General features: G+C 50.0%; 2 protein-coding genes, 2 long non-coding RNA genes, 1 other non-coding gene and 1 pseudogene across 7 annotated transcripts; 3 read left to right on the forward strand and 3 right to left on the reverse strand.

The window, feature by feature from the left end:
• Nucleotides 1-11,582: 11,582 nt before the first annotated feature.
• Nucleotides 11,583-14,533, reverse strand: LOC109556615 (uncharacterized). Its single transcript, XR_011565998.1, has 4 exons — nt 14,392-14,533; nt 13,513-14,241; nt 13,214-13,321; nt 11,583-11,801 (listed from the first exon to the last, which is right to left on the reverse strand). It is a non-coding gene; the product is annotated as an uncharacterized lncRNA (long non-coding RNA).
• On the forward strand, nt 12,625-17,043 carry LOC139182324 (uncharacterized). 3 transcript variants are annotated; one of them, XR_011565997.1, is made up of 3 exons: nt 12,625-13,041; nt 13,185-14,898; nt 16,544-17,043. It is a non-coding gene; the product is annotated as an uncharacterized lncRNA (long non-coding RNA). The 3 variants fall into 3 exon arrangements; XR_011565995.1 differs by having other exon boundaries at nt 12,629-13,041; nt 13,185-15,122; XR_011565996.1 differs by lacking the exon at nt 12,625-13,041 and having other exon boundaries at nt 13,487-13,550; nt 13,840-15,122.
• A 6,508-nt stretch (nt 17,044-23,551) lies between these two features.
• LOC109556947 (WW domain-binding protein 11 pseudogene) lies at nt 23,552-26,903 on the reverse strand (annotated as a pseudogene).
• Nucleotides 26,904-29,539: 2,636 nt separating this feature from the next.
• On the forward strand, nt 29,540-38,597 carry LOC139180387 (ubiquitin carboxyl-terminal hydrolase 17-like protein 13). The gene is made up of 5 exons (XM_070782063.1): nt 29,540-29,543; nt 30,108-30,269; nt 30,486-30,589; nt 36,846-38,248; nt 38,327-38,597. The coding sequence occupies exons 1-5, from the start codon at nt 29,540-29,542 to the stop codon at nt 38,595-38,597; spliced, it is 1,944 nt and encodes a 647-aa protein (XP_070638164.1).
• Nucleotides 35,845-35,951, reverse strand: LOC139182333 (U6 spliceosomal RNA). The gene has a single exon (XR_011566004.1). It is a non-coding gene; the product is annotated as a U6 spliceosomal RNA (small nuclear RNA).
• A 458-nt stretch (nt 38,598-39,055) lies between the features above and the next one.
• Nucleotides 39,056-43,093, forward strand: LOC139180389 (ubiquitin carboxyl-terminal hydrolase 17-like protein 6). Its single transcript, XM_070782069.1, has 3 exons — nt 39,056-39,226; nt 39,964-40,064; nt 41,558-43,093. The coding sequence occupies exons 1-3, from the start codon at nt 39,056-39,058 to the stop codon at nt 43,041-43,043; spliced, it is 1,758 nt and encodes a 585-aa protein (XP_070638170.1). The 3' UTR covers nt 43,044-43,093.
• The last annotated feature ends 26,819 nt before the right edge of the window (nt 43,094-69,912 follow it).

Here is a 69,912-nt window from a genome sequence, read left to right on the forward strand (position 1 = left end):
TTGGGGAGACACAGAAGTTAATAGAAACGATAAAGCTGACCACTGCAGTCACAGGCAACAAGAAAAACAAGCCCTGGGATAAATAACAATAGTAACAGAAAAAGGAATCGAATTAGAGGAAACACTGACAGAGGAGATTAGCAATCTGTTATGAGCTCCAGGCTTAACCTTGTGGAACTGCATGTTGAATTCTGCGGATTGCAGTCCTGTGCACGTGCCTTGAAGAGCTGAGATTCAAACGTCGAACTGCAACACGCGAAAGCCGACTCTGCCTTTCAGACGCCCGTCTTCCTCTGCTCCTGCTCCCTTGCCGCAGGCAACTCCGGAATTCTCGATGGGCCGATGTGCTGGGGTGGCCGACCTGACCTTGAGCTGGTGTTTGGCAATCCTTGCTCCAGGGATGCTGGATCATTCCGGGAGTGGAGGGGCAGCGAGAGTCCCACGGGAGGAGGAGGCCCCTGTTTGTGGGTGGTGGTCCAGGGGCCCACCGCCCTGCGTCTGTGGGAAGGCCCCCTTATTCTGTTTTCTGTGCCTTATGCAGCCAGATCTCTGTCTGGGACCCTGTGCTCGTGTCCTGGGGATGGACGGTCTGCGGGAGCCATGTGCAGGGTCCCCGGAGCCCTGGGAGCATCACAGCGGCCGTCTGTGGATCTCCCCAGGACAACCTGCCCGGCCCAGACACTGTGCCCTCAGTCAGTCAGTTCAGTCGCTCAGTCGTGTCCCACTCTATGCGACCCCATGAATCGCAGCACGCCAGGCCTCCCTGTCCATCACCAACTCCCGGAGTTCACTCAGACTCACGTCCATCGAGTCAGTGATGCCATCCAGCCATCTCATCCTCTGTTGTCCCCTTCTCCTCCTGCCCCTAATCCCTCCCAGCATCAGAGTCTTTTCCAATGAGTCAACTCTTCACATGAGGTGGCCAAAGTACTGGAGTTTCAGCTTTAGCATCATTCCTTCCAAAGAACACCCAGGACTGATTTCCTTTAGAGTGGACTGGTTGGATCTCCTTGCAGTCCAAGGGACTCTCAAGAGTCTTCTCCAACACCACAGTTCAAAAACATCAATTCTTCGGCGCTTAGCTTTCTTCACAGTCCAACTCTCACATCCATACATGACTACTGGAAAAACCCTAGCCTTGACTAGATGGACCTTTGTTGGCAAAGCAATGTCTCTGCTTTTTAATATGCTATCGAGGTTGGTCATAACCCTCCTTCCAAGGAGTAAGCGTCTTTTAATTTCATGGCTGCAATCACCATCTGCAGTGATTTTGGAGCCCCCCAAAATAAAGTCTGACACTGTTTCCACTGTTTCCCCATCTATTTCCCATGAAGTGATGGGACCAGATGCCATGATCTTAGTTTTCTGAATGTTGAGCTTTAAGCTTTTTCACTCTCCTCTCTCACTTTCATCAAGAGGGTTTTTAGTTCCTCTTCACTTTCTGCCATAAGGGTGGTGTCATCTGCATATCTGAGGTTATTGATATTTCTCCCAGCAATCTTGATTCCAGCTTGTGCTTCTTCCAGCCCAGTGTTTCTCATGATGTACTCTGCATATAAGTTAAATAAGCAGGGTGACAATATACAGCCTTGACGTACTCCTTTTCCTATTTGGAACCAGTCTGTTGTTCCATGTCCAGTTCTAACTGTTGCTTCCTGACCTGCAAATAGGTTTCTCAAAAGGCTGGTCAGGTGGTCTGGTATTCACATCTCTTTCAGAATTTTCCACAGTTTATTGTGATCCACACAGTCAAAGGCTTTGGCATAGTCAATAAAGCAGAAATAGATGTTTTTCAGGAACTCTCTTGCTTTTTCCATGATCCAGCGGATGTTGGCAATTTGATCTCTGGTTCCCCTGCCTTTTCTAAAACCAGCTTGAACATCTGGAAGTTCACGGTTCACGTATTGCTGAAGCCTGGCTTGGAGCATTTTGAGCATTACTTTACTAGCATGTGAGATGAGTGCAATTGTGCGGTAGTTTGAGCATTCTTTGGCATTGCCTTTCTTTGGGGTTGGAATGAAAACTGACCTTTTCCAGTCCTGTGGCCACTGCTGAGTTTTCCAAATGTGCTGGCATATTGAATGCAGCACTTTCACAGCATCATCTTTCAGGATTTGGAATAGCTCAACTGGAATTCCATCACCTCCACTAGCTTTGTTCGTAGTGATGCTTTCTAAGGCCCACTTGACTTCACATTCCAGGATGTCTGGCTCTAGGTGAGTGATCACACCATCGTGATTATCTTGGTCGTGAAGATCTTTTTTGTACAGTTCTTCTGTGTATTCTTGCCACCTCTTCTTAATATCTTCTGCTTCTGTTAGGTCCATACCATTTCTGTCCTTTATTGAGCCCATCTTTGCATGAAATGTTCCCTTGGTATCTCTGATTTTCTTGAAGAGATCTCTAGTCTTTACCATTCTGTTGCTTTCCTCTATTTCTTTGCATTGATTGCTGAGGAAGGCTTTCTTATCTCTTCTTGCTATTCTTTGAAACTCTGCATTCAGATGTTTATATCTTTCCTTTTCTCCTTTGCTTTTCACTTCTCTTCTTTTCACAGCTATTTGTAAGGCCTCCCCAGACAGCCATTTTTGCTTTTTTGCATTTCTTTTCCATGGGGATGGTCTTGATCCCTGTCTCCTGTACAATGTCATGAACCTCATTCCATAGTTCATCAGGCACTCTATCTATCAGATCTAGGCCCTTAAATCTATTTCTCACTTCCACTGTATAATCATAAGGGATTTGATTTAGGTCATACCTGAATGGTCTAGTGGTTTTCCCTACTTTCTTCAATTTCAGTCTGAATTTGGCAATAAGGAGTTCATGATCTGAGCCACAGTCAGCTCCTGGTCTTGTTTTTGCTGACTGTATAGAGCTTCTCCATCTTTGGCTGCAACGAATATAATCAATCTGATTTTGGTGTTGACCATCTAGTGATGTCCACATGTAGAGTCTTCTCTTGTGTTGTTTGAAGAGGGTGTTTACTATGACCAGTGCATTCTCTTGGCAAAACTCTATTAGCCTTTGCCCTGCTTCATTCTGTATTCCAAGGCCAAATTTGCCTGTTACTCCAGGTGTTTCTTGACTTCCTACTTTTGCATTCCAGTCCCCTATAATGAAAGGACATCTTTTATGGGTGTTAGTTCTAAAAGGTCTTGTAGGTCTTCATAGAACTGTTCAACCTCAGCTTCTTCAGCATTACTGGTTGGGGCATAGACTTGGATTACTGTGATACTGAATGGTTTGCCTTGGAAACAAACAGAGATCATTCTGTCATTTTTGAGATTGCATCCAAGTACTGCATTTCAGACTCTTTTGTTGACCATCATGGCTATTCCATTTCTTCTAAGGGATTCCTGCCCGCAGTAGTAGATATAATGGTCATTTGAGGAGCAACCCCATGTCCAAGGAGTGGTGGCTGTGCAGGCGCAGGAGGGCCAAGAGGAGCTACTCCACGTTCAAGGTCAGGAGGGGCAGCAGTAAGGAGATACCCCTCATCCAAGGTAAGGAGCAGCAGCTGTGCTTTGCTGGAGCAGCTGTGAAAAGATACCCCAAGGTAAGAGAAACCCAAGTAAGATGGTAGGTGTTGTGAGAAGGCATCAGAGGGCAGACACACTGAAACCATAATCACAGAAAAGTAGTCAATCTAATCACACGGACCACAGCCTTGTGTAACTCAGTGAAACTAAGCCATGCCATGTGGGGCCACCCAAGATGGGCAGGTCATGGTGGAGAGGTCTGACAGGATGTGGTCCACTGGAGAAGGGAATGGCAAACCACTTCAGTATTCTTGCCTCGAAAACCCCATGAACAGTATGCAAAGGCAAAATGATAGGATACTGAAAGAGGAACTCCCCAGGTCAGTAGGTGCCCAACATGCTACTGGAGATCAGTGGAGAAATAACTCCAGAAAGAATGAAGGGATGGAGCCAAAGCAAAAGCAATACCCAGTTGTGGATGTGACTGGTGATAGAAGCAAGGTCCGATGCTGTAAAGAGCAATATTGCATAGGAACCTGAAATGTCAGGTCCATGAATCAAGGCAAATTGGAAGTGGTCGAACAGGAGATGGCAAGAGTGAAGAATCAGTGAACTAAAATGGACCGGAATGGGTGAATTTAACTCAGATGACCATTATATCTACTACAGTGCCCTCAGCTCAGGGTCTTTTCTGGGAGGATTGAAAGCCAACATGTTATTATTACTCCAGGAAAATGTTTTTTGCAGCAAATGTGTGCATGGTAGGGACAGCCATGTGAGGTGCCCAGGACCCACTGTGACACAGGCGGAGAAACACCAGGGGAGCAGAGAGGTCAAGGTCAAGGTCAAGGAGCAGGGAGCGGGTGGGGTCTGCCCAGGCCTGGCAGAGGTGGAGGGTGCAGCCGCCTGACCTCGGGGACTGGGGGCCAAGTGGGCACCTCCTCCTGGAAGGTGGGCCTCTGACAGCTGCTCTGAGAGGACAGGCCTCAGCACTTGGGGTCCACACAGCCCCTCACCGACCGTCACCTGCTGTCCTGGGTGCCAGGTGGTGGAGTAGCCGCAGGCTGCTCTCTGGGGTGGAAATTCTGGTGATGACTGGTGTGTTGACCGCGGTGGCCACACTGACTCTTCTGGTCCGGCCCCCCCACCACTGTTCAGACTGTGGCATCCAGACAGGGGCCAGGGACAGCATGGACCCTCCTGCTTGAGGCTGTGAGCTTCTAGGGCTTGCTAAAAATCGTTTGACTTTAAAATAATTAGAGTTACAGAAATTGTTTGCAAAATAGTACAAGTAATTCCAATAAACCCTTCACCCAGATTCCCCAAATATTATCATTTTATTGCATTTGAGTCATCATTCTTGTGCACCTGGCACTTTCAGGTGGGTAGGAATCCAGGTAAGGGGATGGGTAGGTGGGTGGGCAGAAGGGTGGCTGACTGGGTGGGTGGGTAGGTGGGCAGATGGGTGGGTGGCAGGTAGAGGGAAGAGGGTGGTTGGATGGGCAGAGGGTGTGCATGTCTAATTCTTTCTCGGAGACTTCTTGATGTGCTTATTGTATCCAACATGTCTAAATTACTAGAGCTACAACTTCTAGAGTCATATTAAAGCATCCAAATTATGAATATTTAATAATAATCACCGTTAATTGGTTTAGTTTATGATTGTTTGGCACTTAAAAGCATCAGTTCCTTTCCTTCCACATTTAAGGTCGGCATCTGCGTCTGGACCACAGAGCTGTTTGTCTCTGCTACTCGGAGTGCTGCGGGGTGGTCTGCAGTCACAGATGGGCTGTGCCTCAAGGGTTAGGGTTCCTGACAGCACCCTGATTCTGATGAGTAATGCTTTATAAGGATGAGGCCTAAATTCTAACAGCTGAGTAATCCCTGACTCGATAGAAGAGATACCACAAAGGACAACAGCAGCAGAGTCATTTGCTGTCACTTCAACCCCCAGACTCCCACCGGCTCAGCCTGTTTTGTTGGGGGTGGTGGGGAGGGAGGCAGACCGTAAGCCCACTCAGAGAAGGGTGGCCATGGTGAGGGGCTCCCCAGGGCACAGGGAGAAATGCCGAGGGAGGGGAGGAAATGTCCTCGTGTTTGGGGGCTGCAGAAGACACGAGAAAGGGTGGTCCGAGGTGATCAGAGGGCGGGGGGCCCAGCCTTGCAGGGGTAATTCCGAGACGCTCCCTGGGAGGGAAGGCTGGGCTGGGTGATGCTAGGTCTCGTCGCTCTGGTTTTGAACTTGGTGGCATGTTCTGTTTGGTCCAGTCAGGAGCCACCCAGTATCTCCAAAGGTGTCTGAGACGGTGGGGGGCTGATTGCCCACGACCAGGTGGTGCAGAGAGCTGGAGCGGCAGTGGCTCCATTGGTCACTCCTCACTGAGGAACAGGTTAGGAGTGGCCCTGAGCATCTGTGCAGTGGCCCTCCCAGCAGAGCCCATGGCGCTGGGCAGAGGAGGGGCATGACCCTGAGGTGGGGAAGCTTGGGCACCTGGGAAGGACGCGTGCAGGTGGGGTGTGGCTCTGGGGCCTGGGGCCGCCCACCCTAATAGCAAGGACCAGAATGCAGAGGGCGAGGGTTGGGCGCACTGGGGAGGCCCTCCTGGGGGGGTGGCCCATTGAGTGCCCAGGCCTCCAGCGCTGGGATGGACAGCACCTGCAGACCCCCTGAGCCTGGCAGAGCCCCCTCCCCAGGGCTCACCCTCCTGTTCCCAGGCTCCGCAGCCTGGCTCTGTGTTCTGGAGCAGACACCTTCTCTGTGATGAGTTCACCTTCGGGCACACTTCTTGGCAGCAAGGTCTTTCCAGCTTCAGGTCAGTGAGGAAGGGTTCCTTTTCCAGACAGGCCCCCCAGCCCCGACTTCTGGTCCTCCAGCCTCCACTTAGATTGGTCCAGCTAGAACATAGTCAGGATTTGGCAAAATCAGACACATACCAACAAAATAATTCTCTCTTGGGGCAAAACAGAAGGCACAGGACAACCTGGTGGAAAATGAGTCGTAAAACTTAAAAAACATTTAAAATGTGTCTCAGCCACAACGGAAGAGAACTGAAGCTCCACACAGATTCCAGGACACAGGAGGGGATGAGACACGACCCTCAGACTCATCGGGTCCGAGGCAGATCGGCTGTCAGAGCTCACTTCTCTGGGGTTTCGAGCCGACGGTGCAGCCGCCCACGTCAAACACAGACTCAGTCTGGAGACCATCCCCATTTCTGTGGCCAGCGGAGCCCCAGGCAAGTCAGATCTGTGCCACAGACGTGCAGACCAAACGATGTTTCTTTACAGGTTGACGTGTAGCCTTTTAAAAGTTTGAATGTTTACTTTTTCCAGTCCTGTTTCTGCTTCTCTATCTTAATTCTGAATATCCTTCCTTTCCCTTCCTCCTCCCCCACTCCCGCCTTAGGTCCATGGGGGTGTATCTCCTCTCCGACTGCACCACAGGAGCCGACCCCTGAGCTGGTCATGTGTTGGATGAAGTGCTGTGGCTTCATCACGCCCAACCTCGGCAGGCAGGGGACATCACTGGTGTTGACGATACAGCCGGGGACCTGGGTTGAGCTATGAGTCCACAGCCGGATGCCTCTGTTGACACAGGGCCCCTTAGAAACAACACCAGACGAATGCTGGGCCTTTCTCTTCATGCCTGTTTCAGCTCTCAGGTGACAAGGCGCATGCACTTTCCAGAGAAATGTTGGGAAGATGTGGGGAAGAATTAAAAGGGGAGAAAACACCAGATGTATTGCAAACAGAATGCATTTTTCAGCGAACACCTGTCCGACCCACTAAGAACTGCCAGTTAGATCTCTCTCACCAGACGCCTGTCTTCACTTCGCCACCCACTTCTCCAGCCTTTTATTCCCCGTTCATCCTAGGTCGATGCCTACTCACAGCGTTTCTCCTTCTGGAGCAGAGTTTACACACAGTGAATGTTGGAGCACTCATGGAGCTTTGACACGTGCTACTCCGAACAGTGTGGGACGGCCCCTGCAGAGACAAAGTTCCCGGGGTCTCTCCAGGTCCCCTGCCATTTCCCTGATGCAGTCGTGGGTCCTACATGTCTCCACCACGGGCTGGCCTGCCTGTAGCCTCACAGGACAGTACACGTGCCAGGCTCACCTGTCGAGACTCACCTGTGCGGTGGGGACAGGAGGGACCTCTGCGAACCCTCCCTGTTCTCCACCCCTCCTGCCTTCGGGCTCCTCTGCAGCGGGACGTCTGGCTGCTGAGCGTCTGCTTTGGCCCTTCTCTTCCTGAAAACGTCTGTTGCCATTGCCCTGGGGGTCCAGGCTGTAGGGGTGGCACCTGCTTAGTTTTATGGAGCTGCTGGGCACCCCCCCCCCAGCCTGTCTTCGCTGTTCGGAGTGCTCAGCACCCTCTCCCCACCGGCGCCGTCAGCTGTGTAAATTCTGCCATTCTTCCCGTTGTGTGGCATTTACACTCGACTCCCTGTGGCTGGTCTGCTGAGAGTTTTCTCATGGCTTATTTCCCAGCGCTTGGCTTGCTGTTTGTTCAGGTGTTTTCACCGTTGTTTTATTGAGTGGTTTGTACTGAAGTTTTGATGTTATTTATTCTAGGTGTCCGGAGAAGGCAATGGCACCCCACTCCAGTACTCTTGCCTGGAGAATCCCAGGGATGGGGGGGCCTGGTGGGCTGTGGTCTATGGGGTCGCACAGAGTCAGACACGACTGAAGTGACTTAGCAGCAGCAGCAGCAGCAGCATTCTAGGTGTCAGTCCTTTGCCAAATATGTTTTTGAGAATTATATACATCTGCAGTCAGAGCAGTGATTTGATGAGCAAAGATTTTAATTTTGATAAAGTCTAATCGTCAAAACTATGATTTTTCCAGTAGTCATGTATGGATGTGAGAGTTGGACCATAAAGAAAGCTGAGCGCCAAAGAATTGATGCTTTTGAACTGTGGTGTTGGAGAAGACTCTTGAGAGCCCCTTGAACAGCAAGGAGATCAAACCAGTCCATCCTAAAGAAAATCAGTCCTGAATATTCATTGGAAGGACTGATGCTGAAGCTGAAGCTGCAATACTTTGGCCACCTGATGCGAAGAACTGACTCATAGGAAAAGACCCTGATGCTGGGAAAAATTGAAGGCAGGAGGAGAAGGGGATGACAGAGGATGAGATGGCTGGATGGCATCACCAAATCAATGGATGTGAGTTTAACTAAGCTCTGGGAGTTGGCGATGGACAGGGAAGCCTGGCGTGCTGCAGTCCATGGGGTTGCAAAGAGTCAAACATGACTGACTGAACTGAACTGAATCAATAGAAGTAATATGAGTGTGTTCCTAATGCACACGTTTACATGGTTCACGTGTGCTTCCGTGATTACTGTATGTGTCACATGAAATGTGGTGACTGTGCCCCCCACTGTGTAAGCCCACCACACACTCTGCTCTTTCGGTACAGATGTTGCAGGCAGGACACTGACACGAACTCTAAGCTGCTGTAGCTTTTTCTCTGAGCATCACATGCAGTTGATACTTTTCTGCAAAACCAGGGGCTGCATCTCAATGTCCTGAACCCACACTGTGCAGCCTTTTGCTTTGTCACCACAACAAGGTTGGCCAGAGGGGAAGAATGCTGTGATGCAGAGTCTTCAGCAGCCTGGAAATTCCTAGAGGTGGTGCTGTCTGGGCACCAATTGTCTGGTGTGGCTCCTGGTCCCACCATGGGGGAATCAGTTAGACTGACAGGTCCCTGACCTCCAAACAGCCAAGTGTCTCTTCCAAGTGTTCTGGGCACCCCTGTAACAGCATCTGGGCTGCTCACAGTCCATAGAATGTGAGAGTGGTCGGCTATACCTGCCTGATTCCTGGTGGTAGGCAGTGTAATGATGACTGTTGAATGGTTTTCAGTTTATGTTGACGAACAGCCTCAGCCAACCCACTGAAAGAGTAGTGTTGTCTGCATTTGGGAGCCTTCACTTTAATGCAATCAGGTTTCCCTCCCCCTTTCAGCTTCCAAGCAAAGCAGTGGTCCAGCTGTTAAAAGTCTGACACTTTACTTGGAGTTTTGATTAGAAATTTCAGGGTATGGAATTGTTAAATGGCACCAGGTTTCTGTAGGAATGATGGCTTCACATATGAGTCATATAAAATCTTCATAGTTTTACTGGAGAGCTGTACTGAAGCCTAGTAAGGGGGTTTTGAGGGTTTGTCCAAGACTGAGGAACAAAGAATAATCTTCAGATCTCCGCCCACCCTGGTAAATAGGCGTGAAAGTCCCACAGTCGTGTCCAACTCTTTGTGTTTCCATGGACTGCAGCCTGTTCCACTCCATGGAATTCTCCAGGCAAGAGTACTGCGGTGGGTTGCTTTTGCTTCTCCAGGGGATCTTCCCAACCCAGGGATCGAACCCAGGTGTCCCACATTACAGGCGGATTCTTTACCAGCTGAGCCACCAGGGAAGCCCAAATAGGCATGAGAGTGACCAAAACCGAAAATATCATCTCCAGTGGTATTTCTCCTAAAAGCACTGAAGTGGACCAATCAGCATTGCTAGATGGGAAGACGGTAAGTGAAGGTCAAGGACACTGGCATCAAGAAGGACCTGGGAGAGGTGCGCGTGCAGGGCTGGTTCGTTACGGGGCTGCACGTGCGTCACACCCGGCGGTGCCAGCCAGGCAGATGTGTCCCGGCCTCTGCCTCTCGCGTCAGGACACTCCCTTCCTGACTGAGCCCGTGGGTGTTGGCGCTGCTGTGACCTATGTGAAATCGATGCTCCATTTCCAAGCGTGGGTTAAAAAGTGGTCACTGTGGGTTGGTGGTGTAGTTTTCCAAATTAAGCGGCTGACCGACTGGAGGGTCACAGAGGAGGTGTCCATCAGTGGAGAGAAGGCCCGCTTTGTCCGCGGTGAGATGAAAAGTGGCCTCGGAACAGTCTTCCCCACAGACTCTGCAGACGCCGGGCTTGGGGGCACCTGAGGGGCCTCCTCACCTCAACCCAGGGCCCCCGCCACCCTCCTTCCTGTGGCTGCCTCCCCGGACCCCCCTGCCCCGCGCCTGCCGGCCCCCACCCTGCCTTCCTCTAATCCAGCCGCCCTCGCCCGTCCTTCCCGGCTGGACCCTCCCACCTGCCGAGACCCCAGGGCCAGGCCTTCACCCTGCACAGCTCTGGGCCTGGGGATGTCATGGCTGCCTGGTCCCCCACCCGGGCGGCCCCCTCCCTCACCCGCATCCCCTGCGGGGCGCCAGATGGCCCTGACCCATCACTGTTCCGTCTCCCTCGGGGGCAGCTCATCCGCTCCTGTGTCTCCCACTGAGGACCCCACATTACCCCTAGGTGCCCAGCCCCTGCTCACACCCCTGCTGACTGTGACTCTGAAATTTGGGGACGGCTGCCCTATGACCCTGCCACCCCCAGCTCCTTGGTGTCACCAACCCTCATGCTGAAATGGATGAGCCAGTGGGAGGTGTTTCTCAATCACAGACACGCAGCCTGATGGTGTGTAACGAGACCCCACACAAGTTCTGATGATAGCTGAGGGTGAAATGTATGTTCCGGTGCCACTTTTTGGTATTTTAACCGTTTCTTCTCCCTTTCATGTGAGAGGTTTGCCTCTTCTGTTTCACTCACCTGCTGGTTGACTTTTTCTCAGGTTCTCTCCACATTCATCTCTGAGGGAGTGTGCTTTGCTTCCTGTCCTGAAAAGTCCCTCTGGCTTTATTCTTTACCTCACTGAAGGTCAGGGCTTGCTGTCCTGGTTGGAGCAAGCCTGTGGCCCTGTGGTCGCTCTGCCTGGGGTTTTCTGTCAATCAGGGCCTGTTTGGGCTGCTGAGACGATCCTGGCTTGTTTCCACTCATCTGTTAGGTGCTGCCGCCCATTGACTGGGGTTTAAGAGTGATGTCGCTCACACGTGGAGCTGCCCCATCATGGGGTGCAGCCCACTCTGTCCCTGGGGCCCCCTTCCCGTTAGAATGTGTGGAGTTGGTTCAACTGTCCTCGCAGAGAGTCCGACATGACTTAGCAACTGAACAAGAACAGCAGCAAGAGGAAAGGAGCCCAGCTTTCAGCTGGTGAGCTTCTAGCTCCACTTTGGAAAAAGAAAGACAAGATGGAGACAAGCATAGCCATCACCCTGAGGAGTATGAAGGCAGCAATGGAGATTTTTAATGACAGAGAAGTTGGTGTCCACACTGGAGGTACCACAAGGCTGGCATTCGGAGGGAAGCTGCTGGAGACCATCACCGTCTTTGCAATTCAGCGACCCCACAGGCAGGTCAGACGAGTGGCCTCTGCTTGCAGCTCACTCCTGATGTCCGGGGTTAAGTCTGGGGTTACAGTTGCATTTGCCCACTCAGGCGGCTGTAACAGAGTATTATGGATGTAGTGCGAACAACAGACATTTATTGTCTCCCGTCCTGGAGGCTGGAATCCAAGACCCAGGTGTGGGCAGGACTTGTCCCCCTGAGGCCTCTCCCCTTGGCCTGTGGATGGCCGTCTCCTGCCCGGGTCCTTGCTTGGCCACCCTGTGTGTGTGGGTCTCTATATCCTGATCCCCTCTTCCCACAAGGACACTGGGTCTATTGGATCAGGACCCACCCGAATGGCCTCATTTAACTCAATCACCTGTTCAAAGACCTTGCCTCCAAAGGCAGGCCTGCTCAGAGGTGCCGGGGGCAGGGCTTCCACACACGTGTCTGAGGGGCAGGCTCTGAGCATCACACCAGCCAGAGGCATGCGGCCCTTTGTGTGAAAGTGGTAGACCGGCACCCCCACGGTTCTGGGGCTGAGCTTCCCCCACGGTTCTGGGGCTGAGCTTCCCCCACGGTTCTGGGGCTGAGCTCCCCCCACGGTTCTGGGGCTGAGCTCCCCCCACGGTTCTGGGGCTGAGCTTCCCCCACGGTTCTGGGGCTGAGCTTCCCCCACGGTTCTGGGGCTGAGCTCCCTCCACGGTTCTGGGGCTGAGCTCCCTCCACGGTTCTGGGGCTGAGCTCCCTCCACGGTTCTGGGGCTGAGCTCCCTCCACGGTTCTGGGGCTGAGCTTCCCCCACGGTTCTGGGGCTGAGCTTCCCCCACGGTTCTGGGGCTGAGCTTCCCCCACGGTTCTGGGGCTGAGCTTCCTCCACGGTTCTGGGGCTGAGCTCCCGGGCAGAACATGACCTGTCTAAGGACTGGAACACTTGCACCTACAGCTCCTGGGAAAAGGACATGCATTTGGAACATGAGTTGGGACCTGGCTTAGTGTGTAGGTAGTGCCCACAGGCCGAGCAGACCCTCTCCTAACTGGCCGTGTCCTGGCGTCCTGTGCTAAGCCAGGGCTCCCAGAATGAAGCCTCTCCCAAGTTCCTGTTAGGGCATGTCTGTCAAGGGGAGGGTTTGTGATCCATATGGTGATGGCTGGAGCTGGAGTCATGGTGCAGACTTTCAGGGACTGAGCACAGACGTGGGCGGGATGAGATGACACGCTCAGACACGTCTGTGCACGGGTCAGTACACGAGTGTCCCTTCAGGCATCGATGCCTCGATCCGAGTATCTTGGAGGTCGTTGGTGTTTATTTACTGGACACGCTCCACCATTGCTTCGGACATGCCAGCCGCAGCTGTGAGTGTTTGGGATCACCTGAATTTCTCAAACAGCAAAGAACCTTTGCGGTTCACGCTACTTCTGTGTTATTCCCACGTCTGCCCCCTTTGCCCTGGGATCACTAGATCTTCCCTGTTTACACCTCGGCCTCCCTCGTCCAGGGGGTGCGTCTGCCCAGGTGAGCTGTTACCTCTGATCAGCCTGAGAGGCAGTGCGGTTCTGAGATTCCAGCCTGGACAAGAGCAGTGGCGGGGCGCGGATGTGGCCTTGGATCTGTCATCCCAGGGACAGACGTTGACTGCGGAACGGTGAAAGTGCCTGAGTTTGACCCCGACTCTGACCCTGACCCCAAGAATAACCCTTCCGATCTCATCTACCCCATAGACACACAGGCTCCTCTTTAGTGGGGAAGACTTTTACTTTGAAAAATACTCTGACAGTAGGTAAGGGTTACCTTCCGGAAGGTTCAGTTACTCAAGAAATACCTGCCTCCAGGCCGTGTGTGAAGCATGTCAGGGGCGCATCAGGTGAGCCGGTGAAGCAGGCTTGGGGATTGCCGGGCCTTGTAACGTTCCTTCACTGGTGCAGGTGCGCGCCCAGCATGGATGGGGACAGAGAGAACTTTCCTGTAGAGGATTCAGTTGGCGGGGGCAACTCACCGTGTTACGGGGCGGGTGGAGGGTGTTCAGGAGGGTGGGACGCGGCCGGGGAAGGGGTGCGAGCGGTCACAGGACCGTCGGTCGGGCGCCCTCTCCCCTGACCTCCGAGTCTCTGCAACAGATAGGGCTGAGCTCACCCGCCCCCTCCCGCCGGCAGGAGGAATGCGCCCACAAAACTTCCGCTTTGTGGAACTCTGTTTCTGGGGTCCGTCTGCCTCTGAGCGCAGCTTCAAGGTCTGTAAGGGCTCTGTGCCCGACTCCGCTTCCCTCCTACGAGCCCTTGGCCCTGTCTGCGGTAGCTGCCTCTCCTCGGGTCGCCGCGCTGGCCCCGCCTCTGCGCTGCCCCCGGCCCCGCCCGGCGTCTTCGGGGTGGGTAGGGAGACCAGGGGCGTTTCTCCCCCTCCCTCGGGGTCTCGGCTTGAGTCTGGGCTCTCTCGCCGGCTCTGCGCCTGGCCTCCCAGCGCAGGGGTGGGCCGGCTCCCCGCGCCGGTTCTGGGGGCCTCGCTGGCTGGTTCCCGCCCCTCAGGCCTCTCAGCTTCAGGGATGTGAAATGAACGCCCTTTGTGGTGAGAAAGGAAGCAGAGGAGAAGAGGAAAGGCTCACCCTGTGACCAGGAAAGCTGCAATCACAGGAGAGGGGCGGGACCTCCCGGGAGGGCGGTGGGCAGGGGCGGGGTGCGGCCAGGACCCCCTCCCCGCCACCCAAGCACCTGGCGTCTCAGGCCCCGTGACCCTGCTGTAATGTCTGCTGGTCCCACTGAGACCCCACAGGCTGCAGCCGTGGGCCCCGGGCTAGGCCGGGGGAGCACCGCGGTCAGGACCCTGCCTCTTGCTGATAAGGAGGCCGCTGGGTCCCTCGGAGGGGCAGGGTGGGCGCTGTCATTCTCCTAGGCTCGTGCTTCTCCTCTCGGCACTTCCCTCTGTTACCTGTTTATGAATCTTGTCTCCGCCCACCCCATCCCCCCCCACCCCCCCACCCCATCCCCCCCCACCCCTCACCCCCCGCGCGCGCCAAGCCAAGCCCAGGCAGCATCTCAGGGAGGGGGTGAGGCCACCGGTTACCACAGTCACAGTACCCGCATCTCAGCTCAGCGGCCATGGTGACTAGCAACAAGATGACGTCATGACCTCTGACCCCTCAGCAGGAGGCTCTGCGTTGGAGGGACTTGGAGAGTTGCTGACGTCAGTGCGCGGTGGTCAGGCTAACTGCCCTGGAAGTGAGCCTGGGGCCCTGAAGGAAGGGGGAGCGGGGATCCCTGGCAGCCCTGAGCTGTAGACCCTGTCCTTGCCCACTTCCCGGTCATGCCCCCACACCCCCCCAGATAAGGGGCTGGACCTGGGCCTGTTCTTACTTCCCCCGCTCATGAGGCTCATCAGGGGCTCATCTCAGCCCCCAAGAGCCAAGGTCAGCAGATGGGGGACACAGTGCTGCCTTTTACTGGTGAGTACATGTCAAATGATCGATGATGATTAAGTGCTTACAACAAATGCCCCGAGGATGGAGCGGCTGTCTGTGGGGCGTGTCCTCCGGCTTCAGGGGAGGAAGGCCCACCCCGGTCTCCCCTTCTTCTGGCCGGTCCGCGTCTGTTTATGAGCTTTGCACCTCCTCCAGGCGCTGGCGTTTGTCACCTCCATGCAACACGATACTGCACGCTAATCCGCACCTAGTGTGCTAATTTGTGCAGTTTTTAAAAAGAATTGTCTGCTCATGTCCTCTGCCCGTTTTCCACTGAGGATTTGTGTTTGCTTCACACTTGCGCACGGGATAATAAACACCTGCTTCAGGGCAGCCCACGACACTGCATTTGATGGTGAAACTCTTTAAACTTTAAATTTCAAGTTGATGGTGACAGGAGCACACGTGCTGCCCTGCTGATCTTGTCACTCAAGGAGAACAGGGTTTCTGGGGGCAATTGCCAAGTGAATACTGAGTGTCTTCGTGCATTTGAACTACCCCTGCATCCAAAAAGATTTGAGCCGGTTTTTGATAAAATGCTCCTATAAATAACTACACGAAAATAGAAATGCATACTGAAAATTACTAGAGAGGGTGAGAAGATGCTGACATCAGAACCATGCCAGAAGCAGGTTCCTGCAGCTGACGTTCAGTTTAGTTCTAAAGTTTTTATTTATCAAGGCAAAGACACATCATCTTCAAATGCAAGTGCATTCATTTCTAAATTTGTTGCACCAACTAAGCTTCAGCCTAATTCTCCTAAAGACTGGGAAAGTAATCTTAATCCTTCTAGAAAGTATCAGAACCACCATGCTCTCTGGTGTTTAACTTTTTCCAGGCAACACAGCTTGCTGTGCCCTCTGGCAGCTCTCTGGCTTCATCTGACCTGAGCAGGCACACTGGTTCTTCAAGGGTGATTTTGTTTCTATTTATTTGTGGTTATATTATGTTGGCTTGAAGCACTGAGCAGAACTCCTGGGACAATTAAGCCACATTCATTAAGAAAGATTTAGCTGAGTCAACAATATTCTTATTTGGGCTCCAAAAGAATGCAGACTACAGCACTATGTAGAAAAGGCTGAAATCAGGATCTTCTAACAGGAATACTTGCACAAATGGTTGGCAATTTTTTTTTTTTTACTAAGAATGAGAATGCGTGGCCTGTGTTGCTGCATATTGTATGTTAATTATCACCTTTTTTTTTTTTTAACTAAAAATGCCTGATTGTTAATGAAAGTAAAGAGACGAGACCCTTGGGTGTTATTAATGGCTCTGAAGAACCCATAATCTGTTGGTGTGCTTACATTTTAAAGATCAAATTTTATAATGAAAGCAGGTAAGAAAAGAGGAATATTCTTGTTTATCCAATTAAAGCAATTTCTCTTTTTTGTGTTTAACTATCACAGGGGTCAAACCCTATGGCTTTTCCCAGTAGTCATGTACAGATGTGAGACTTGGCCCCTAAAGAAGGTTGAACACTGAAAATTGATGCTTTTGAACTGTGGTGTTGGAGAAGACTCTTGTACAGCAAGGAGATCAAACCAGTCAATCCTAAAGGAAATCAATCCTGAATATACATTGGAAGGACTGATGCTAAAGCTCCAATACTTTGGCCACCTGATGGGAAGAGCTGACTCATTGGAAAAAACCCTGATGCTGTGAAAGACTGAAGGCAGGAGAAGGGGACCATAGAGGAGGAGATGGTTGGATGGCATCACTGACTTAATGGACATGAACTTGAGCAAACTCTGGAAGATGGTGAAGGACAGGGAAGCCTAACATGCTGCAGTTCATGGGGCTGCAGAGTCAGACATGACTCAGCAACTGAACAAGGGTCAGTAAACTATGAATCCTGGCCTGAATGAGTCCATCGGTGTTTGTGTAAATAAAGTTTTATTGGCACTCAGCCATGCTTGTTGGTCGTATCACCTGTGCTACTATGAGCTTGAAGGGAAGACCTAGGCTGCTGTGACCGAGACCAAATGGACCTGGAGTAGGAGTTTATGTCTGGCCCTTTGCAAGAAACCGCACTGCCACTGCTTCATCATGTACCTTTCATGGCTAATCTAGGATTTTCCAGCACTTACCCTGGTCTAGCGCTGGAAATACCAAGGTGAGGGAAAGCCCCTCACGGGCTCCCTCAGGCCCTGAGAGACACGGTCAGACCCCTCCTACATGAGGCTGAGCGCAGCGGTGGTGAGCATGAGGAGCCGAGGGGCCTGGATGGCACAGAGGGCTGGCGGGCTAGGGGGGGCTGGGGGCACCTCTGCTTAGTTGCAGGATGAGCAGGTGTTCTCCAGAAGACGATACTCGCTGGAGCAGGATGCCCTAGTGTCTACAGCTCTGGGGACAGGAGAGACCCTGGGGCACTCGAGGAGTGGAAGAGCGGAGCTGGAGCCTGGAGACAGCCGAACACAGGGCAGGACAGAGCTGGTAAAGGCTGGGGCTGAGTCCCACAGAGCCCGCTGATCATGGGGAAGACATTATTCAGACCAAAAGGAAGTCATGGAAGGTTTTTAGGTGCAGGCCTGATGTGATAAAGCATCACTTTGAAGCCTTACTCCTAGCTGCAGTGAGAAGAGTGAATGGCAGTTCATGAGAGCTGATGCGGGTGGGTCATTTTCTACTGCAGTAGTCCAGGCAGGAGGACATCATACCCTGGACTATCAGCAGGCATGGAGCTGCAGAGAGAGGCTGACTCTTTCTACTCACGCCTCCCTCCATCCTTTCATCATCCACATACCCATCTACGAATTCATGAACCCACCCACCAACCACCCTCTGTCTACCCATCCACCCATCCAGCTGTTCATACTTTCACCACCACCCACCCACCATACTTCCATCTACCCACCCACCATCCATCTACACTCATCCATCCATCCACCCTCCACCCACCCACCCATCTATCCCCTAGTGCCCACCAGGTCCTCCCACATGAGCTGTCCACATCCACCCCACATGGCCCTGGCACAGGGCCATGCACGTCGGTGGTGGGCGAAGGGGCTGAGGAGGTGGCAGAGACCCAGAGGCTGGTGCTGGCCCATCACGGCCTGGGTGGTGTCTGGGGTCAGACTGGAGTGGCCGGAGCCTACCCCTCTGAGGTCAGCCTCTGTGCAGTCCCTGTGGGCACGTGTACTGCAGAAATACAGACCCAGGGCTGACCCCGTTGTCAGAGGCAGCAGGAAATAGGGTGTATCAGAACCAATAGGCTCTACTGTCTATTATCTATCAATTATCTATTATCTGTCTAGAGACTGATTTATGTTAAGGAAATAGCCCACACAACTGTAGGGCTGGCAAGTAAGAAATCTGCAAGGAAGACCAGCAGCTGGAGACCGGGAACAAGCTGATGCTGTAGTTGGAGTCTGAGGCTGTGATTGGGCACAGACCCCTCTTCCTTGGGGAAGCTCAGTGTTTCCTCATAAGGCCTTCAGCTGACTCGAGGAGGCCACCACGTTATGGAGGATGACCTGCTCTACTCAAAGTCTGCAGACTTAATTTTCAATTCTATCTAAAAACATCTTCATGGTGACATCTAGGTGGTGTTTGATGCCAAATAGTACTGTGGAGCTATGGTCTGAATGTTCATGTCCACCCAAATTCATATGTTGGACTCCTAATCCCCAGAGTAATAGTGTCAGGAGGTGAGGACTTGGGGAGGTGATGGGTCATGAGGGTGGGGCCCAGTGAATGGGGTTAGTGCCCTTAGAAAAGAGACCCCAGGGAGGTTACTGGGAGAGGTCAGCATCTGCAACTGTGAGGCCAGCCTTCGCAGGAACCCAACCAGGTCAGCACTTTAATCTCAGACATCCAGCCTCCAGATTGTGAGAATTAACTGCTGTTTATAAATATCTAGCGTATATAACTTCCCATAGAAAGACACACAGCCTAGCCAAGGTGACATAAAATGAACCATCAGGTATGGGCTTAATTGCCACCTGATTTTTACATTTTCCCAACTGATCAAGAGTTTTCTTTGGGCTAGATTTGTTCTTCAGCCTGAGGTTGGTGCCTTGGCGGGGACACATCAGTGAAGTGTGAGTGTGAGTGACAGGCGGGGGTGGGCGGTCCAGCCCTGCAGCCACGGTTCTTCATGGTGATGCTCTCTTCCAGGGCTGACCTCTGAGCTCTCGGCCACCACCTATGGCCAGCACAGGGCGAGGGGAGGGGACAGCCCGAGCACAGGCCCACCTGCCTGCATGGGGTGGAAGGGGGCCTGGAGGTGTGTAGCTGGGCCACACTGTCCTGTTCAGAACATCTCACCCCAGTGGTGCCTCTGCAGCCCCTGTGGAACAGTGCAGATCCCAGAAGTTATAGACGTATTTTGTAGCAGTGACATTTAGAAAGTAGGAGGCATTTAGCTTGTGCTCACAAAGAGAAGATGCCTTATTGTTGATGATTATCTGTTCTCCTTTTTTTTTGCCAAGAAATAAAATAGGAAATTATTAAAACCTTTCCAGTTTTTTATTTTATCTGAGGATTCATCTGTGAAGAAATACTGAATAAATTGTCTTTGCAACCAAAGGAAAGACTTCTTATCTCCTTGCATTTGGAGTAATTACCCTGTGTCTTGCATTATGGTACTAGGAAATGGACCAGAAAGTATGCTGATTGAATATCATTTTAAAAACAAGCTCATAGGATGTGTTTGGCACCCAGCTCTGCTCACTGAAGCAGTTTGGCAGGAGGGACAGGACCTCCTGAAGGGTGGGGAGTCGTGGCTGGCGCCTGGGACGGCCACATGCAGACAGGGGTTCTGGTGGGAAGGTTTCCTGAGGCTCTGGTTCCACTGCCATGGACAAGGCTGGGAGCCTGGGAGCTCAGAGTAGATCCTCGTGGCCCTGGCTCTTAAGCCAAGAGGCACAGAAGCACAGAGACAGAGAGAATGAGACAGAGACAGGGAGAGGGACTCCTGGAGGCTCTGTAACCAGGAGAGTGATCCCATTTGTGGGGCTCCACCCACACGACCTCACCACCTCCCCAAGGCCCCACCTCCTGACAGCATGGCACTGGGGATTCCGGACAACCCTGTCCAGCACAGCACAGCTGCGTGTCCGGTGACTCCTGCTGCCCTTGCCCAAGGCATGGTTAGAGCCCAGGTGGAGAGGGAGCCAAGGCAGAGGAAGGCACAGCCCTGTCCCCAAGCTCACGCACGTCTGCCTGTGTCCCCAGGGAAGCGAGGACCATGTCTCATCTCAGTTTGCTCAGTTTGGAATCTGAGATCACGTAATTAAAAGCAGAAAAGCAGATGGTATACACGGAGATGTCAAGGGCTTCCCCCGCGGCTCAGATGGTAAAGAATCTGGCTGCAATGCAGGAGACCCAGGTTCAATCCCTGGGTCAGGAAGATCCCCTGGAGAAGGGAATGGCAACCCACTCCAGTATTCTTGCCTGAGTTCCATGGACAGAGGAATCCGTGAGGATACAGTCCGTGGGGCCGCAAGAGTCGAAGAAAACTGAACCACCACCCCACCACACCAAGATTTCACCTTTATTACACAGTTGAGGGTGAGGGTCTCTCAAAGGAAAAATATATGCAAAGATATATCTGACTTAAATGAAACTATCTTTTGTTTTCAGGGTAAAAAATGTGAGGTGTCAAAACATGCCTGAATTCACATCTGTAAGATCTCTTTTGAGACCTCAGTTTTTCTTGATTATTAAAGCTGTCACTTTAAACAAAGAACTGAACAAGAGATAAAAATTGAAATTTTGCCCACAGGGAAGTAAAAGTACTCTGAAAAGGATTAAGGGAATCTTCTCTTCACACTTTGCTCTATTAGGGGCCAGGCGCAGGCGTCTGCTTCTGTGTGCGGGGTGGCTCTGCCTGCGGTCCGGCTCTGCCTAGCGCAGCGGTGTGGCCCGGGCAGCCCAGGCTGGAGAACGGGGCTGCGGGGGCTGCAGGGGCTGTGGGGGCTGTGGGGGCAGGCCGGTAGGTCGGCCTCACCACTGGGACAGAGACCCTGACTCCCGGAGACAGGACAAGAATCGAGTCACTTGAGAGGCGACCAGCTTGGGAGTGGGGGCCCAGGACTCAAAGCAGGGGAGGCAGGCAGCTCCCCCTCATGAGGGGCTCCGGGCAGCGGCCCTGAGGTGGGTCACCGGGGCTCCTGCCTGGCCTCACACCCTGCGTTCAACCCCGAGGAAGCTGGGGGGCTGCCTTCCCTGCGTGTGCATGGCCGCCACCCTCTCCCGGCCCCGCCCCCACGGCCGGGCTGTCCCCCTGGGGACGAGGCGGGGGTCCACTGCGCATGGCCGCCTCCTCCCGGGACAGGCCTTCACCTGGTAGGGACCAGCCAGCTGGCTTCTCCAAAGCCCCCAGGTGGGCTGGGACTGCTCCCACCCGGGACAGGGGGGTGGGGAAGGGAGGACCCCGGCTGGACCATGCAGCCACCTTGTCACTTCAGTTCTGTCAAGACTCTCCCAGACTCGGAGGCTGTGGCCTGGCCTGGGATCTCCGTTGTGCTCCTGGACTCACCTGGAGCCTGACCACGGATGCTGGGTCCCCCCAGGCTGGGCCCACAGGTGGGCGCTCTGGGTGAGACCCGCTGGTGTGGAAGGGATGGGGAGGAGCAGAGTGCAGAGTGGCCTGGGTCCTTACTTGCTGGGGGCTCATGCTAGTGTGTAAAGGCACACTGGTCACTTCCTAGGCCTGTGGAGAATCGTAGGGAAAATCCCGCACCTTGGCAGCTGGTGCTTCTCTAACTGAGTCTGCAAAGGGACCTCACAAGGCCCATCGGGCGGAATTCCTTTCTGCTTCTCCAGCAACTACTCCACGTGGCCAGGCTGCCCCACTCCCAGGTCTACTCCTGACTCAGGCAGCGCAGAAGCCAGTCTCTCCTCTCACAAAGGCAACCGTCTGACCCACTGGCTCCATTCCTCAGCCTCCAAAAGCCTGCAAGCTTTTCGTCCCTGGCATGCGAGGGCGTTTCTGTCTCCTTCTCAAGGATACCTGTCCCACATCCTTGCCCACCTTCCCTCTATGCTTCTACCATGGCTGATTCACATTCTGTCTCTAATTGCACTTTCCAGTTGTTCGGTCTCTGAGTCGTGTTCAACTCTTTGCCACCCCGTGGACTGCAGCACACCAGACTTCCCTGTCCTTCACTGATCCTGGAGTTTGCTCAAACTCATGTTCACTGAGTGGGTGATGCCATCCAACCATCTCCTCCTCTGTCGTCCCCTTCTCCTCCTGCCCTCAATCTTTCCCAGCATCAGGGTCTTTCCCAATGAGTCAGCTCTTTGCATCAGGGGGCAAAAGTACTGAAGTTTCAGCTTCAACATCAGTCCTTCCAATGAATATTCAGGGTTGATTTCTTTAGAATTGACTGGTTGGATCTCCTTGCTGTCCAAGGGACTCTCAAGAGTCTTTTCCAGGACTAAAGAATCGAAAACATCGATTCTTCAGTGCTAAGCCTTATTTATGGTCTAGCTTTCACATCCATACATGACTACTGGAAAAACCATAGCTTTGACTATATGGACTTTAGTCAGCAAAGTGATGTCTCTGCTTTTTAATATGCTATCTAGGTTGGTCATAGCTTTTCTTCTAAGGAGCAAGGGTCTTTTAATTTCATGGCTGCAGTCACCATCTGCAGTGATTTTGGAGCCCAAGAAAATAAAGTCTGTCACTGTTTTCATCGTTTCCCCACCTATTTGCCATGAAGTGATGGGACCAGATGCCATGATCTTAGTTTTCTGAATGTTGAGTTTCAAGCAAACTTTTTCACTCTCCTCTTTCACTTTAATCAAGAGGCTCTTCAGCTCCTCTTCAATTTCTGCCATTATTGTGGTGGTCATCTGCATATCTAAGATTATTGATATTTCTACCAGAAATCTTGATTTCAGCTTGTGCTTCATCTAGTCCGGCATTTCGCATGATGCACTCTGCGTATAAGTTAAATAAACAAGGTGACAATATACAGCCTTGATGTACTCTTTTCCAATTTGGAACCAGTTTGATGTTCCATGTCTGGTTCTAACTGTTGCTTCTTTTTTTTTTTGGTGTAGAACATTTATTTATTTATTCCATGGAACACTCGAAGTTTAGATCAGTGGGAATTTTAATCAAAGAATTGTACATTTTCTTCCTAAATATATCGCTTTGTATTAGGAAATGACATTGTGATCCATTTCACTACAATATTACAAAATATTTACAAGAAAATATTAAAAATAACTCAAACATGAAAGGCAAGATGGGGGTGAAATAAACTGGCTTTTCCAGAAATCTCTACTCCAGTGCCCACAGCACACAATAAGAGAGCCAAAACAAATAACAAAGTTCCCCTTGATCACAAGTTTCCAAGGAACTAGAGTAGGGGAAGAAATCTCATGAAAACGGTGGTATGAAAGGGGATGGGTGTTATTAGCAGCGCTGCTTCAATAACCAATTTATTTTGCGTGAAATATCCTCTCCTTTATATGTAGTAAATTCTGAACAAGGCTAAACTTTAAGATATTCCTTGAAATAAAATTAAAAATGCCCTGACAGTGAAAGCAACTCTTCCACCTAAGCTGAGTAAGAGCCTCTTTCTCCATGAACCACTGATGTGAACAGAAGCCTGATCTAGCATTCAAAGCTGTCACAGCAGCCCTTCCGTCTCTTTCATGAAAGCCTCAAAGACGTCGTCCTTAGTCTGCACCGACACGGGAACAGATGGGCCAGATTTGGGTGCTGTTTTGGCAAGAGGCACAGCAGAATCATCCTCCGACTTTCTCTGAGGAGCAGCAGCAATCCCTTTATTCTCCTGACGCACCCGTAGTGCGGTTGGCATGAATCGTGTGATCTCTGCCTTGGGGTGAGTGATCTGTGGCTTGGCACTGATGGCTGCTGTGGCTTTCTTCTTGATGGTGGCTGCGCTTGTGTCATCTGCCTTGGGTAACTGGATCAAGTCGAGCGGAGCACTTAGAACCCCCGGGTTGGGTAAGGGAGCTGGTGGGAAGAGCTCTGGTGGGGCAAGTCCAAGAGGAGGCACCAGAGGTGGGCGCATCATGCCAGGACGGGGTGGAGGGATACCTGGAGGTGCAGTGGGAGGTAGCTGTTGTGGGGGTCCCCGAGGAGGAGGGCCAGGAGGCAGACCTGGGGGCGGACTTGCAGGTAAAAGGCGGGGCAGAGGCCCTCGGAGTCCTGGCATTCCAGGCGGTCTCAGGAACGGAGGAGCTCCTGGAGGTGGTCCAGGTGGCTGTAAAGGTGGAGCAGGTGGCAGTCCAAGCGGAGGTGGTCCTGGCATGGGGGGTGCTTGTATCTGAGATGGAGGAACAGACTATGGAGGGGCTTGCTGCTGGGAAGCTGCAGACGTGCCATGAGAGAGAGATTCCTCCTTATGCTGTTTCTGTGATTGCTTTTCTGCTTTGGAATCATCTGAATCTTCATCATCATCCTCTGAAAATTCCTCAACTTCTCGTCCCTCCTCAGGGATTTCCTGACCTGCCATTAGAAGCATCATGGCTTGGAGAGGAGTCAGCTCCTTCATGTTCTTCTTCTTCTTCCTAGATTTTCCAGGCATATCTGCAAATCGTACACTCAGACCTGATTTTTTCTTCATTGTTGTCTCTCTCAGTGTCATCACGGTGCACAAGTTCATCCCCTTCACTTTCTCCATCTGATGTGTCACTGTCGCTGTCATCAGTACTGTCGTCATGCTCATCCTGGCCCATGTCTTCAGGATAGCCACCATCTTCACTGGTGCAGGAAACATCATCGTCATGACCCCGCTGAGCACGTTCAGGACTATATAACCTGTCTTCATCTCGCCTACGAGTCGGAAGATCTAGGGCAAAGCCCACTTTGCGGCCATACATTTATAAGACTTGAGGAGGAGGTGGGCCTGGGGGAGGACCTGAAGGTTTCCTGCCAGGGGGCAAACGTGGAACACCATGTCCAAGAAGAGGAAGTATAGAAACTGCCTGAGTTGGAGGTCCATAGGTTGAGGTCTTCTTAAGGATGGAGGGTGGCTGGGCCCCAGGAAGTGGAATGTCCTGGATCAAGATGTTGGAAGGAGCATGCGGCATATCTGGCAGAGGAATACTCTCCACTTCCACATGCTGGGCATTCTTGACAGCATCAAAATATTGGCTAAGCTGAGCCCTCTTCTGTTCATATTCTACTTCTAGCTTTCTCAATTCTTTGTAAAAATCTGGATTCTCTTTCTGATAGAGTCATAGAATACATTCAAATGTTTCATGTAGCTTTTTACGCTTGTCTTTCAGCACTTTCTCATTTAACTGTGGCTGCTGCACTGGGTTAAACTCCATTTCATCCAATTTTTCCATGTCCTGGATGCCGAGGTCCAGCCCCGGCTGATCCAGGGTATTCGAAGGGGAGACGGCGTCGGTGACTATTTATTTATTTATTCATCAAAGATATAAAGAATTATAGAATGAGGATAGCTCAGTAGGAAAATTCAGTGGAGAAAAGAAGCTGAGTAGCTTGGTTTACACGGAAAATCAATATAACCCGTGACACCAGGTTAGCTCTGACCACGGAGGCTGCAGGTGCCCTCTCGAATAGCGGAAGGTGCCCCACCTTAGACACATTCTCGAGTGGGTCTTAGAAGCCCAGGCAAATAAATGGTCGCAGAGGATATCCGCGCTCCAGATGGAGACTCAGCTGGAAATTGAGGGGAAGAATGACATGGGGAGACCAAGCATTGGTGAGCAAGGCCCGTAGCTTTATTTTTAACAGGGGCTTTTATACCCTAAGTTACACATAGAGGATAATAGGGGATGCAAAGTCAGCAGTCTTTGATCCTTATCAAAAACCAGGGTTTCTTTCCTGCAAATTTATCGTATACAAATGGTTTAGGTGATTTACATCACCTTCTGGCCAGAAGACCTACTAACATTTTATGACTCTTGACAAGGACTTATCAACAAAGACTTATTTTCTCTAAGAGTAATTATTTTAAGGTTTGGCGCCATCTTCCGAAGATAAAATTGCATTCCTATAGGGCGGATGTGTAATGGGTTTACAACAAAGGAAAGAATTTATTACCTTAAGGGTCTAAAGTTACTAACACCAAGGCCACTACTTATTTTTTCTACATACCAACTATTAATTAATACATATTCAAGGATACAATTCAGGGGATGTGAAAACTTGGCAGCAAGCATTGGCTTATCAATGAAATCTTTTACTAGTTTTATTCTGACAGTTTCTAACTCTCTGAGAGGCTCTAAGCTATTTGAATATCTTAAGCTTCCCATGCCTCTAGAGGCTGGGAGACTATAAACAATCGTATGCATAGCTGTAGGAGTCCAGGTAAACTTGTCAGGCGAGTTAGAGAGCCATCTGAGGGGTTTGGATTTAAACACTCCTAATTGCCCAGGAACTTTATGAATTGGAGCTGTAAGTTAACTCTTTGACACAGAGAGCGAGATGGTGGTGGGGGACAGCCCCCAGTAAAGTCAGAGGTGAGAGCACAAAGCAATAAAGTAGGCAGACTCTGGTTTTTTGGGGGTAGATGCTCGAGAATATCCAGGGGGACTCCTGAGGCTCGATCCCGCCTTTACGTATGCCGAGCCTCCTTCCTCATGACCTTTGTCACGAGTGGAGTGTCTCTCGCCGGCTCCCGGCACCCGGATAATTGGTTTGGGATCCTTCATCTTTAAAACTGCAGCTCGTACCATCATGCGCTGTTTTTTGTTCTTCTTTAATTCTCTTTTCTGAGCTTCTTTTCTGGCTTGGTCTGTAGGGTTCATAAATTTTCCACTTTTGGTGGATGATGTGGATCTCCGCCCCAAGTTGACAAGTTGTTTGATTTACTTGCTTGTTTAAAAAATAAAGCCTAAAACACTCACGCTTCTGCTGGGCTCCTGCTGGGCTCCTGGGGCTGGGAGAAGTGGGGAGGGGATGATTCTCGGCCCGTTTGACTTCGTAGGGGCCTTCACCTCTGCTTTTCGGTCAACCACCCAACTACCTCCATCTTGAAAGCTCCTAACTGTTGCTTCTTGACCTGCATACAGGTTTCTCAGAAGGCAGGTAAGGTGGTCTGGTATTCCCATGTCTTTAAGAATTTTCCACAGTTTGTTATGATCCACACAGTCAAAGGCTTTAGTGTAGTCAATAAAGCAGATATTTTTCTGGAATTCCCTTGCTGGGAATGGTCCAACGGATGTTGGGAATTTGATCTCTGGTTCCTCTGCCTTTTCTAAATCCAGCTTGTACATCTGAAACCTTTTGGTTCACATACTGTTGAAGCCTAGCTTGGAGGATTTTGAGCATTACTTTGCTAGCATGTGAAATGAGTACAGTTGTGTGGTAGTTTGAACATTCTTTGGCATTGCCCTTCTTTGGGATTGGAATGAAAACTGACCTTTTCCAGTCCTGTGGCCACTGCTGAGTTTTCTAAATTTGTGGCATGTTGAGTGCAGCACTTTTGGGGCATCATCCTTTAGGATTTGAAGTAGCTCAGCTGGAATTCCATCACCTCCACTAGCTTTGTTTGTAGTGATGCTTCCTAAGGCCCACTTGACTTCACACTCCTAGACGTCTGGCTCTAGGTGAGGGACCACACCATCGTGTTTGTTTGGATCATTAAGACCTTTTTTGTATAGTTCATCTGTGTATTTTTGCCACCTTTTCTTAATAATTTCTGCTTCTGTTAGATTCATATCATTTCTGTCCTTTTTTGGGCCCATCTTTGCATGAAATGTTCCCTTGGTATCTCTAATTTTCTTGAAGAGATCTCTAGTCTTTCCCATTCGATTGTTTTCCTCTATTTCTTTGCATTGCTCACTTAAGAAGGCTTTCTCTCTCCTTGCTATTCTTTGAAACTCTGCATATAGATGGGTGTATCTTTCCTTTCCTCTTTGCCTTTCACTCCTCTATCTCAGCTATTACTCAGCACTTCTCAGTAAATGTGGGCCTTTGCACAGGACACTTCTTCCCACCCATGTCTCCAGCCACCGTCATGGCTGGCATTCTGGCTGACAGCCAGGCCAGGAGCACATCAGTCCATGCCCCTCAGCCCCTGGTTCCGGGTAGAACCTGAGCAGCTCTGGTCCCCAAGCCCCTGCCTCCGTGGGGGATAATGTTCTATATGATGGTCTACACTGCAGGTCCTTGCCTCACTGTGTAGGGCCGTGCCTAAGGTCCTGTCCATAGTCTGGCTCCATGGCCAGCCTGTGTCCACCTTCACAGCTTCATGGATGCTCTCTGGTGTACACACCCACTCACCCACCTGCCACCCACCTTGCTCCTAGCTAAACTCAGGAGGTTTGTGTTTTCTCTGACAATGTCCACTTGAAATATGTATTTGACTTTTAAGGCCTTCAAAGTGATCTTCAAAAGATCACAGACACACATGGGGGAAACACAATGATGACATTTAGCTACTAAATCAAAGTGCAAAGGGAAGGGGGTTTTAGGAAAATTGTCTATCATCCATCTCTCACTCATCATGCACCATCTGCCATCTAACAATCTATTCACCAACTCACCTGCCTACCCACCTCCGCTCCTGACCAGACACCTCTATACACCCACCGGCTCTAATAACTGTGCCAGAGGCTTCTGGATAATTCTGCTCTGATGCTTTCTGCAGCCGGTTATACCCCCACCCCACCCCTGCCCCAACCTCTCCTTGACTTGACATGCTTGAGGGTGTTGGTAGTCCAGGTGTCCAAAGTGCAGGGGAGATGGATGTTGTCCAGAGTCTCCCCTACCCTCTGGGATGGTGGTGCCACCCTAGCTGGAGGCCTTGAGGCACCTCAGGGAGCCTGGCCCCTCTGCAGACAAGCTTCTGTGATGCATCAGGTCCGCTTCCCTTGGGTCAGTCTCACATTCTTTCCTGGGTGTGCAGTTCCTATGGGAAACCGAGCTGAGGGTGAGAGCTCAGCCTCCTGGAAACCCTGGGACAGGAGGTCCAGGCTGAGGCCTGCGCTCAGACACCAGGGTCCCCCAACCATGGAGCCTGCCATGGACAGAGTCCACACCGGTCACCTGCCCTCACCCACAGCAGACTCAGTCAGGAGGCAGCGGCCGACGGTCCTGGCGAGGGAGGGCCGAGGCACAGCCAGACCTAGCCGGGTCTGTTCCTCACCTGCAGGAGAGGCCCATCTGCCTCCCAGGTGGCTCCTGGCATTGCCCAGTATGCTTAGACAGAGCCAGAAGATATGTTCTCAGTTGGAACAGGCTCTATTATTTATGAAGTTCTATTTTATATTTGAAAATCAAAACCTTGGAAAGAAAGCATCCAACAGGGTCTCAGGGTAAACAAGCAGGCCCTCTGATGCCACGCTGTGGGGCCTCAGCTGTGTGGCCAGGGTGAGGCCCCTGGGAGGCAGCAGAGGCCTCGGGAGGTCGGAGAGCCTGCGCTGACATCTGGGTGAGCCTCCCAGGGTCTGTGTTAAAACTAAACACTCCAAGTTAACTTTTGGAGCTCATAGCACCCCTCATGGGTAAGGACTTCTGCATTTAATTTAGAAAAATTTACTCCTAGTCCTAAATACTACATCAATTTTCTTTACAAAACGGAAGAAAGCACCTGTGGAGACTGGAGCCAAGTCTGCCGGCCTCCATGTGAGTGTAGCTCTGAGATAACCAACCAGTGTGTCTACAGTGGGGCAGGCTTATCTCCACGGGGGCAGGTGTGTCTACACTAGGTCAGACGCGACTATAGGAGGGCAGGCGTGTCTACATTGGGGCAAGCGCGTCTCCACGAGGGTAGGCAGGTCTCCACAGGGCCAGGTCCTTCCCTTATTTGCTATACATTTTTTCCCAGGAGTTCTGTGTTTGGGGAAAGTTTAAAGCTACATCTTCCAGACAAATGAGAGCCAGGCGAGGTTGGATGCAGCTCCCGGGATGTTGGAAAGCTCCCAGGCCCCGCAGGACCAGCTGAGCTGAGCCGCGCCACAGCGCTGATGGTGGTGCTGCGCTCAGGAGGGAGGTCGCAGTGTGTCCACTGCCAGAAAACCCAGGGCTCCAGGACCACTCTGGCCGCCGTGACCACCCTTGGCACCAAGGAGCCCTGAGCAGGCAGGCGGCAGACAGAGCCACCTGCGGGGGTGTGGCCTTTGGGAAGGAGGTCGACGTCCTCAGGGAGGGGGCTGGCCCTCCGCCGCAGGTCGCCCCGCAGACCCGCAGACTGAGGGTGGAGCGCGAGGAACCAAGGTTCCTGGGGCACCGTGAGCCCCTCCTGCCCTTGGCGCACCCGGTGAGGGGCGCGGAGTGGAGCTGGGGGCACACAAGGGGCCGCGGGGCCCCGCCCCAACCAGGGTCTAATCCCACCTCCACTCCCACCCCTACCCCACCCCCTCACCCACCGGCACAATTCAGATGCCCATTCTGTGTCTAAACTCTGAACCTGCTCCTTCTTCCATCCCTCCTCCCACCTCCCTCAGGCCACCTCCCAAAGACGCCGCGGTCCCTTGAGGGTGGGGTGAGTGGGCCCCCCACGGGCCGCAGCCACGAGGAGGCATTTGGCCTCAGCCGGGAGCCCCTCCAGGTCACACGGAGACCTTCGTGCTTCATCCAGCACGGCGTTTCTCCTGATGTACTCTGCATATAAGTTAAATAAGCAGGGTGACAATATACAGCCTTAACGTACTCTTTTTCCTATTTGGAACCAGTCTGTTGTTCCATGTCCACTTTTAACTGATGCTTCCTGACCTGCATACAGATTTCTCAAGAGGCAGGTCAGGTGGTCTGGTAGTTTCATCTCTTTCAGAATTTTCCACAGTTTATTGTGATCCACACAGTCAAAGGTGTTGACGTAGTCAATAAAGCAGAAATAGATGTTTTTTTTTGAACTCTCTTGCTTTTTCTATGATCCAGCGGATGTTGGCAATTTGATCTCTGGTTCCTCTGCCTTTTCTAAAACCAGCTTGAATATCTGGAAGTTCGTGGTTCACATATTGTTGAAGCCTGGCTTGGAGAATTTTGAGCATTACTTTACTAGCATGTGAGATGAGTGCAATTCTGTGGTAGTTTGAGCATTCTTTGGTATTGCCTTTCTTTGGGGTTGGAATGAAAACTGATCTTTTCCAGTCCTGTGGCCACTGCTGAGTTTTCCAAATTTGCTGACATATTGAGTGCTGGACTTTTACAGTATCATCTTTTAGGATTTGAAATAGCTTTGTAGGACTGGCTGAAGAAGCACAAGCCCTATTTGCTACATAAAAACCAGTATAGACCTAAACATATAAAGATTAAAAAGTGAGGAGGGAAAGATTTCCCCACACAATGAAAATCAAAAGAGGTGGAGTGGCAAATTGTTACATTAAATTTAAAATAACAAAAGATGCTGAAAGTTAAATGACATTTCAGTTGAAGAAGAAAATTCTTAACATATGCACTCAAAAGCATATACCTACAGAGACAGAAAGGAGAAACTGGAGTAACTCAAAAAGAAACACCTACACCAATAAAGATCAAAACAGAAAAACCCTTCACACAAACTGGGATGTAAATTGTGTCTTCAGTACATTGCATCCAAATGGGAATAATTATTAGGTGCATACTTTGCCAGAAGTCAATTTGGGGGTCACTTAGTAAATTTAATAAAATTGTGTATCAAGATCTTTTTGACCAACATGTGAGCAAAGGTATCAAGTATAGAAAAGAAGCACCAAAAACAATGATGAAGATTACTGGAAAAAAAAAGGGGAATAAAGAAATTCATACATGATAGACAGACTAAAGGAAAACTAAAAGCCCCTAACAACAGATAAAGCAATCTCAATAACCAGAAAAAAGCTCAGAGCAAAGAAAGAAATGAAAAGGATTTAAAGTTAAAGGTAATAAAAAATAAAGACAATAATGAAGAAAGTAAATAAACAAAACTATAGTTGAAGATTACAGAAACAGTAAGATCACAATGAATAAGGACTATTTTGACATAAATGACAACTTCAGGAGAAAAGGATATGAGTTTAATAAGTTCAACCTCAAAGAATGAAAGACATTCAGAAACTGTTAACAAAAATTACCAAGCTCTGAGACCCACAACTGTGGTGAAACTCTCCTGAAAGAAAAAGGGTGGTCTTCACAGGTGAATTCTTTAGGTCACTTTGAAAGCTTTTAGACTGCATGGGTAGAAACATCTCCTAAAACAAGGCACAATCTGTCCTGGCCAGTGGCCAAAAATTTAGAATATTACAGGCAACACACGGATGAAAATAGATCAAATTCAACAAGAATATAGAACAAAGCCACAAATACACATACTCATCAAGTCTTAAGAGAGGCCACAGATCCTTCAAACAATCTCAACACCCTTTCTGGAGTCAACTACAGCAAGAACCAGAAGAATGAATGCAGGTTGGAAAAGGAAACAGTGGGACAAGAAAGCCTTGAGATGACATCAGATTTATGTTTAAGTTAATGAAGCAAAATGTCCCGGGATAGAAATACAGCAGAAGTTTCTTTTCCAAATTTCCCTTAATGAAGAGAAACAATTAAGAATCAAATCACATTACCAATCATAACAAAATAATACAGCTAGGGACAAAGGAGCTGTGAGGGAGAGAGGAAAATTCCATGTTCCAGGGTGGGAGAATAAAATATTGTGGAAAAGATTATATGTAACCTCAAACAATTGTCATGGGCAATTTTTCACAAGATTTAATCTTCCCCAGTCAAAGAATATGAGTGCTCACTCAAAGACAGCTAAGCAGATTAAAGAATGGATGGAGGCCAGAGGATAGCAGTGGATATTAATGACCATCTTTTAAGTGGTGCTGGGAAAACTGGCCAGTATGTAAAAAAACTGAGCCACGTGCCTACACACAAAATAAAACACAAAATGATTACAAAGGTCCCTGTAAAGACCATAACGTAACTTTAAAAAACTTATTTATGAAACATAAATATAACAAGCAATCTTATTTAATTATTACAGCAAGAACCCTCTGTGATCCTACCTCACAAAATGAAAATAAAAACAAGACCTATAAATTAAAGTTAAAAACTTTGTAAAGATAAACCAGGTTGAAAAAAGACCTCAGAACAGGAGAAGAAGGAACAAAATGAAAACAACAACAACAGCAACTGACAAAGGAGATTACTTCCAAAACTATTTGGAGGCTAAATAACTCAGTAAGAACACACAGCCTAATAAAGATGGGCACAACCAAAACACTCTTCAAGTATATGGATGCTAATAAAATACGAAGAAGCTAAAATAAAGGTCTCCTTTTAGCAAAACTACATGAGACAACGGAAATCATCAGAAATTCACAATAATGTGTGGAGAGTGTGGGGAAAAGGGAGAGTGTTCACTGTGGTGGAATTAAAGAACACTAGAGAAAGGCCATGGATATTCCTCAAAAAACAAAACAAAACAAAAAAAAACTGGAAGTAAATGGCTAACCCACACTGGCATATCATAATGAAACCATAATTGAAACAGGCACGAATCCACAATATACTAGTAAATATACAGGAAGCACTGTTTATTAGCCAAGGAAATAGGAAGGAAAAAGACATTGATGATACTGTGGAACATACAAAAAGGATAAGCTATAAAAGAACTCATCTGGGTCACTTGCAGTGAATGTGGATGAACAATTATGTCACAGGAAGTAAATGAGGAAAGGAAAAGACAACGGGAATCTAGAACATGATAAAGAAACATTTACAGTTAGTACAAGGGAAAATAATAAAAAAAGGCTACATAGAATGGGGCGGAGGGAGACAGGAGGATGGGGAAGAGAAAAATAGCGGGAAAATAATGACTATGTATAAAGAAAAGCCTGGGATGTCTGTGGACTCAAAGTGGGGCCTGCTATAATTAACACCTGGATGGAGCAGGTGGTCGGGTAGAGAGGGACGTGGAGAAAGTATGGATATTTTCTTAGGGCAGAAATACATATCTTCATTAAAATTAAGTTAAACGTGGGACTTGGTGAAATGGAACATTCACAAAAGTCTAATGGGACTAGGAGAAAAGAACTAAACTAAAGTGATGAAGTGAAATGAAAGATACTAGTGCAATTTAAGAAGGCTGAACAAAATGGTAAAACAGAATGCTTGAAACATGGAGTGTGAAGTTGTACATAAACAAATGGTGAACTTAAAATGCAAAAACAAACATAACAACTAGAAAGAGACCCCACACAACAGGAAGAAGGCTGAACCAACAGGAAGGAAAATATTGTAACTTTTGGACTAGGTGATCTGTACGAGAATTTTGGAAGATGAATGTATAAGCCTACTTAAGTTATCTTAAAAAGACAAACAACAAAAACAAAAAAAGAAAATAATATATAAACATGATAAAAACAACAGAGTAAAAGGGAAAAAACAAAAAAAAAGTAAAAAAAAAAGGCGGGTTGGGGGTGGGGGCGAGGAAGACAGGGACAGAGAAAAAGAGCTGAAGAAATGAATCCAAAGTTGCAGGAAGCCTATGCCTTTCTATTTTTTTTTTTTTTTTGCCCATTTACACAGAAAGTTTTAATAAATATAATGAATTAAAACATTTGACAAGCTATCTTTAACAGGTTAGGATATGATATAAATTTTTCCTTTTATAAATTTGGTAGCTATTTTTCTTCTACTCACTAAGATCAGGAATTCACGTTAAGTAAAAATGCAGGTGAAAAGCACATTGCTATGACTGTATTTCAAGTCAAGATATTACAGTTGAATTTATACTATAAATCTATTCACTTCAGTCACTCAGTCGTGTCCAACTCTTTGCAACCCCATGGACTGCAGTACGTCAGGCTTCCCTGTCCATCACCAACTCCCAGAGCCTACTCAAACTCATGTCCATCGAGTCAGTGATGCCATCCAACTATCTCATCCTCTGTCGTCCCTTTCTCCTCCCACCTTCAATCTTTCCCAGCATCAAGGTTTTTCCAATGAGTTGATTCTTTGCATCAGGTGGCCAGAGTTGAGTTTCAGCTTCGGTATCAGTCCTTCCAATGAATATTCAGGACTGATTTCCTTTAGGATTGACTGGTTGGATCTCCTTGCAGTCCAACGGACTCTCAAGAATCTTCTCCAACACCACAGTTCTAAAGCATCCATTCTTCAGTGCTCAGCTTTCTTTATAGTCCAACTCTCACATCCATACATGACTAGTGGAAAAACCATAGCTTTGACTAGACGGACCTTTGTTGGCAGAGTGATGTCTCTGCTTTTTTTTTCTTATTCCAACCATTTTTTATTCATAACTAAGTTTGGAAAACAAAGCTATAGGATCTCTTGTATCTATTTGGATATATGTATATCTCAGTGTGTGTCTTTGTTTTTTTATTTTATTTTTAAACTTTACATAATTGTATTAGTTTTGCCAAATATCAAAATGAATCCGCCACAGGTATACATGTGTTCCCCATCCCGAACCCTCCTCCCTCCTCCCTCCCCATACCATCCCTCTGGGCCGTCCTAGTGCACCAGCCCCAAGCATCCAGCATCGTGCATCGAACCTGGACTGGCAACTCGTTTCCTACATGATATTTTACATGTTTCATTGCCATTCTCCCAAATCTTCCCACCCTCTCCCTCTCCCACAGAGTCCATAAGACTGTTCTATACATCAGTGTCTCTTTTGCTGTCTCGTACACCGGGTTATTGTTACCCTCTTTCTAAATTCCATATATATGCGTTAGTATACTGTATTTATGTTTTTCCTTCTGGCTTACTTCACTCTGTATAATAGGCTCCAGTTTCATCCACCTCATTAGAACTGATTCAAATGTATTCTTTTTAATGGCTGAGTAATACTCCATTGTGTATATGTACCACAGCTTTCTTAAAAATATGGAACGCTTCACGAATTTGCGTGTCCTCCTTGCGCAGGGGCCATGCTAATCTTCTCTGTATCGTTCCAATTTTAGTATATGTGCTGCTGAAGCGAGCACGCCTATGCCTTTCTAAATGAGCTTGTTTTGGGCCTTGATCAACGGCCCTGAAGGGAGAAAAGCATATGTGCCTCTCTGCCGGCATCATTCGGTGCTAGGACCCTGATCGCTAGAAGAGTGTCCAGTGAGAACGCATAGAAATTGGGGAGGACCTCACTGGAGAGCAATGTTGAGGCAAGGGTTTATTGTTGTCTGGGGAGGGGTTGTCCTCAGGCAGGGGTCTGGAGTGGGGAGACCCCTAAAGCGGAGCGGATAGGTGGGCAGACATATGTTTTCACAAGTGTGTTAAGATGTGAATGGTGAGCCCACGGAACTGCTCTCCAGCCCACATTTGTGTGCTAAACTTGGAAGCCCAGCAGTGAATCTCTAGCGTGCAAGGCTGGAAGGCCCAATGCCCCCAAATCATTTGCATCCTGAGCCCTTTGCTCCAGGGGGCCAGGTTGGAAGTGCGTGTGTGTGTGTGTGTGTGTGGGAGGGGGGCTCCTCAAGGGAAATTCCCCTAGCAAAGTGTGGGCTGTTGGATGGCGGGAGTGGGAGTGGGCAGGCCCTCAGCCGCCTCAGCCAATGAGGAGCTTGCACGTGCGGGGGCGGGGCTGTGGGAAAGCCCCCAGAGGCCCGAGGGGGCGGGGCCCAGGCCCATATTTTGGAGCCAGATGTCTGAGGGAAGGAAGTGTCCACGTGCAGCTGCAGGTAGGAGATGGAAAGCCTCGTGGGCCTTGTGTGCAGAGCCCCGGGGGTTACTTCTGAGCACGGGGGAGGTGTGTGTCCGTCTCCCTTTGACGTCTTCCCCGGAGGGCAAGGTTGTGGGCCCAGCGCCGCTGGTGCGGATGCCCTTCGGTGACCCTCTGTCACTGAGGGGCCGTCGCTGGCGCTTGGGCGACCCCAGCGCGGTGACTTGGCTCCTGGGTCAGCAGGGCTGGCGCCTGGCCAGAAAGTCGCCCTGAGTTGTTAGGGGCCGTTGGGGGGGTCGGGGCTGGGCTTCAGAATCTGGGGAATACCTGCTACGTGAATGCGGCGCTGCAGTGTCTGAGCCACACGCCGCCCCTGGCCAGCTGGATGGTGTCCCAGCAGCACGCCACCCTCTGTCCGGCCCGCAGCGCCTGCACGCTCTGTGCCATGCGAGCTCACGTGACCCGAGCCCTCCTTCACGCGGGAGAGGTGATCCGGCCCCGCAAGGACCTGCTGGCGGGCTTCCACAGACACCAGCAGGAAGATGCCCACGAGTTTCTGATGTTCACTCTGAATGCCATGCAGCAAGGGTGCTTGAGTGCATCCCAGCCGTCGGGCCATGCCTCCGAGGACACCACCGTCATCCGTCAGATCTTCGGCGGGACCTGGAGGTCTCAGATCCAGTGTCTCCGCTGCCTCGGTGTCTCGGACACGTTCGACCCTTATCTGGACATCAGCCTGGATATCACGGCGGCTCAGAGTGTGGAGCAAGCTCTGAGAGAGCTGGTGAAGCCCGAGAAGCTGGACGCGGACAATGCCTATGACTGTGGCGTCTGTCTCCGGAAGGTGCCTGCCACCAAGAGGTTGACTTTGCACAGCACCTCCCAGGTCCTGGTGCTGGTGCTGAAGCGGTTCACACCGGTGAGCGGGGCCAAAAGGGCTCAGGAGGTGCGCTATCCCCAGTGCTTGGACCTGCAGCCCTACACGTCTGAGCGGAAGGCAGGGCCACTGGGCTACGTGCTCTATGCCGTGCTGGTGCACTCCGGGTGGAGCTGCGAGCGAGGACACTACTTCTGTTACGTCCGAGCGGGCAACGGCCAATGGTATAAGATGGACGATGCCAAGGTGACCGCCTGTGACGAGACCGCTGCCCTGAGCCAGAGCGCCTACGTCCTGTTCTACGCCCGGGAGGGTGCGTGGGAAGGGGGCGCTGGGGGAGGGGCAGCGGCCCCCGTCGGGGCTGACCCCACAGACCCGGGGCAGCCTGCAGCAGACGCCAGCGGCAGAGCTCCTGGGTCGGAGGAGTCCCCGGGGGACACAGAGGTCGAAGGGATGAGCTTAGAGCAGTGGCGACGCCTGCAAGAACACAGCCGACCGAAGCCGGCCTTGGAGCTGCGGAAGGTCCAGTCTGCCCTGCCTGCCGGCGCAGTCGTGATTCACCAGTCCAAATACGGAGGAGGGAGAAACCGCACGCCGCCCCAACAGGAGCACGAGCGGCTCGACCGTCCCAGCACGGACACCCCGCCTCGGGGGCCGAAGAACGTCGGCAACGGCCCTTGTGCCAGCGGGAGGGCCAGAGCCACCAAGGGGAAGAACAAGAAGCCGCGGCCGTCTCTGGGGCTGTGGCGGTAGGTCGGCTCTGACGCACATGCGTGCAGACGCCCAGGCACACGCTGTGTGGGGCACGCCCTGTGTGACGCACCAAGAGTTCCGACGAGGAGCGAGTTCCGACGAGGAGCGAGTTCCGACGAGGAGCGAGTTCCGACGAGGAGCGAGTTCCGACGAGGAGCGAGTTCCGACGAGGAGCGAGTTCCGACGAGGAGCGAGTTCCGACGAGGAGCGAGTTCCGACGAGGAGCGAGTTCCGACGAGGAGCGAGTTCCTCTCGGCCGTGTGCGTGATGCAGCCTCCTGGGAAAAAGCGGGGCCTGGAGTGTGCCCGGGGTCTCGGCGTTCACTTGGGACGGGCTCGTGCCTGAGCGGCTGAGCTCTCGAGGGCTGGCTCTGCTGGGAAGTCGCTGGAGAGGATGGGGTGATGGGGTGCATGAGCGGGCCTGGGCACGGTCCGAGGGCCTCCCACTCCTGCGAGGGTGGGAGAGTCCTCTCGGGATGGGACTTTGGGTGTGGGTTTGCCTTTCGTTCCCCGTCTCCGTTCCCTGGCCGCACCGCTGGCCTCGGGTGAGTGACGCGGCCTGGAGACGCCTCACAGAGCGCTCACAGCCAGCCGAGCAAGGAGAAGATCTCGGGAGCCCTTTGGGGGGCAGGGAAGGGCGGGTGCAGGTCCATGAACCGTCTCCTTCCGGCCGGTCAGGCTCTCGAAAATGCCCCAGACGTCGAGAGGCGTCCGGGGAGAAGACGGGCAAGCAGCCTTTATGGGTGTCTGTCCTCGGGAGGCCTCGTGCTACTTGGCGGAGGGTCCGGCAGGAATGAGGCGGGGATGCGCGCGTCCCCGGCACGACGCTCGTCCGCAAAGATCCCTGGGGCTCCATGTCCGGTGCAAGGAGTACGCTGGAGAAGCTCCAAGTGCCAAACAGGAGAAGCGATCCACAAGGCCATGAGCACCGCCACCAGCAGCACCAGCACCCACACGAAGGCCAAGGGGAGAAAGGCAACCCAACCAGTCCCAAAGAAACTTCTCCACCAGCATCGCACCGGTGCCTGAGTGGAGATATGTCGCGCCACGTTCATTTCTGAAAGCAAAGGTCCTCCCCGCACTGAGGAAAGACCCGAGCCTACCCTAGATTGTGATAGCAAGACAACTGGACTTCCGACTCTGCCCGTCCTGTCTGGCAGTCTCATCCAGCTGGGCCCCGGGCAAACGCCTCTGGACGCGAGGAGATGCGGCCGGCCTCCAAAGTGCCTGGGGCGGTGGGGAAGCTGTCCTCCCCTAGCTGCTTTCTCGACTGCCTCATGGGCCCGCGACCCGCTGGAGGGGCACCTGAGGCCCCTTATCGACCACCTCTTGCGTTTTTCTTTCTTTGGCTTGGCTGATGGCTTCAAACCCCAAACCCTCCATCAAACTTTGGCAGACCGGGAATTTGCGATGTAACATGTCCGACCTCGAGGGCCAACTCTGGCTCCTGACTGCGCTAGTCGGCGTGGCAAGGAACAGAGAACGTTCCGATGGCTTGTTTCCCCCGCATGGCTGCCTACGCCGCACCATGCCCTCCGCACGTAGAGAGGACAAAGAATGATGAGCAGTATCTTCCCCCGAGAACACGAACAAGCGTGCCCTGCCGGGGGAAGCGGAGCCACCCACAGTCCGCCCTCATCATCACCACGCATCTTCCTCCGCCCCATCGTCTCAAATGGACTTACTGCTTGCCCCATCCACACCCTCTGAAGGAGGAGGAGGAGGAGGAGGAGGAGGAGGAGGAGGAGGAGGAGGAGGAGGAGGAGGAGGAGAAGAATGTCGATTGGGGTGGCGTGACAGAGGATATGGGAAGGTGGCCTTATGCTGGGCGAAATCCGTGCAAAAGAGAGAAAAATCCTGGCTGATCTCGCTTCTCTGTGCCATGGGAAGGAGGTAAGAGGACAGCAAGAGTGTGAGCACTTGGATCATAAAGCACAAAGCGGTAGGCTCCTAGCATGGGATGAGGGGAGCGGGAGGTGGGAGGGGTGCAATAGGCTAAGGAAGAAAACGGGGTCAGGGCCCTTCTTTCCTAGTAAGGACCAACGGAATCAACACTCCAGCTATGGTAAACCTGTGGACGGTCAAACCCCCATAGTCCTGGAGGGCAAGCATAATGTCCAGGACGGGAGAGCAAACAAACACACATGTCACACACCGAGAAGGACAGCAACAGTCATCCTCCTCCAGGAGGGAAACCTTTTTGATACCTTGAGTTATACCGCATTTTGAGCCCCGGAATTCGAAAGACGACTCTATGAGTCAACTAGTGTATATAAAAGAGAGAAAGAGAATAAAAGCAACAAAAAAATAACAAAATGAACACAAAATTTAAAAAAAAGTTTAAAAATAAATGCAAAAAAAAAAAAAAAAAACAACTCAAAAAACCCTAAAACACCAAGCAGGGGAAAAAAAAAAAAAAAAAAGAAGTAAATGATAAAGGAAGAAGGAAAAGGAAGCAAAAAGGGCAGCGGAGAGAGAAAAGGAGCTGCAGAAATGAATCCAAAGTTGCAGGAAGCCTATGCCTTTCTAAATGAGCTCGCTTTGGGTCTTGAGCAACGGCCCTGAAGGGAGAAAAGCATATGTGGCACTCTGCTGGCATCTTTTGGTGCTAGGACCCTGAACGCTAGAAGAGTGTCCAGTGAGAACGCATAGGAATTGGGGAGGACCTCGCTGGAGCGCAAAGTTGAGGCAAGGGTTTATTGTTGTCCGGGGAGGGGTTGTCCTCAGGCAGGGGTCTGGGGTCGGGAGACCCCTAAAGGGGAGAGGTTCGGTGGGCAGACATATGTTTCCACACGTGTGTTAGGATGTGAATGGTGAGCCCACGGAAGTCCTGTGCAGCCGGCATTTGTGTGCTGAACTTGGAAGCCCCGCAGTGAATCTCTAGCGGGCAAGGCTGGAAGGCCCAATGCCCCCGAATCATTTGCATCCTGAGCCCTTTGGTCCAGGGGGTCAGGTCGGAAGTGCGTGTGGGGCCTCGTCAAGGGGAATTCCCCGAGAAAAGTGCGGGTGGTTGGATGGCGGGAGTGGGAGTGGGCACGCCCTCGGCCGCCTCAGCCAATGAGGAGCCTGCACGTGCGGGGGTGGGGCTGTGGGGAAGCCCCCAGAGGCCCGAGGGGGCGGGGCCCAGGCCCTTTTCTGGAGCCGGACCGTCTGAGGGAAGGAGGCGTCGGCGTGCAGCTGCAGGTAGGAGATGGAAACCCTCGTGGGCCTTGTGTGCAGAGCCCCGGGGGCTGCTTCTGAGCACGGGGGAGGTGTGTGTCGGTCTCCCTTCGACGTCTTCCCCGGAGGGCAAGGTTGTGGGCCCAGCGCCGCTGGTGCGGGTGCCCTTCGGGGACCCTCTGTCCCTGAGGGGCCGTCGCCGGCGCTTGGGCGTCCCCAGCGGGGTGACTTGGCTCCTGGGTCAGCAGGGCTGACGCCTGGCCAGAAAGGCGCCCTGAGTTGGAAGGGGCCGTGGGGGGTGGGGGCTGGGCTTCAGAACCTGGGGAACACCTGCTACGTGAATGCGGCGCTGCAGTGTCTGAGCCACACGCCGCCCCTGGCCAGCTGGATGGTGTCCCAGCAGCACGCCACCCTCTGTCCGGCCCGCAGCGCCTGCACGCTCTGTGCCATGCGAGCTCACGTGACCCGAGCCCTCCTTCACGCGGGAGAGGTGATCCGGCCCCGCAAGGACCTGCTGGCGGGCTTCCACAGACACCAGCAGGAAGATGCCCACGAGTTTCTGATGTTCACTCTGAATGCCATGCAGCAAGGGTGCTTGAGTGCATCCCAGCCGTCGGGCCATGCCTCCGAGGACACCACCGTCATCCGTCAGATCTTCGGCGGGACCTGGAGGTCTCAGATCCAGTGTCTCCGCTGCCTCGGTGTCTCGGACACGTTCGACCCTTATCTGGACATCAGCCTGGATATCACGGCGGCTCAGAGTGTGGAGCAAGCTCTGAGAGAGCTGGTGAAGCCCGAGAAGCTGGACGCGGACAATGCCTATGACTGTGGCGTCTGTCTCCGGAAGGTGCCTGCCACCAAGAGGTTGACTTTGCACAGCACCTCCCAGGTCCTGGTGCTGGTGCTGAAGCGGTTCACACCGGTGAGCGGGGCCAAAAGGGCTCAGGAGGTGCGCTATCCCCAGTGCTTGGACCTGCAGCCCTACACGTCCGAGCGGAAGGCAGGGCCACTGGGCTACGTGCTCTATGCCGTGCTGGTGCACTCCGGGTGGAGCTGTGAGCGAGGACACTACTTCTGTTACGTCCGAGCGGGCAACGGCCAATGGTATAAGATGGACGATGCCAAGGTGACCGCCTGTGACGAGACCGCTGCCCTGAGCCAGAGCGCCTACGTCCTGTTCTACGCCCGGGAGGGTGCGTGGGAAGGGGGCGCTGGGGGAGGGGCAGCGGCCCCCGTCGGGGCTGACCCCACAGACCCGGGGCAGCCTGCAGCAGACGCCAGCGGCAGAGCTCCTGGGTCGGAGGAGTCCCCGGGGGACACAGAGGTCGAAGGGATGAGCTTAGAGCAGTGGCGACGCCTGCAAGAACACAGCCGACCGAAGCCGGCCTTGGAGCTGCGGAAGGTCCAGTCTGCCCTGCCTGCCGGCGCAGTCGTGATTCACCAGTCCAAACACGGAGGAGGGAGAAACCGCACGCCGCCCCAACAGGAGCACGAGCGGCTCGACCGTCCCAGCACGGACACCCCGCCTCCGGGGCCGAAGAACGTCGGCAACGGCCCTTGTGCCAGCGGGAGGGCCAGAGCCACCAAGGGGAAGAACAAGAAGCCGCGGCCGTCTCTGGGGCTGTGGCGGTAGGTCGGCTCTGACGCACATGCGTGCAGACGCCCAGGCACACGCTGTGTGCGGCACGCCCTGTGTGACGCACCGAGAGTTCCGACGAGGAGCGAGTTCCTCTCGGCCGTGGGCGTGATGCAGCCTCCTGGGAAAGAGCGGGGCACACTCCTGGGAGTGTGCCCGGGGTCTCGGTGTTCACTTGGGACGGGCTCGTGCCTGAGCGGCTGAGCTCTCGAGGGCTGGCTCTGCTGGGAAGTCGCTGGAGAGGATGGGGTGATGGGGTGCATGAGCGGGCCTGGGCACGGTCCGAGGGCCTCCCACTTCTGCGAGGGTGGGAGAGTCCTCTCGGGATGGGACTTTGGGTGTGGGTTTGCCTTTCGTTCCCCGTCTCCGTTCCCTGGCCGCACCGCTGGCCTCGGGTGAGTGACGCGGCCTGGAGACGCCTCACAGAGCGCTCACGGCCAGCCGAGCAAGGAGAAGATCTCGGGAGCCCTTCGGGGGGCAGGGAAGAGCGGGTGCAGGTCCATGAACCGTCTCCTTCCGGCCGGTCAGGCTCTCGAAAATGCCCCAGACGTCGAGAGGCGTCCGGGGAGAAGACGGGCAAGCAGCCTTTATGGGTGTCTGTCCTTGGGAGGCCTCGTGCTACTTGGCGGAGGGTCCGGCAGGAATGAGGCGGGGATGCGCGCGTCCCCGGCACGACGCTCGTCCGCAAAGATCCCTGGGGCTCCATGTCCGGTGCAAGGAGTACGCTGGAGAAGCTCCAAGTGCCAAACAGGAGAAGCGATCCACAAGGCCATGAGCACCACCAGCACCAACACGAAGGCCAAGGGGAGAAAGGCAACCCAACCAGTCCCAAAGAAACTTCTCCACCAGCATCGCACCGGTGCCTGAGTGGAGATATGTCGCGCCACGTTCATTTCTGAAAGCAAAGGTCCTCCCCGCACTGAGGAAAGACCCGAGCCTACCCTAGATTGTGATAGCAAGACAACTGGACTTCCGACCCTGCCCGTCCTGTCTGGCAGTCTCATCCAGCTGGGCCCCGGGCAAACGCCTCTGGACGCGAGGAGATGCGGCCGGCCTCCAAAGTGCCTGGGGCGGTGGGGAAGCTGTCCTCCCCTAGCTGCTTTCTCGACTGCCTCATGGGCCCGCGACCCGCTGGAGGGGCACCTGAGGCCCCTTATCGACCACCTCTTGCGTTTTTCTTTCTTTGGCTTGGCTGATGGCTTCAAACCCCAAACCCTCATCAAACTTTGGCAGACCGGGAATTTGCGATGTAACATGTCCGACCTCGAGGGCCAACTCTGGCTCCTGACTGCGCGAGTCGGCGTGGCAAGGAACAGAGAACGTTCCGATGGCTTGTTTCCCCCGCATGGCTACCTACGCCGCACCATGCCCTCCGCACGTAGAGAGGACAAAGAATGATGAGCAGTATCTTCCCCCGAGAACACGAACAAGCGTGCCCTGCACGAGGAAGCGGAGCCACCCACGGTCCGCCCTCATCATCACCACGCATCTTCCTCCGCCCCATCGTCTCAAATGGACTTACTGCTTGCCCCATCCACACCCTCTGAAGAAGGAGGAGGAGGAGGAGGAGGAGGAGGAGGGGGATGACGAGGAGGAGGAGGAGGAGAAAAAGGAGAAGAATGTCGACTGGGGCGGCGTGACAGAGGAAATGGGAATTTCGGCTTATGCTGGAGGAAGTCCGTGCAAAAGAGAGAAAAATCCTGGCTGATCTCGCTTCTCCGTGCCATGGGAAGGAGGCAAGAGGACAGCAAGTTTGTGAGCACTTGGATCATAAAGCACAAAGCGGTAGGGTTCTGGAATGGGGTGGGTGACTCGAGTTTGAGGGGTGAAATAGCCTAAGGAAGAGAGCGGCGTCAGGGCCGTTTTTTCCTAGTAAAGATCAACGGAATCAACCCATCAACTATGATAAACCCGTGGACGGTCAAAGCCCCTTAGTCCTGGAAGGCAAGCATAATGTCCAGGACAGGAGAGCAAACAAACACACATGTTACACACCGAGAAGGAAAGCAACAGTCACCCTCCTCCAGGAGGGAAAATCGTTCATTTGAGTTCAGTAGGTAACTCGTATTGCTCTCTTTGCAACCCCATGTACTGAACTTGCCAGGCTTCCATATCCAATACGTAGTCTCAGAATTTAGTGTGTCTAATATCCTTTGTGTTGGTGGTACCATCCTGCCATCTCATCCTGTGTTGTCTCCTTCTTTTCCTGTCTTCAATTTTTCTCAACATCAGGGTCTTTTCAAATGAGTCAGTTCTTTTCATCAGATGTCCAACTTATTGGAGTTTCACCTTCAGTATCAGTGCTTCCAGTGAACATCCAGCCCTGATCTGCCTTTATGAAGGACTGGCTTGATCTCTTTGCAGCCAAGGTACTCTCAATAGTCTTCTCCAACACCACAGTTCACAAGCATCAGATCTTCTGCGCTCAGCTTTCTTTATAGTCCATTTCTCTCTTTCATACATGCCTATTGGGAAACCATGGCCTTAACTAAAAGTACCTTTGTTGGCAAAGTATTGTCTTTGCTTTTTCATATGCTGAGTTGATTAGTCATACCTCTTTTTCCAAGGAGCAAGCATCTTTTAATTTCATGGCTACAGTCACCATCTGCAATGATTTTGAAGCCCCAAAATAATATAAGCTGAGTTCTCCACCACAGCAGCAGAGAGACTTTGAGGCAGAAACGCCCACATAAGCCATTTCTAGCTCACAGACTGTGAAGAGTTTAATAGGCAAAGTTTATTAGTGCAGTCTTGGAGTAATGCTGCCAGAGAGGAACAGAAAGCACCGTCTACCAGGAACCAGGAACTGACTTCACCACCCACCACCATCTCCTACCAGCTTCCCTCCAGAGGCAACGCTCACATTCCTAGCCTCACCTGGGCATCTCACTTCTGCCTTCATGTTTCTGTGTAAGGGCTGCCTGCTCTCAGACGTGCTTCTCCTAGAATTGTGCAGGCCCAGCTCCTTCCTTCATCCTGGTCACCGCAGCAAGGCCTTTTAGACCCTCCTGACCAGTGACTCCAAGCCCTCCCTCACAACGCCCTTTTTTATTTTCAGTAGAGCACTTGTTCTTTTCCTTCCCTTGTCTGGCTTCCATACTTTTCTCTTTCTTCACTCCAAACCGAGAGCTCCTTGAAAGGACGGGCCGCTGGTCATTTTCAGCACTGTTCTCTGTACCACTGACTCACCTGGCATAGAGTGAGTACTCACAGCCTCGGGGCAGAGTAAATAAACGTGAAGATCCTGGGGCTCCCCTTCCTCTTCTGTCCAGGTCGGTCTCTTGAGATGATCACTCTTACTAGGAAGCGCGTGCTGTTTCTGAGGCGGGAGCATGGCCAGAATGACCTCCACCATCCTTTTTCTCTCTCCAGTTGCTCCTGCAAAGCTCAGCCAGCAACCCCGACTGGGTGCCTCCTGGTGGCCCGCGCTAGCATTGCAGGACTAACTCGAACCTTCATTCAGGTCTTCAAGGCGGAGGCTCTCCAGAGTTCCAGAGGTGAAAGTGTACTTCAGGCAGGCTGTGGAAAGACCCAGGAATCTCCTCATTTTTCATTTCCTCTCCTCTCTTTGGGGTTTAGTTCGTTCATGTTGCATCCTCGGCTCAGACAGGGCAATAATTTCCCCCTACTTTCAAATTAGAACCTCTGGAATCCGGTTAGGGCTGGTCTTCTTTCTGGAACCCTGATTCTGGGTCCACAACTGAGCCCTCTCCTGCTCACCACAAGCCCTTGTTCCTTCAGCTCCTCTCTCCTCTGAGGGACCTCTGTGAGTGGAAAGCATTTTTCCAAGCTCTCAGACACAGGAGTCAATGGTGGAGAACCAAGGTCGACAGATTTCCCAAGCATACTGAGTGAACGCTTGGGGGGCCCAACAGCAAGCACACAATGTTTAGGAAAGGAAAGCAAGTCCCTCTGTCCTGTAGCACCGTCTATACTGGGGAATGGGGTGTGTGCTCAGCCTGGTTTTAACAGCCCAGAAAAGTGGACTGTGGGACTGAGACCGCGTTCACTGGAGAACACTGAGGAGAGGGCCCACACCCAGGCAGGACTCAGGGAACGTGGAGAATCCCCCTCACGCTTTGGACTTCTGAACGCAGTGCCCGTTGCCAGGAGCGGGGTGTGGAGGCCCCTGCTCCATGGCGGAGCTGCCTCCAGCCCTTCCTGCTCTCCCAGCCCTGACACGGTGTGTTCTCTCCCTTTACCATCTCACATCGTCCCCACTGTGGACCCTATTTCTGTTTGTGCCTGCTTGTGTGAGCATGAAAATGCAGAGAAAATAATGGCCCAAGTGGGGCCAGGTTGGTAGAGTTCACCAGGAACTTAGGGTCTCACTTCCAAACCAAGCATGATGGATAGGACTGCGAACTGGCTTAGGGAGCTGGGGTCCTCACTTTCCTACTGGCTTCTGCTCACATACTGTGTTCCAGACAAGTCTGCCTCTTTCTAGGCTTTAGTTTTCAAATTGTACCAAGAGGGCTTGGATAAAAAGCTGCATAAGCGCATGCACAGGCAAACGTGTTCTCTGACTCCAGCAACAATAGATGGGTTGTTAGCATGGGTGGTCTCAGGAGGCCTGTGCTCCTGATGTGGGCAGAGGCAGGCGAGCTTGTAGCAGGAGTGGCCAGGACACCTGTCCTATCCCAGGACCAGCCAGAGGGCATGTGCAGGGAAGGGACAGTGGGCGCACCCGTGCCTGCCTCCCTGCACAGTCACCGACACTGGACCAAGGGCTCCGCTCAGAAGGTGAGTTCTTTCTGATGCCCCACCTGCAGCTTCTAAAAGGCCCGCATTGTCTGGAGCCCTAAGGACAGATAATTCACATGGAAGCGGTTCCCAGCAAGTAAATGCAGTGTGGAAGGGATATTTTCATGAATACACTCAGGCTATGAAAGACAGCCCCGTGATGTGCCATACATTTCCTCTTTACAATGGAGTGAAATAAGCCCAAGGAACATGCCTGCATTTGAAAGCACATGTTGACGATGGAAAATCCACAAATTAAAGGTTGCTGAGTCCCAGAATCTCTGACTGGAGGAAAATCAACAAGAAGAATCACTTGCTATTTGAAAGTGATTTTATTTTATTTGTATTGGGCTGTTAATGAAGAGAGCTTGCCAGGTGGCGCTAATGGTAACAACTGAGAGTGTTAGCAGCCTCGGTAGGACGGTCAGAGGTCCCAAAGCAGCAGGAACAAATGAACTGCAAGTGGCAGACTCCTTTCCGTTCTCTGTTGAGGACACCTGGTTCGTCTGAACTTAACTTTTCTCAAACCTTGAGCTAACCAATGCGTTTTTCTTATGGAAATGTTTGGCGGCTGTGACCGGCGCACTAAGCGCGGCTGTGAGGAGCTACCCCGCGTCCGAGGTCAGGGGCAGAAGCCGGGAGGCCCCCATGCCCGAAGGGCGGCGGCCAAGAGGAATTACCCCACGTCCGAGGTCAGGAGCAGCGGCCAGGAGGAGCTACCCCATATCCGAGGTCAGGGGCAGCGGCCGGGAGGAGCTACCCCACGCCCCCACGCCCAAGGCCAGGGGCAGCGGCCGGGAGGAGCAACCCCACGTCCAAGGAGCCGTGGCTGCGCGGGCGCAGGAGGGCCTAGAGGAGCTATCCCACGTTGAAGGTCAGGAAGGGCGGCGGTGAGGAGATACCCCTCGTCCAAGGTAAGGAGCAGCGGCTGCGCTTGACTGGAGCAGCGGTGAAGAGATACCCCACGCCCAAGGTAAGAGAAACCCAAGTAAGACGATAGGTGTTGCAAGAGGACATCAGAGGGCAGACACACTGAAACCATACTCACAGAAAACTAGTCAATCTAATCACACTAGGACCACAGCCTTGTCTAACTCAATGAAACTAAGCCACGCCCGTGGGGCAACCCAAGATGGGCGGGTCATGGTGGAGAGATCTGACAGAATGTGGTCCACTGGAGAAGGGAATGGCAAACCACTGCAGTATTCTTGCCTTGAGAACCCCATGAACAGTATGAAAAGGCAAAATGATAGGATACTGAAAGAGAAACTCCCCAGGTCAGTAGGTGCCCAATATGCTACTGGAGATGAGTGGAGAAATAACTCCAGAAAGAATGAAGGGATGAAGCCAAAGCAAAAAGAATACACAGCTGTGGATGTGACTGGTGATAGAAGCAAGGTCCGATGCTGTAAAGAGCAATACTGCATAGGAACCTGGAATGTCAGGTCCATGAATCAAGGCAAATTGTAAGTGGTCAAACAAGAGATGGCAAGAGTGAGTGTTGACATTCTAGGAATCAGCGAACTAAAATGGACTGGAATGGGTGAATTTAACTCAGATGACCATTATATTTACTACTGAGGGCAGGAATCCCTCAGAAGAAATGGAGTAGCCATCATGATCAACAAAAGAGTCTGAAATGCAGTACTTGGATGTAATCTCAAAAATGAGAGAATGATCTCTGTTCATTTCCAAGGCAAACCATTCAGTATCACAGTAATCCAAGTCTATGCCCCAACCAGTAACGCTGAAGAAGCTGAAGTTGAATGGTTTTATGAAGACCTACAAGACCTTTTAGAACTAACACCCAAAAAAGATGTCCTTTCATTATAGGGGACTGGAATGCAAAAGTAGGAAGTCAAGAAACACCTGGAGTAACAGGCAAATTTGGCCTTGGAATACGGAATGAAGCAGGGCAAGGGCTAATAGAATTTTGCCAAGAAAATGCACTGGTCATAACAAACACCCTCTTCCAACAACACAAGAGAAGACTCTATACATGGACATCACCAGATGGTCAACACCGAAATCAGATTGATTATATTCTTTGCAGCCAAAGATGGAGAAGCTCTATACAGTCAGCAAAAACAAGACCAGGAGCTGACTGTGGCTCAGATCATGAACTCCTTTTTGCGAAGTTCAGACTTAAATTGAAGAAAGTAGGGAAAACCACTAGACCATTCAGGCATGACCTAAATCAAATCCCTTATGATTATACAGTGGAAGTGAGAAATAGATTTAAGGGCCTAGATCTGATAGACAGAGTGCCTGATGAACTATGGAATGAGGTTCATGACATTGTACAGGAGACAGGGATCAAGACCATCCCCATGGAAAAGAAATGCAAAAAAGCAAAATGGCTGTCTGGGGAGGCCTTACAAATAGCTGTGAAAAGAAGAGAAGTGAAAAGCAAAGGAGAAAAGGAAAGATATAAGCATCTGAATGCAGAGTTCCAAAGAATAGCAAGAAGAGATAAGAAAGCCTTCTTCAGCGATCAATGCAAAGAAATAGAGGAAAACAACAGAATGGGAAAGACTAAAGATCTCTTCAAGAAAATTAGAGATACCATCCAACCATCTCATCCTCTGTCATCCCCTCCTGCCCTCAATCTTTCCGAGCATCAGGGTCTTTTCAAATGATTCAGCTCTTCCCATCAGGTGGCTAAAGTATTGGAGTTTCAGCTTCAGCATCAGTCCTTCCAATGGATATTCAGGACTGATTTCCTTTAGGATGGACTGGTCGGATCTCCTTGCAGTCCAAGGGACTCTCAAGAGTCTTCTCTCTCAGGACTATGTGCCTGGTAGCCATGGGGATAAGATGCCTTTGGCCGAACTGGCCTCCCAGACTGACAAACATGAGATTCCATACCAAGATTTCCCATTGCCAAAAGGCTTGTAATAATCCCCTATATAGTCAGTCACCTTTGTAAGCTTTATGGCACCCATTGGTGTAGGCTACCATGTCTAACCAGCTGACTCTTCTGATTATGATTCATGGCTGTAACCTGACTGTATCTCCCTTTAACACTTTCCAGGCTAGGTTTAAGGAATTTGGGGATGAGTACACTTAAGGTATATAAGGTTTTCACAAAAGTCAGTTGGGGTCCTTGGCTAAGAGGAGACTCTGCCTTGGGCCTGCCGGTATAATAAACTTCACTCCACTATCTGCATGCCAAAGCCTTGGACTGTGTGAATCACAATAAACTGTGGAAAATTCTGAAGGAGATGGGAATTCCAGACCACCTGCCCTGCCCTTGAGAAACCTGTATGCAGGTCAGGAATCAACAGTTAGAACTGGACATGGAGCAACAGACTGGTTCCAAATAGGAAAAGGAGTACGTCAAGGCTGTATATTGTCACCCTGCTTATTTAACTTATATGCAGAGTACATCATGAGAAACGCTGGGCTGAAGGAAGCACAGGCTGGAATCAAGATTGCTGGGAGAAATATCAATAACCTCAGATATGCAGATGACACCACCCTTATGGCACAAAGTGATGAAGAACTAAAGAGCCTCTTGATGAAAGTGCAAGAGGAGAGTAGAAAAGTTGGCTTAAAGCTCAACATTCAGAAAACTAAGATCATGGCATCCTGTCCCATCACTTCATGGGAAATAGATGGGGAAACAGTGAAAACAGTGTCAGACTTTATTTTTTGGGCTCCAAAATCACTACAGATGGTGATTGCAGCCATGAAATTAAAAGATGCTTACTCCTTGGAAGGAAAGTTATGACTAACCTAGACAGCATTATTAAAAAGCAGAAACATTACTTTATCAACAAAGATCCATCTAGTCAAGGCTATGGTTTTTCCAGTATTCATGCATGGAGGTGAGAGTTAGACTATAAAGAAAGCTGAGAGCTGAAGAATTGATGCTTTTGAAATGTGGTGTTGGAGAAGGCTCTTGAGAGTCCCTTGGACTGCAAGGAGATCCAATCAGTCCATCCTAAAGGAGATCAGTCCTGGGTGCTCATTGGAAGGACTGATGTTGACGCTGAAACTCCAGTACTTCGGCCACCTGATGCGAAGAGGTGAGTCATTTGAAAAGACCCTGATGCTGGGAAAGATTGAGGGCAGGACGAAAAGGGGACGACAGAGGATGAGATGGTTGGATGGCATCACTGACTCAATGGACATGGGTTTGGGTAGACTCGGGAGTTGGTTATGGACAGGGAGGCCTGATGTGCTGTGGTTCATGGGGTCACAAAGAGTCAGACACGACTGAGCGACTGAACTGAACTGAGTATCTGCATTGTCCTTCTGAGTGAGTTTGTTTCCCAGAACGCATGGCTACAACAGATTTGCTAAATGAGGGAAAAGCACAGTTTGATTCCCTACCTGATAAGCTCCAAGCTATGCCGGCTGTATCCCATTGCTTCAGATAGCTATTGATTCCTTGGAATTAACTCTGGACTCCTATTCTGAAATGGCGAAAAGTCCATAGATTTTCCATTTCCATCTTCTGTTTCAGTTATTTGTGATTGTGATCAAGGCTGGATAGTAGTTTAGAAAATTTTATCCCAAGCAGAGCAGCTGTCCTCTGTGTCTAATGGGTTAAACATCCAGTGGAGAATCTGATGGTGGATATTGGGGGCTCTTTCTAGGAATTGAAATGGATATGGTCACTGTGGCACAGAATATAGGCATTCCCTACCACCCCCCGCCCCAGAAGACCTAAAAGCCAGATGACACTCTTATTCTTCTAGCATGGCTCCAAGGAGTCGGGCACACCCTAGGCATGACAGCAGGCATGGCTGGATCAGAGCATCACAAGTGCCATCTGCAGATAGGCCGAGCACTGAGATTTTCCATGACTTAGCATTCATAGGAAAAAAATACGACACTGAAAACCCCCTCAGGTCGGTGGGAGTCCAGTGTGCTACTGGAGAAGAGTGGAGAAATAGCTCCAGAAAGAATGAAGAGGCTGCGCCAGAGTGGAACCGGCGCCCAGTTGTGGAGGTGTCCCGTGGTGAAAGTAAAGTCGGATGCTGTAAAGAACGATATTGCTTAGGAACCTGTAATGTTAGGCCCATGAATCAAGGTACATTGGAAGTGGTCAAACAGGAGATGGCAAGAGTGAACATCGACATTTTAATCAGTGAACTAAAATGGATGGGAATGGACGAATTTAATTCAGATGACCATTATATTTATTACCATGGGCAAGAATCCCTTAGAAGAAATGGAGTAGTCCTCAAAGTCAACAAAAGAGTCTGAATGCAGTACTTGGGTGCAATCTCAAAAATGACGGAAAGATCTCGGTTCATTTCCAAGGCAAACCATTCAGCATCAAAATAATTCAAGTCTATGCTCCAACCACTAATGCCAGAGAACAAGACCTTCTAGAATTAACACACACACACACACAAAACGTTCTTTTCATCATAGGGGTTGTTGTTCAGTCGCTCAGTCGTGTCTGACTCTTTTGTGACCTTATGGACTGAAGTACAGACTCTCTGTCCTTCGACATCTCCCAAAGTTTGCTCAAACTTATGTCCATTGAGTTGGTGATGCCATCCAACTGTCTCATCCTCCGTCATCCCCTTCTCCTCCTACCCTCAGTCTTTCCCAGCATCAAGGTCTTTTCTAATGAGTCAGCTCTTTGCATCAGGTGGCCAAAGCATTGGAGGTTCAATTTTAGCATCAGTCCTTCCAGTGAATATTCCGGGTTGATTTCCTGTCAGATTGACTGGTTTTATGTCCTTGCTGTCCAGGAGACTCTCAAGAGTCTCCTCCAGCACAACAGTTCGAAGGCATCAATTCTTTTGTGCTCAGTCTTTTTTATTGTCCAACTCTCACATCCATACACGACTACTGGGAAAACCACAGTTTTGACTATATGGACCTTTGTAGGCAAAGTCTCTCTGCTTTTTAATATGCTGTCTAGGTTCATCCTAGCTTTTCTTCTAAGGAGCAAGCATCTGGTAATTTCATGGCTGCAGTCAACAAACTACAGTGATTTTGGAAACCAAGAAAATAAAGTCTGTTACTGTGTTTGTTTTCCATTCTATTTGCCATGAAGTGAAGATGCCATGATCTTCTTCTTCTTTTTTTTTAATGTTGAGCTTTAAGCCAGCTTTTTCACTCTCCTCTTTTACCTTCATCAAGAGACTCTTTTGTTCCTCTTTGCTTTCTGCCATAAGGGTGGTGTCATCTGCGCATCTGAGGTTGTTGATATTTCTCCCGGGAAATCTTGATTCCAGCTTGTGATTCATCCAGCCCAGCATTTTGCATGATGTATTCTGCATATAAGTTAAATAAGCAGAGTGACAATATACAGCCTTGACATACTCCTTTCCCAATTTTGAACCAGTCAGTTGGTTCCATTTCATGTTCTAACTATTGCTTCTTGACCTGCATACAGGTTTCTCAGGAGGCAGGTAATGTGATCTGGTATTCCCATATCTTGAAGAATTTTCCACAGTTTGTTGTGATCCACACAGTCTAAACCTTTAGCATAGTCAAGAAAGCAGAAGTAGATGTCTTTCTGGAACTCTCTTGCTTTTTCTATGATCCAACGGATGTTGGGAATTTGATCTCTGGTTTCTCTGCCTTTTCTAAATCCAGCTTGAATATCTGGAAGTTCTTGATTCACATACTGTCGAGCCTGGCTTGGAGAATTTTGAGCATTACTTTGCTAGTATGTGAAATAAGTGCCATTGTGCAGTCGTTTGAACATTCTTTGGCATTGCCCTTCTTTGGGATTGGAATGAAAACTGACTTTTTCTAGTCCTGTGGCCACTGTTGAGTTTTCCAAATTTGTGGAGCATATTAAGTGCAGGACTTTCACAGCATCATCTTTTAGGATTTGCAATAGCTCAGTTGGAGTTCAATCACCTCCACTAGATTTGTTTGTAGTGACTGGAATGCAAAAGTAGGAAGTCAAGAGATACCTGGAATAACAGGCAGGTTTGGTCTTGGAATACAAAATGAAGCAGGGCAAAGGCTAACAGAGTTTTGCCAAGAGAACATGCTGGTCATAGCAAACACCCTCTTCCAACAACTCAAGAGATGACTACATATGGACATTATCAGATGGTCAATACCAAAATCAGATTGGTTATATTCTTTGCATCCAAAGATAGAAAAGCTCTATACAGTCAGCAAAAACAAGACCAGGAGTTAACTATGGCTCAGATAATGAGCTCATTATTGCAAAATGCAAACTTAAATTGAAGAAAGTAGGGAAAATCATTAGGACATTCAAGTATGATGTAATCAAATCACTATGGTTATACAGTGGAGGTGACAAATAAATTCAAGGGATTTAGGTCTGATAGAGTGTCTGAAGAACTATGGATGGAAGTTCATAAAATTTTACAGAAGGCAGTGACCAAAATCATCCCCAAAAGAAAGAAATGGTTGTCAGAGGAGGCCTTACAAAGAGCTGAGAAAAGAAGAGAAGTGAAAGCAAAAGAGAAAAGGAAAGATTTACCCATCTGAATGCAGAGTTCCAAAGAATAGAAAGGAGATATATGAAAAGCTTCTTAACTGAACAATGCAAAGAAATAGAGGAAAGCAACGGAATGGGAAAGACTAGAGAGCTCATTGAGAAAGCTGGAGATACACATGATGCGATAGTTGCCAAGCTACATTTTATTTGGGGAAAATGAGGACTGAGCCCAGGAGACGGCACCTCAGATAACTCTGAGAGACTGCTCCAAAGAGGCAGTGGGGGGGAGGTCAATATATAGGATTTTGGTGAATGGGGAGTTCAATGCAATCAAGCACTTATTTTACAAAAGGTTTTCTGCTGGTCACGAGGAGCTGATGTCACCATGAAGGGAATTAGTGATTTTCTAGATATGAAGAAATGTAAGAGTTGGGATCAAGAAATCAGTTCCTGAAAATATCTGACTATCTAAAAGACCTGTTCCAGCAGTTTCCCTGGAGCAGAGTGCCTGGCTCTCCACCCTGAATTCCCCTCAGCGGAGGTTGACGGTCCACAGCTTCAGCAGCACAGGGGTCAATCTCCGCTGAGGCAGCTGGCAAATCCCCTGTTGCAGGTCAGTCTCTGGCCAATGTCACAAGTGCCAATTTGTAGCTGACATAGATATCACGTGGACGCAGTTGAGAAAATATTGAAAAGGTAAAGCAGAGATGTATTAAAGCGCGATGTTAGGTTTGTCAACTGCAAACTGGCACTTGCAATGGTCACTTGCCTTCCACCTCTACAAGGATCAGATAATGTGCTGCTGCAGCTGCTGATTTTCAACGCCCCCTGAAAGGAGATCAGGGTGGAGAGCAGAAATGAAGCCCCCTGTGCTCTGGGAAAAACTGGTGGAACCAGTCTTCAGATAGATATTTTCAGGAGTCAAATTTATAAGGCCAGTTTTTGTATCTCCTGATATCTAGAAAAGGGCTAAAATCCTTCATGGTGGCTAAGTCGACAGGTTTTATATTTTAAGGAATCAGAACTTAATATACTTTTGCTTTCCCATTGAGAAATGGAATATTTCCTGCCATATCAGTAACAAATGATCTCACAGTCATCAGCGATTACAGCCACCAGCCAAAGGTGAGCTGGTGAAGCCCTGAGGGGACTCAGGAGGGAAAGACTATCTGCCCTCTGGCAGCCTTCAGACTGCAGCTATGTCCCATGGCAAGCCCTGAGGGAACTCAAGATGTGAAAATGCAGTAGGATGTAGATGGGTCCCAGGCTGGACACCTGGTGATTGCCAAGGGGAGTAAAGTTGAAGCTTTGCTCTCACCCAGACACTCCAAGGACAAAGCTAGTGGCAAACACTGAGCTCTGCTGAAGTAGAGATACAGTGCCCACTCCTTAGGTCAAGGAGGACTTCTCTGTGCACACATGTGCAGGAAGGCTTGTTGAGGGTCAGAAAGGGAAGGGAGTCCCATCCCATAAGTGTGGACATACACCTACAGGCTTGTGTGGTGGAATACATATTAGCAGAAATTTGCACAAGCATCTTAGGGGCGAAGGACCAGCCTGGTGTGAGAAAAGAAACAAAATAATTGGCCAAATGTAAACAAAGACCTTATATAAGGACACTCCTATATAAGTGTTAAACCAGCTTCTTACTGCAATGAGATCCAACCAGTCCATTCTGAAGGAGATCAGCCCTGGGATTTCTTTGGAAGGAATGATGCTAAAGCTGAAACTCCAGTACTTTGGCCACCTCATGCGAAGAGCTGACTCATTGGAAAAGACTCTGATGCTGAGAGGGATTGGGGGCAAGAGGAGAAGGGGACGACAGAGGATGAGATGGCTGGATGGCATCACTGACTCGATGGACATGGGTCTGGTGATGGACAGGGAGGCCTGGCATGCTGCGATTCATGGGGTCGCAGAGTTGGACACGACTGAGCGACTGATCTGTTCTGATCTAATCTGATCTTACTGCACTCCCCGTTCAGGACACCCATGCTCCTCTCCCAGTGTGTGTTACTGTCATGCTTCTGACATAAATAAATAATTTCTCTGAGTGCTCTCCTATATGTTGCACTGTGTCTCTATATAAAAATCTTTGCACTTGTTCTGCAGTTTTTGCCTCCTTGAAACATTTTTGCTTTCAAATGGAGTAAGAATCAAGGAACTTCGCTTGTAGCCTCTAGCCACTGGTGGACTGGCAGCTGGGTTCATTTCCTAGATGGGCAAATAAGATCCTACTTCAAGACTAAGACTGTGCCCCCAACGCAGGGGGTCAGGGAATTAGGTCCCACATGCCACAACTAAAATGTCCCACGTGCCACAGCCCAGTCTTGGCACAGCCAAATAAATAAATAAGTAAAGACTGCTATTCCTTCCAGAACAAAACCACAGGATCCTGTCCCCAAACAGCTGAGATGCGTATCAAAGGAATGAGTTCAGTGAGGCCAGCCTCTTGCATCTTCCCACACACAGAAAAGTGTTGAATCCATTCACTTGAGATATCTGGCTTTCTTTTAATTAACAATAATCTTTGATGTTCTGACTACTTGCCCTTTATGCAAAACTTCTATCTAACCTCGCTCCCCCCTCACCTCAGAGCAGTTCCCTCGGGTTTTCTTGAGGTGCTGTCTCCCTGTTTTAAACCCTAAAAATTCCTGCTGAAGAAAACGTAACTCTAAACTTTTAGGTTGTGTGCCGGGGTCCAGCCCCGGTGGATCCAGGGAATTCGAAGCGGGGACAGCGTCGGCGAGGATCAGGAGACAACTGCTTAATTAAACGTTAATTAAGGATATAAAGTGTAATAGAATAAGGATAGCTCAGTGAGGAAATTCAGTGGGGAAAAGAGGCTGAAATAAGGATAGCTCAGTGAGGAAATTCAGTGGAGAAAAGAGGCTGAATAATTCAGCCAGAAGGTAAGAGAAAGAACGACATGGTGAGACCAAGTTTCGGTGAACAAGGCCCGCACTTTATTTTCCAAAGTAGTTTTTATACCTTAAGTTATGCATAGAGGATAATGGGGGAAGGGGTAGAGTCATGCAGTAAGCCAGGCTTTCTTCCTGCAAACTTACCATATGCAAAAGTTTAGGTGATTTGCATCATCTTCTGGCCCGGAGGCCTTTTTCTCTAAAGGTGATTATTCTAAAGTCAGGCACCAGCCTTCAAAAAGCATTACATAAAGTTGCATTCCTACAGAGCAAAGGTGTGGTGGGCTATAACAAGAAAAAGAATTAACTCAAGGGTCCAAGGTTACAAACATTAAAGCTACTACTTACACCGATTATATTAATCAATACACTGCCAGGGACACAGCAGGTAAGGGATATGGAGACTTAGCAGCAAACATTGGCCCAACAAGTGAAAATCCCTTCTCCAATACAATTTCTAATCAATCTTTTAACTGCTCAAAGGAATCTGTATTTAGACAGTTTAGAACATCTCATGCCTCTCACAGTTTGGAGGCTCTGAGCAATCACATGTGGCTGGAAAAACCTATTCAGGCAGGCTAGAGGACTTCCAAGGGAGTTTGTAGGTTGAAACACTGTCACATCCAGGAATTATTAACTGGAGCTGTAAGCTAACTCTTTTTTCAGAGAGAGGTCGTGGGGGACAGCCCCCCGTAAAGTCAGAGGTGTAGGTGAAAGCACAAAGCAGAAAGTAGGCAGACTCTGGTTTTGGGGGTAGATTGCTCGAGAATTTCCAGGGAGACTCCTGAGGCTTGATCCCGCCTTTGTGTATGCCAAGCCTCCTTCCTCATGACCTTTGCCACGGGCGGAGCTCGCTCCCCGCAGTTGTGCATAATTTTTAAGCCAGCACTTCACTGTCTTTAAAGGAATAAAATTATTTGTACCATATGTAATATATACTTCTTAGGGGCTTCTGTAGGGGCTCACATGGTAAAAAATCCACCTGCCAATGCAAGAGATTTGGGTTTGATCCCTGGGTCAGGAGGATCCCCAGGAGAAGGAAATGGCAACCCACTCCAGGACTCTTGCCTGGGAAATCCCATGGACAGAGTCTCAGAGAGTCAGACGCAACTGACTGACAACAGCATCTGCAACAACAGCGGCCTCTGCCTACACGTGCTCGTGTCCCGCCCATCACCTTATCTGTCCAGGGAGAAGGTTTTGTGTAGATCTGGGAAGACGTGTATTCTGGTTCCACTGGGTGGAATATTCTATATATGTCTCTTAATTTAATTTGGTCTCAAGTTTGGTTTAATTCCAACACGTCATTCTTGATTTTCTGTTTGGATGATCTATCCATTGCTAAGAGTGAGATGTTGAAACCCTCTACATTGTTGTAATGTTGTCTATTTTTTCCTATAGGTCTGTTATTATTTGCTTAAAATACTTAGGTGATCCAATGTGGTTTTATATATTTGCATATGTATGTGTGTATGTGTGTGTGTCATACAAAACCCTTTGTCATACAATGGCCTCCTTTGATGTTTGTTATCATTTTTCTTAAAGTCTATTTTGTCTGATATAAGAATTACTATGCCCCCTTTCTTTCTGTTTTCATTCCTGTGAAATACCTTCATCTATCCCCTCACTTTGAGCCTTTGTGTATCCTTAAACTGAAGTGAGTTTCTTGTAGACAGCATAGAGTTGGGTCTTTTTTTTTTTTTTTTTAAGCATCTGTGTCTTTTTATTGGTGAACCCACTCTATTTGCATTTAGACTGGGCATTGATATGTAAGAACTGACTCCTGGCATCTGAGTGATTGCTTTCTGTTTTTTTTTTTTTTTTTTTTTTGTCTCCATTGATTCCTTTCCCCTTTGTTTCTGCCTACTTTTGTAAATTGGTGGCTTTTCATCGGGGTATTGTTTCCCCTTTCTATATTTCTTGCATCTACTCTAGATTTTTACTGTGGTTACCATGGAGCTTACATTAAAATTTTATACCTAAAACACTTTGTCTTGTGCTGATTGCAACCTGAGTTTTTTAGCCAATAAAGTGGCTCCGCCATTTAACTCTTCCTCTGCAATGTTCTGAGGTTCCGGTTCTCTCTGATGCTGTGTGTTTGGTGATAAGGTGTATTAGCTGTAGTTACTTTCAGTCATCCTTTCCTTGAGCCTTTATACTTGAGGTTGTTAATATACCATTCTCTAAGTAATTGGAATTAACTAAATTTGACTATACATTTTTACCTTACCTAGTGTGTTATATACTTTTGTGTGTGTTCATGTGTTACTTTGCGTCTTTTTTATCCTGCTTGAACTTCTTCAGCATTCTTTGCAAGGCAGGTCTGGTGGTGATGAACGCCCTCAGCTTTTCTTTAGGAAAGCCTTTATTTTCCCTTCATATTTGAAGGATAACTTTGGTGAATAGAGTTTTCCTGGTTGGCAATTTTTATTGCTCTACCCTCTGAATATTCATTTTACTCTCTCCTGGTCTGTAGTTTTCTTCTGAGAAATCCCCTGATAGCCTCATGGGGTTTCCTGTGTCAGTTATAGTCATCCCTGTAAGTAAATCAGACATCCCTATTTTAGATAGGAAATTTTAATCAGTGTTTTGTAACAACAGTAAGGAAAATTGTCGTGGTCTGGGCTCTGGTTGGAAAAGAATTTCCTGACATGAGACAGAGTGAGAGGGAAATAAAGTTTATTAGCGTGGGAGACGCTATTAGAACAGCGGGCCAGCTCAAGAGAGAACTGTCTTTGAACAGGGGCCCTTAGTCCAATTTTATACCCAGGGTACAGGGAGCAGGATAGGGGTCTTGCACGTCATTGCTGATTGGATGAGAAGGGGTGGGGGGTGGTGGGGCGGAGAGTAAAGCAAAGACCTTCTCCCTATGGGCTAGGAGGGGAGACAGGTTATACTGCTCAGGAGGACTTGAAATCCGTTAGTAGTTACACCATGGGGGAGGGAAGGACGATCAGGGTCTGGTTCTCGTTCCTGTATTCCGTTCCCCCTCGGTTTTCTCTGCTCTTCCGTCCTTGGGTCTCCACCTTCCTCCTTCTATTTTTAGGGCCAATTCTTTGGCCCTCTTTGATACCCTGCTCACTTCTAACCATCTACCTATTTCCCTTCTCAGGCATTTGGGAACCCGGTCTCAGGGGAAAAGGGGCGGTGACCACTCTGGCTTCTTCAGGCTGCAGGGGCGTCGTGGGGCTCTAGGTTCCCTTTTCCTGCTCTCTCCCAGGATGCATTTATGGAAGGAGATGGGAGTCCATGGAACGATAAGGCAGCTTGTTTCTGCGTCGTCTGGGTGTTGGCCAGGGAATATTCTTTGCTGGGAGCGAGCTCCGCCCATGGCAAAGGTCATGAGGAAGGAGGCTTGGCATACACAAAGGCGGGATCGAGCCTCAGGAGCCCCCCTGGAAATTCTCGAGCATCTACCCCCAAAACCAGAGTCTGCCTACTTTCTGCTTTGTGCTTTCACCTACACCTCTGACTTTACGGGGGGCTGTCCCCCACTACCTCTCTCTGAAAAAAGAGTTAGCTTACAGCTCCAGTTAATAATTCCTGGGTGTGACAGTGTTTCAACCTACAAACTCCTTTGGAAGTCCTCTAGCCTGCCTGAATAGGTTTTTCCGGCCACATGTGATTGTTCAGAGCCTCCCAACTGTGAGAGGAAGGAGATGTTCTAAACTGTCTAAACACAGATTCTTTTGAGTAGTTAAAAGATTGATTAGAAATTGTGTTGGAGAAGGGTTTTTCACTTGTTGGGCCAATGTTTGCTGCTAAGTCTCCATATCCCTTACCTACTGTGTCCTTGGCAGTGTATTGATTAATATAATTGGCGTAAGTAGTAACTTTAATGTTTGTAACCTTGGACCCTTGAGTTAATTCTTTTTCTTGTTGTAGCCCACCACACCTTTGCCCTATAGGAATGCAACTTTAATGCTTTTGGAGGGTGGCGCCTGATTAATCACCTTTAGAGAAAAATAAGTTTTCTGAAGAAAGGGCCTGAAAATGTTAACAGGCCTCTGGGCCAGAAGATGATGCAAATCACCTAAACTTTTGCATATGATAAGTTTGCAGGAAGAAAGCCTGGCTTACTGCATGACTCTACCCCTTCCCCCATTATCCTCTATGCATAATTTAAGGTATAAAAACTACTTTGGAAAATAAAGTGCGGGCCTTGTTCACCGAAACTTGGTCACCCCATGTCGTTCTTTCTCGCACCTTCTGGCTGAATTATTCAGCCTCTTTTCTCCACTGGATTTCCTCACTGAGCTATCCTTATTTCAGCCTCTTTTCTTCACTGAATTTCTTCTCTGAGCTATCCTTATTTCACCACTCTTTATATCCTTAATTAAGCAGTTGTTTCCTGATCTCACCGACGCCGTCTCTGCTTCGAATTCCCTGGATCCACCGGGGCTGGACCCCGGCAATTCTTGTCAAACTATCTCTTGGAGATTTGCTGTATTCTAGAAGAAACAAACTTAACAAGAAAGTTAAAGATACATGGCCCAAAGATTGAGAGAAGCAGAAAATCTCCCGAGGAGCTAGCCAGGAGAACCAGGACTAGACATTGGGTCATGACATTAGTGTTTCTCTGGGTGCAAGAAGAGGTGAGAAGCTGGGCTCATAAAAACCTTTACCTGAAAACATCCGACTCTCTGAAGGCCGGTTCTTCTGGGTTTTTCCCAGAGCACAGAGTGCCTTATTTCTGATCTCCACCGTGAACTCCTTTCAAGGTCAGCAGCTTGCAGTGGTCACGATGTAATCTTTGTAGAGACAGCTGGCAAGTGCCAACTTCCAGTCAGCAGGGTCCCTTCATAACCACATATGTGACCATGCTTTGGGGGCATTTCAGGGCCCTTATGTCCCAGGTCTAATGAGGAGCCCATTGACAGGCCATTGTGTGCTGTTACTAGACCAGACCTTGCAAGTAGCAAAAGTCTCAGGACCATACCTGTCTTACTAGCCTCTTGGCCCAGGAGAATATTCCGTCTTGTTGCTTCTTTCCATATCTACAGTTATTATTGCATTCATTGATCTCATCAGTTCAAGTTCAGTTCAGTTGCTCAGTTGTGTCTGACTCTTTGCGACCCCATGAATTGTAGCATGCCAGGCCTCCCTGTCCATCACCAACTCCTGGAGTTCACTCAAACTCACATCCATCGAGTCGGTGATGCTATCCAGCCATCTCATCCTCTGTCATCCCCTTCTCCTCCTGTACCCAATCCCTCCCAGCATCAGAGTCTTTTCCAGTGAGTCAACTCTTCGCATAAGGTGGCCAAAGTACTGGAGTTTCAGCTTTAGCATCATTCCTTCCAAAGGAATGTGTGGTTAGATTTTAAACTATTGATTCAAAAGTATAATTTTCTCTTGAAATGTGATTTCTGCTTCTAAATACAAGGAGGAGTGTCTGGACTTCCTCACCTACTACTGGTAATTAGAAAGCTGAACAAAATCCATGAAATGAACCTTGAGTCAGAATGCTTGGCCAGAGGCAACCTGGAAACCAACCCCATCACCATAAAACCTGAGACTGCAGGTCACGTGGTGAGAAGTCCCCTGGGCTTCCTCGCCCTGCTGCTGTCCTCCTGCCTGCCCTTCCCAATCAAGTCTCTTGCTTTGTCAGCACGTGTGAGCCCACTCTAGGGCCCTGGGAAGGGTTCCCCTTCCTGCAACGATAAGAGGAACAGTGTCTAGACTTCCTCACCTACTATTGGGAATTAGAAAGCTGAACAAAATATGAAACAACTGTTCTCAGACCCTGAACAGCAGGTGGTGTTAGGCTCCAGGGCTAGGTTCCTCGAGTGAAGGTGAGCACACACATCAACCTGATGACTCCGCAGCTCTCTGCCTTCAGGCGGTTTTCACGCTGCAGCTGAGGGTAGAGGAACCATAAACATTCCAGCAAAAAATGAATTGAGAACACTGGTGAGCTGGGAGGCCACGGAGGCTATAATCTCTGTGGCAGGGCTTCAAAGAGGAGGGAGCTACTCAGAGAAAAAGTTCCACAACTGCTTCATGATCCCTTTGAGTCTTTATCGAATATCAATCTGAGGACACACAGGTGAGATTCCACAATGAATAAAACCACAAAAACATAAAACATTGGTCTCACAGCAAAAAACCAATTCGTTCTACATTAACTTTTTTTTAAAATATGGCAATTAAATGAAGGCTAGTGTGCAGTACACACATACATAAATGGATGTTTCTAGAAAGCAATTTTTTAAAGATGTCAATAAACCTCTTGTCATTCCAATTTTAGAATCCTACTAAAGTGAAAAAATTAATGTGGCAATATGTTTGCATACAAAAAGCATTCGAATAGCTTTCGTACTCTTTTAAATTTTTTTTAATTGGTGGAAATTGTTTTACCATTTTGTGTTGGTTTCTGCCATACAACCATGCAAATTAGCCAATAATTATATATATGTATATATTTGTATATCACTTGCTTCTTGAGCTTCTCTCCCCTCCTTCAATAGCTTTAGTTTTAGGATGGAAACGTTATAAGGAGCCCTACATTTAATGTCTGAATACTAAGGAAATTGTTAACAATGTCACACATGTTCCTAACTCAACATTATCCTTCCATTATCAGGTTTATGAATATTTAAAAATACAAATCAGTAAGTGCATTGAGCAGCTACTATTTGCATTGTAAGGGGTCAGCCAGCACCACTTGCGTTAGGCTGAGGCTAGGGGTACGCTTAAGAGTGTAGCAAAACAGGAAGGCACGTCCTGCTCAGAGCTTGTGATGTAGGGAAGCTGGAGGCAGGGTGACAGGAACAGGGGCGCCCACGGGGCTTGCTTAGAGGAACATACTCCCGCCGATTTGTTTCTAATCAGTCACTGGCCAAGACCACCCCTTGAGGCCTATTGCTGCCAAGTTTGGGTGGGGTCTGGATTTCCAGAATGGTTGCTGCGGGGCATGGGACAGGGCCTCAGGGGTTGTAGAGAGTTTCCTCTGCTTTTAGTGGTCATACTGAAACTCCTCTTTGGTCATCTTCAATTGAACAGTTAGCTATTTTGTGGGATGATGGTAACGTCGAATGACAAGGATGATAGTAATTTTCATCAATGTGGATTTCAGTATCTGTCATCCACCAAAATCTACACTGCAATAAATTTTAAAGCACCAAAGTTGTCTGGCCATCTGGTCGACCTGTCGGCGGTGACCGCCCAGCTCCAGCCAAACAGCGTGAACGCCAGCGGAGAAAATCGGATCGCAGGGCGGAGAAAGCAGAGCACCACCACTCCGCAGTCGCTTCCTCCGAGTTCGCCGCAGGTTGCATTTCTCTCCCCTCAGCGTTCTCCCGTCCGCGCGTGTTCAGTGGCTCTTTTAGGACTACAAACCGCCCCAGGCTCGCGTCTCCTTGCTACCCTCACCGCACGGCCCCGGCCACTTTGTCTCAATTTGTTGGGCGCCTCTGACCACCGAGCCCGGGCAGGACTAGAACCGCGCATCGGGCGACCTCCTTGCTCGCCTGCCGCGTTCCCTGTTGTCACCGCGGCGAGGGACCCGCGTGTGGTCCACACAAATGCCGAGTCCGCAAGGTGAAGAGAGACTACAGGCAACCCCGCGAAGACGCAGCCCAGCCTCGGACGGTCGCAGACCATGGTGACACGACGGCGGCCGCCCGGGCCCTGGTGCGGACCTGGGCCTCCAGGCGGCGAGGACGTGGTGCCGGGAGATCCGAGCCCGGGAATAGCGGTGCCGCGGGGAGGGCCGGGCGCGCAGCCCAGCGACGCCTTGTTCGGCGCGTCGGGCCAGGCCCCACTCCGGGGTTGGACGCCCGGCCCGAACCCTGAGACGCCCGCCGTCGGAGACACACGGCCACTCCCAGCCGAGGCGGGAAAACCGGAAAATGTGGCCCCAGGACAACGTTCAGGGCACCATCACTTTCAGGCCGCAATCGGTACCCCAGGCGGCCCCACGGTCGGAGGAAACGTTCGGATCGCCGTCAAGGTTCTAGAGATACGGCCCGTTCTCGCCACGCAAGCCTGACGGTTCAAGTCCAGCGGGAGCAGAACGCGTCCAGACCCGGAGACAGAGCCCAGGCGCGCCCGCCAACGAGCTCTCCGCGGACTGACTCGGTCGGGCTGGCTAAGCCCCAGAGCATGGAGCAAGAGGACCGCAGATGGTAGACGAACGCCCCTAACGATGATCCATGAGCCTGGCCGCCGAGCCACAGGCACTCCGGCGCAGAAAACGTTTTCCCTGCTCGCTCCGAGACCCCGTGGATGGAAGAACGCGAGGAGATGCTGGTCGACCCGAGCAAACAGCAAACCACCCACTACAGTTGCGGCGCCAGGATACGCCACGAGTACCTGCAGATCCAATCTTCAACAGGAGCAGGCGTGCCCAGGTCTCCGCAGCTCCGGGTTATCGCCGCCAGTGCTGCCGGCCTCTGGAGCTCTGCGCCGTATTCTCCGGCTGAGTCGCAGCCCTTATGAAGGTCGCCGAAGGAAAGGAACGCTCTGAAAGCGGCCGCCAGGGGCGCCCGACAACCGGTTCGCGTGTCCCCGGGACGAGTCGCCTGCAGGCCGCAGCGGCGCCAACTGCCCTAACGCCCGAGCTCGCCCGGGGCCTCTGCCTCGGAGCGGGCTCCCCGCTCGGCACAGCGCGACGCGGCGTCCCGGAGCGGACCAGGCGGCAGACGAGGGAGGGCGGAGAGCGGAAGGCCGCGGCGGAGAGGCCCTCCCCGCGAGACTGCAGGGCCGCAGGCCAACCTGAGCAAGGGAGATTCTGCAGGGGGCTGGGCTGTGTGAACTGTGAGCTGAAACAGTGAAAGTAAAGCAGAAAGCAAGCAAGCACGGAATACATATTATTCTGTAATTTTAGAGTTGCTGCTGCTGCTAAGTCGCTTCTGTCGTGTCCGACTCTGCGACCCCATGGACTGCAGCCTACCAGGCTTCTCCGTCCATGGGATTCTCCAGGCAAGAACACTGGAGTGGGTTGCCATTTCCTTTTCCAAATTTCAGAGTTGAGATGTTACTAAAGTATAAAAATACACAAGTCTCAGAAGCCGTAAAGGAAACGACTGAAAACTTGACTATGTAATCGGTCTTTTAGTCTTTACCAAGCAAAGCCAGATGACAAGAAATGGGTGTGTGACAACATTTGAGCGACTACATGTATATTAAGAACGTTGATATCAGCATTACATAATAACAGAATATTTAGAAAACACGGCAAGGGACCAGTTAAGTAAATTTTCAGTGCATTCACATAACACAAGATTATCAATTTGTTTTTTGGTTTATTGCTGTTATTTAAATGAGTTAGATCCATAGGTATTGACTTGGAAAGATGTCGATGGCAAACTGTCGAGTGAAAACAGAAAGTTTTAGCACTTCCAGTGGTGTATATATATATATATATATATATATGTATCTTTTTTAAAAATGGAGTGGAAAAATAGAATGGCTAAAGCGGTTTTAAAGAGCAAGAATCAAGTCTGCCCTGTAGCCTGGAGTCTGGACAGAAAGACGTGCCAGAAACAAAGATGGGCCACACTACGTGCTTCTCTGCTCCCTCCTGCTGTAGTCTTGGGAAGGCAGCTGGCATCTCAGCCCCTCCACCTCTCTGCTCCACTAACACCCACAGCCCCTGCAGGCAATCAGAACTCTGACTCTGCAGGCCTGGGGTCCCTATGTCCACAGTCTCTTCCTTCACATCAGGAGCCTCGAGCAATTCACTTGGTTTGCCCAATCATCCATGCCCAGAGCTACTGGCTCTAACATACACCTGTTCAGTCCTTCTCTCTATAAGCTTTGAGATGATATCCTAAGGGAAGACCATTCCCCTCACAAAACAGGTATGAACCACGGGAACAACCGGAAGTTTGCACCTGGACCCATTATACAAACTCTGTGTGCACACTCAACTCCCAAAGACACTACCCTTTTCACTGTGCTGTTTGCATGGCATAGCCATTGCTTACTTGAAGCATCCAGGCTCACTTATGTGGCAGGAAGAAATACTACACACACACACACACACACAAATATAGAGGCACACACACACCCCAGGAGCTAATATGGACTCCTGCTAGGGCTGGCAATGGTGGGAGCAGAAAAGAGATCATTGTTGCTGCTTCTTGGGCCCTCTGCGCTGGCAGACCCTGGTTGCTTTGCTGACTTCACCGTGGGGAGTGCGGGCTTGGGGCGCCCTAGTCTGCAGTTTGCTGTCCAGCGTCCTGTGCCTTATTCGGTCCACTCTACCCTCTCTCCTCAATACACAGTCACCATTAAGAAATAAGAATCGACACACATTGCATTCAATTTTCAAACTTGAACAAACTTTAAGAACAGAGAGAAACTGAGTTATTGTCAAGAAGGTAGTGAAAAATTTTATTTATCTTTTTTGTAGCTACCAAAATGTTCAAATATAGTCTATAAAAGCTTAATACTTTTTAAAATTAGGAAAAGTAAATAATCCCTCATTACTCCTTCTTGCCCATCACCACCTCTACCCCAGCTTCTGTCATACTGGGCTCACCTGACGACATGCCTGTTTTCCTGGTTTGGAGACTTCTTTCACACTCATCACTATCCTCTACGCTCACCACACACCTGAGGCCATGGTAGCCATTCACATGGTAAATCAGGGGATTTTTCGCTAGTGAGCCTGAGGGTTGTATTTTTCTTTCTTTTAATAGAAACCTCTCCCATCTGTCCTCTAAAGTCACAACCTTTACAGATGCTGTAACAAGTGGGTGTGAATGACAGAAAGAGGTTGTTTCCATATCAGTCCCTGAGCTGCCATATGCCTAACAGAGTGGTGGATGTATTTCCTGGGTGGTGTTAGAAGGTCCAGGCCAAAAGGAGAAACCGGAAGGTTTGGCAAGACACAGATCAAACCAGGAGCCAGAGCAAGTCCCTCTCATTGTTTCAAGGTCAAGAACTCAGCCACCACTGTCCTCCTCTGCATCCTCAGGCAAGATGGTTGAAACTGACCAGATAAAACTGAGGAGACAGAAAGCCGTAATGAGATCCAAGCCTCTAAAGCCCTGCTAGATACTCCAGGCATGAGTCCCCAACCAGTCACTTGGGCGTGACCCCTCCTACCAAACCACGGGCATGCAGAGATATGGGGAACCCTCCTCTCTGGTATCAAAGCACTATGGGCTACTCCCCACATAAATAACGTAGTAATATTTCCATTTTACACAGAAAAAAAATGAAAGTCATGAGCTGTTATTCTCTGATTAGACCTATTTATTCAGAGTTATTTAATGAATATTCAATTCCTATGATTTACATCAAATCCCAGGAAACCCTCACAGTGATCATTTGGGGAATCTTGACTCCACAGAACAAATGCCTCTCTCAAACTTTTCCATAACTAATTCTTGATCAAATGCATCAGGCTTTGTTCTCTGATACCCACTGAAGTCGTTTAGAGTCCCCACCCTTCCTGCTGTGCCCTCCCCTGACCCTCTGGATGCAAGCGCCTTCAGTCATCTTGAGTCCTCCCCATGTGGGAATCAGGCAGCTTTGGAGCCCTAACCTTACTTCTGTCATGGCCTCAGATATGTGGCCAAGCCACTGTGAACCTTTTCAGTGGTGGGTGAAACAACCTTAAGGGTCATGTCTTGGTGGAAGGTCAGGCACTCTGGTCACACAGATAAGCTCTTAAACCCCCTTGCACAGGAAAGAAGCAGGAGCACATACATCATGAGTCCCCCGGTGGGTGTCACAGTCCCACAGGGCAGACACTCTCATCAAATGCAGAGGAAGTTTACTTTGGGGTGAAATCTAGTTGACACCTTCAGAGGCATGGTGAAATACTACATGGATTTCTGTCCTACTAAAT

This window comes from Bos indicus, chromosome 3, assembly GCF_029378745.1.
Source record: "Bos indicus isolate NIAB-ARS_2022 breed Sahiwal x Tharparkar chromosome 3, NIAB-ARS_B.indTharparkar_mat_pri_1.0, whole genome shotgun sequence".
Taxonomy (NCBI): Eukaryota; Metazoa; Chordata; class Mammalia; order Artiodactyla; family Bovidae; genus Bos; species Bos indicus.

Bases quoted from the DNA above. Each gene is read 5' to 3' on its own strand.
- LOC139180387 (XM_070782063.1), top strand. The intron at 30,270-30,485 runs GTGAGCCCCTCC...CACCTCCCTCAG, and splicing joins ACCAAGGTTCCTGGGGCACC to GCCACCTCCCAAAGACGCCG. The intron at 30,590-36,845 runs GTCACACGGAGA...CCAGCGCGGTGA, and splicing joins TCAGCCGGGAGCCCCTCCAG to CTTGGCTCCTGGGTCAGCAG.
- LOC139180389 (XM_070782069.1), top strand. From the start codon at position 39,056: ATGCGCGCGTCCCCGGCACGACGCTCGTCCGCAAAGATCCCTGGGGCT. The intron at 39,227-39,963 runs GCAACCCAACCA...CACCCTCTGAAG, and splicing joins CGAAGGCCAAGGGGAGAAAG to GAGGAGGAGGAGGAGGAGGA. The intron at 40,065-41,557 runs GTGGCCTTATGC...TTGTGGGCCCAG, and splicing joins GTGACAGAGGATATGGGAAG to CGCCGCTGGTGCGGGTGCCC.